Source organism: Sminthopsis crassicaudata, chromosome 1, assembly GCF_048593235.1.
Source record: "Sminthopsis crassicaudata isolate SCR6 chromosome 1, ASM4859323v1, whole genome shotgun sequence".
NCBI lineage: Eukaryota > Metazoa > Chordata > Mammalia > Dasyuromorphia > Dasyuridae > Sminthopsis > Sminthopsis crassicaudata.
Window position 1 is genome coordinate 291,366,219 of NC_133617.1, and position 72,089 is coordinate 291,438,307.

Genomic DNA, 72,089 nt, shown 5'->3' on the forward strand with positions numbered 1-72,089 from the left:
TAGGTAGAAGGCAATGTGCACTGTTACAAAAACATTCACATCAAAGTTTTGTTGTTTTTGCCAGAGAAAAACTTATCTTGTGTGATGTCTAAAATTTTTGTTTAGGGGGGAGGGAAGGAAAATTCATTATCGAACACACTAAACACAAATCCAAAATTTCATCTTATTAACCTGACTCTGGAAAAGTTACTAACGGGCAAAAGTCACAAAAATTAAGACAATCTATTTCTTTGTAAAATGCCAATTTTTTTTTAATAAAGGAAAAAGAAATGTACTATTAATATACTAAATGGTTGTCCATCCGAAATAATGGAAACATATCAGATAGTCTTAAAATGTACAGTTTATTTCTAGAATATGGTGATAATGCCAAAGACTAAAAGACTATTTAACCAATTCAGAAAGGGAAAATAACAAAAAACCCTCAAGTTCCCCGATCGCAAATTATATACTTAACCAAATCATCTTTATTACTGATCAGCAGGTGAGCCAAATAAAAAGGTAGATACCATTTAAACATTTTACTTGAAATTGCATTGTATTAAATGAAAATTGCTTTTGGTAGATGACTTTCTAAACCAATGAAATTGACATGCTAATTAAAAATGTTAAATCGTAAAATTTCTTTCAGTAAATCTTTTATTTGTAAGCAAATTAATTTGTAATGATATTGTTTTCTAAGATTTCATAATTACTTCAACATACAAGGCTGTTTTATTTTTTAATGGGGATACAAAAAAACTAAATTGCAAAAAAAAAAAAAAGTACATTAGCCATGGGGCAAAAATCTCACAGTTACAAAAATAAAATACTTAAAACTTTAAAGGCTTCTATTCAAATCTCAACTATGCAACTACTAGCTAAATGACACAGGACAAGTGATTAACCTTACAATGCCCCAGCCAAGACTCTTACAATTATATACTAAAGCAGAAGAGTTGTAGGAGTTATACTTGTAGAGGGAGTTCCCTAAGCCAATGTAACAGAGTAAAACCATCAACTTTTTGAAATGATTAAAAAAAAAAAAAACAACAACAACAACAAACCCAGAAACTTCATATTTGAAACAATAATTTTACTTGAAAATATCTTGTGAAATTAACGAGTCCACATTTAAAAACACAGGAGTTCGATTTATTAAACATTAGACATTAAACAAGCACTTTTACCTACAATAATGATATTCCTCAATTGAGTAAAAAGTCGGAAAACTTTTTCTAATACTATATTAAGGCAACTATTTTCATCTCAAATATGTCCCTCTAATTACTTTTGAATTATTGTAATGTGAAACCATTCAAGCGGTTATTTTTTTTAAAATGCAGACTGTTATCTTAAATGCAAAATCTTCTGTGCCACATACCGTAGAAGCTGACTCCTCCCCACTCCGGGGAAAACCCTGCCTAATATTTATAACGTTATGACATACTGTAATACTCACAAGGTGGTTGTAGAAGTATAAACACAACTGGAGTTATCTGATTGGCTGCCGGTGATGTAACACCCATGTCAATACTTCCCAGAGAACGCACGTGTTCGACCTTTTATTTAAATTTCCATTTCATCACAGCAATAAGACACTCGGGGCGGTGCATTTCTGTGAAATGATTATTGCCTTGGGCCCGGGGTGCTGCCTCCCTCACTCCCTCACACGCAGACACACACAGACACAATGCATCAGTGGAGGTGTCCATGGTGCAATCATCTCACTCCAAATTCATCGCCCGGTCCAGCCTTTGTGAAAGGACCAAAATAAGTTCAGTTACTTAGGGTACTCCCACCCACCGCGGGCCAAAAGCGAAAGGCTGTTTAACTCGGCTCCCTACGAGGAGATTTATTTTCAAAACACTTCGTCCTATGGTGGTTAGCTCGCGGCTTGAGAAAAGGAAAATGGGCTTGCAGGCAGGCGAGCCGGGGGCGAGAAGGTGCGACTGGTCTGGAGAAAACACACCATAACCTGACACTCGCCAGCTGTTCCTCACGGCCTTTCTCCTCTTCTCACAGACCAGGCCCCCTTCCCTTCTAGCCCCCAATAATCCTCTCACCTTCTTGGGTGACACCTCCCACGCCCCACTCACCTCCTCCACCCCCGCCCCTACCCCACCCCCACCCCCCCGGTCCGGCTTCCTTTCCGCTCCCCCCACAGGCCCAGCCCAGCCCCTTTCCCGTTCCCCAGGCGCCCCCCCACCCCCAAGCCCAGCCCCCCTCCCCAGCCCGGCCCCCACCCTCTCCCCCTCCAGCGGTTACTGCTACCCCGGTGCATTGTGGGCGCACAGTCCGTTGTTCATTTGCCATTCGACCTCCGCCAGGGCCTGGTCGGACGGAAACGCTCCGCCGGGTTCATTGTCGGTTTTTTATATGGTGGAAGCCGGCCGCCCGGCGCGCCGCGGGTCCTCTCGGCTCCGGAGGCTGGCGGCGGGGTCCGGACTCGTGCGCCCCGGGAGAAGGCTCTCTCTTTTCTCTAGCGTGCGGAAGAGGGCAAGGGAGGGTCTCCTTACTCTCCGCCTCTCAACTTTGAAGGCCCCACGCACCCCCGACTGCCTCCTCCTTCACCGCCGCCGCCACCACCACCGTCGCCGCCGCCGCCGCCGCCGCTGCCTCCGCCACCTCCCCCCGCCCCCTAACCTTTCCCGCGAAGCGCTTTTCGAAATCGCCACGGAGGGGGGCGGAGGAGGAGAACGGCCCAAGGAAGAAGCCAGGCGAGCGCCAGACGCGTGAGAGGGACCGTGAGCGCGAGACCGGAGGGAAGGGAGGGGGGAGAGAAGAGGAGCGCGAGACCCGGGCGTGAGGGGCGGGGGTAGGGGGTGGGTGGGTGGGTGGGAGGGGGGCGGGGGAGAAGGAGGAGGAGGAGGAGGAGGAAGAGGAGGAGGAGGGGGGGGGAGGCAAAGAGAGGGAGCGCGCGAGACGGGGGCACGGAGCGAGCGCGAGACGGAGCTCGAGACCGGGCGCGAGCCGGGGGCACCGGGCGGCTGCGGCGGCGCGCGCCATGTTCGCTGAGATGAACCGCAGGACGCTGGCGTTCCGAGGAGGCGGGCTGGTCACCGCCAGCAGCAGCGGCGGCGGCTCCACGAACAATAACGGTGGCGGCGGAGAGGCCTCGGCCTGGCCGCTACAGCAACAACCGCGGCAGCAACAGCAGCTCAATGGGCGGGGGGCGGACGAGGAAGTGGAACTGGAGGGCCTGGAACCCGAAGACCTGGAGGCCGCCGCCGCCACGGCCGCTCCTGCCCCTGCCGCCGCCGCCGCCGCCGCCGCTGAGGAAGGGAAGGACCTGCTTCTCGCGCAGGACGGGGGCGGCCCCGCCTCGCTGGGCGGTGGCGGCGGCGGCGGCAGCAGCGGCGGCGGCGGCGCCGGGGGCCCCATGATCCCCGAGAGGAACCGCCGGACTCTGGCCTTTCGTGGAGGCGGTGGTGGGGGTCTCAGTAACAATGGCAGCGGCGGCAGCGCGGAGGCCTCTGCGTGGCCCCCGAGGCACTTCAATGGGCGGGGGACGGCGGACGAGGACCTCGAGCTGGATGTGCTGGAGGGGAAAGAGTTGGTGCAGGACGGGGCGTCCCTGAGCGACAGCAGCGAGGACGAGGAGGAGGGGGCGAGTCTGGGCGACGGCAGCGGGGCGGAAGGCGGCAGCTGCAGCAGCAGCAGGCGGTCGGGAGGCGATGGGGGGGATGAGGCGGAGGGCAGCAGCGTGGGAGCCGGGGAAGGAGAGAGCGTCCAGCACTTCCCGCTGGCCCGGCCCAAGTCCCTCCTGCAGAAACTGCACTGTTCTTTCCAAACCTCCTGGCTGAAGGAGTTTTCCTGGCTGCAATATTGCCAGGACACTGGCCTCATGTCCTGCTCCTGGTGCCAAAAGACTCCCGAGGATGGGGGCAGTGGGGACTTGCCCCTAGTGGGCCACGATGAGCTTTCGAGGGGGACTCGTAACTACAAGAGAGCCCTCCTTCTCAGGCACCATCTCTCCGCCGAGCACAGACCTCCACGAATCCAACACGCAGGTACATATCCTCTACTTTTCCGGACCCTTTAATCCAGGAAGGCTTATTCTCCCCAGGAACTCCCCTTTTTCCATGTAAGGGTCTTTCTAATTGTAAGCTTTGAGGGGGAACCATTTTGGGCTGGGGGTTCGGGGGAGCAGTGTTGGGGAATAGTTTTTGAAATCTTTGGGTGACTGACTATTCTAATTGTTGTGCAGAATTAGCGTTAAAGACTAGTTTTACCTTCTGTGACTAATAAGCAGATTGCTTTGCTATATCTTATCTGATTGAATCAAGATTAGGTTTCCTTAGGCACTTTAAAGGTTGCAGTTTCTCACTTAAAAGATTGCAATTTCTATTCATCTAAGTTTATCAGTACTGACTACCCACTTAAAATATACCAGTGACTTTATGGCTCCTGACTATTGTTAAGATTGAATGCTGAGCCATGTCTGAATATTAGTAACCGATTTGGAAATGATAGCCTTCTACTTTTAGGATGTTCCTTTCAGTAATTTTTTGTATATTCCGGATAATTTGAACAGATGGCATTAGGAGTTCTTTCAACTAAAGCACTTTGTTTCTGACTAGTGAATTTTTTTCCCCACTCATCTCCTTTGCTTTAAAGAAATCTTGTTTACAGGCTTTATCTCTGGGCGATGTTCTTTTTCTTAAACTTAAAATAGCGTTTGAAGGTTGCCTATATTAGATATCCGTGTTGAATGGTATGAACAGATACAACAATATTTACACCAGGCTATTGACTTCAACGTTTTCGTTTCCAAAGTAATTAATAATTTGCTAATGTGACATAACTCAAGGTTAGACCAGTTTTGTGGTGGCATTGAGCTGCATGAAATTATTACAGGAGTCAAAACATATATAGTATAGACATTTGAAGTTCAGGCATGTCATCATGATCTTATCCAGCTTGAAGCTAAGCTGGTTTGAGGATTTGGTGGAACACATGTGTTTCACTTAGTAGGTAGGCTTCATCTTTAGAGGCAGTTGTTACAACGTCACTAAATTATACAGATGTAGTCTCAGATGTATTTATTCACGTCAGTGCAGTGAATTGAAGTGATTCAGAGATCTCATTTTGCAGTTTCTCAGGTTCTTAATGATAACAGCACAGGAGTTAATCAGAAGTAAAAATTTCAACTTAATGTGTAGTCTTAAGTAACCAAATAAGTTAGTGTAGCCTAATAAATAGCGTTACTAAGCTTTTTACCAAGAGACAATGACATATAATGACATAAATATTAGTTGGCTAAGAGATATCTCTGAGCCTCTGTATAGAATCAAGACTTTGGAATTCATTCCTTTTTATTTATTTGTTTCATTCTTTTTTATTAAGAGGCCTTATTAGACTATAGAAAATATTGTTCAATTTCTTTATTTAACTGAAGTTAAGCCCAAATGATCTGCTCAAGATCACGAAGCTCAGAATCAGAAAACTAATATCGGATCTCCTAACTCTCCTAGTCTAGTACTTCAAAATTAAAGTTGTTGTTGTTGTTGTTGTTGTTTTATAATTGATATGGTACAGAATTCAATTTGGAGATAGGGAAAGGAAGGTTCAAATTTTGGTCTCTGGTACTTTACCTTTTGTAACCTTGGGCAAATCACTGAATCTTTCTGGATCTTAGTCTTCATTTATAAAATGATGGGATTGAGCTAAATCAGGAGTTCTTGACAGGCTCTGGGAACTAGTAATTTGAAAACTAATTTAAGTCTTTGTTTGCTTGAAATGCTATTTTATAGCCTTAACATTTTGAAAGGGATCTGTGACCCCTTCCCCCCACGCTCCCCCCCCCCAAAAAGTTAAACCCTTGGACCAACCCTCTGAACTAGATGCTATTTTTCACTCTTTTAAGATCTTGGGAGTTCATACATTTACATTTTGGCATACTTTATGTACCACACGTTTGTGTGGTAGGTTGTATGTAGCTCTGTATTGTTCTTGAGTACAATGCATTCTTAGTACTTTGTTTTCCATAGCTTGTACTTTTGGGGGGTATAGTCTTATCAGTCTTGAATTAGTGCTTCCTTATCTTACTCTTGATTCCTTCTGGTTGTGACCTATTTTATTCCTGTACCAGAACCAGGGAATGTTGCCCCTTTATAGGACAAATTTTACTCATGCCTAAAGACTGCTTGGACTGTCAGAATTCATCTAAATAATTTATTGTTAACAAATTGCAAACTTCTGACAGGTTTCACACCATTATTTTAGGTTAAATGCAAAATTGGGCTGCTAATTGCTTCTTTATAAGACAGTACCATAGTCAAAAGTGAGAACTGGTTATTGCGGGAGGTCTGAGTCTGTTCATGTTACTCCAGGTATTTCCAGGTGTTTAAATTGGCTTATCCTAAACTTCTGAGTAGTTTTTCCATTCCTTCACATTATTTGCTTGCAGTATTGTGCTTGTCCATAGGTGACTTTATTTTAATAAAGGTCAAAATTAATTCTTAGTATGTATTTGAAGGATTTAATTTGAGATAAGATGATTGTGTTTGAAAATAGGGGAAAGTTTTTAATTGTATAACTGAGGTAAGTTTTTTAATTTGAAGATTTTGAAAGTGGAAATTAAGGCAGTTTTTGTTTGTTTTTATTATAAGTAATGACAAAACACCTAAATTTAGTTAGTTTTTCAGACATTTAATTGACAGATCAGACTAGTGATTATTCTATTTGCTTTTGTTGATATTACATCAGAATCTGAGCTGAATATATCTGCTTTGCTTCAAACATCAGTTTTTCTCTTTCATTTGTCATAAATGGTTCCCAACACTTGAAATGTACAAATTTGAAACCAAGATCCTTACCCAGGGAGTAAGAGGGAGAAATAGTTAAAAGTTGTAGCTTGCTTAAAGCCAATTTGACTATCTAAATTCTCTAGCCCCCACGTCATGTTTATGTATTTCTTCAAACTGAAGTAATTTTTTATTATAGCAATCTTTCCTGTTATTAATTCTACTCACGTCTCTGCTGCCTTCAAGTTTATAGTAAGGCATTGGAAGATACAGGTGATAGGGACATGCATGATAAAACATCTCCTGGCTTCTAACTTAGATTGAAACATTTCTCCAGTTAATTTTTTTGAATTTTTGAAATATTAGAATTAGAATAATTTCTGTATGTGTAAGTGGTGTTTATTTTATAGCTGTGTAGTGTAGAAAGGACTCCTTCTAATTGAGAGAGGTACCATTAAGTAGCACTGATCTTAGGCAAGTTATTTGGCCTCTCTGGTCATCAAATGATACCCCATATACACTATGACATACTATACTATGCAGTATACTTTGTCTGATTTGGGGGAATTCATAAATCCATTTAATTATTACTTGTTAACAGTTAAAACCAAAGGGTGTCTTCAGTTATGATTTTTAAAAGGGTCTATATTCTATTACTATACATATCAAATATGCTTATGCTTTTTAGAAATCTAGGTTGAGAATAAAAGTATCTTGTTATTTATAAAAAGGAATCTTTTAAAATGTTGTTTGTTTCATAGTTTAACTTGGGATATGTAGTCTGAAGTTATTCTTTGGCAAGTGTAAATAATACCTATTAAAGTTTGCCATCAAATAAGTGAATTCCTCAGCATTTGTGAGAAGTCAATTGTGCTGGTAGGCTTGCTTAAACTTATTTTCAGTGAACTTAAAACAGTCTTGATGTTTTTGTTATAGACTTAGTCTCTTAACTAAATATATATAGTATATGTGTGTGTATATATGATAATAAAACATACACACAGATATAGATATATAAATTTTTTGCCTTAGAAATGATTTAAGCTTACTTGGTAGAAAATGTCATAAAATCTTTCCTTGATTATTTAGTGTCACTCATTTTTCAGGGTTTAGATCTACTTTATATCACTCCATATTTTAAGTATTTTCCTGGACATCACTACCATTAGTTTGTAGGAAGAGAAAAGAAAACAAAAACTCAGTTTTGCTATTTGGATTCACCTTCCTTTGTAGGAGGAAGCTGAATCTAACCTAAATTTTATTTTAGCCAGAATTTTTTTTTGGGGGGGGGGGGAGTAGAATTTTTGATCTTTCTACTTTGTTGACCAAATTATCTGGATACAAATTGGGTAAACAGTTGGAATGATGTGATCTTGGGGTTTTTGGATGGTCGTGAAATTTTAGTTTTGATCAGTTAGGAATCAAAAGCCACTTTATGGTTTTGTTGCAGAAAAATAGTAATATATAGCTGGTTAGCCTCATAGCACCTGTTTTCTTTTTCTTTATTTTTTTTAATTATCTTTTTAAGTTAATTTTATAATTATAATTTTTTTTGACAGTACATATATACATGGGTAATTTTTTACAACATTATCCCTTGCACTCACTTCTGTTCCGAATTTTCCCCTCCTTCCCTCCACTCCCTCCCCTAGATGCCCCATATATGTTAAATGTGCTATAGTATATCCTAGATACAATATATGGGTGCAGAACCGAATTTCTTGTATAGCATCTGTTTTCAAGACATTGGGGGGGGAGGGGGCATAAGTACAGCATGCACACAGTTTAGTTTCAGAGTAGGGTGTGTGTATGTGTTTCTTCAGATTGCTGCTGTAGATTGTTTTGTTTATGTAACATTCTTAGGGAATTATTTCTTTTCCTTTCATATGCATTCTCAGGTTTTAGTTTTATTATCATTTATTATCAGTTTTTAGTTTTATTAAGATGTTTTTAAGTGGGTGAGTTGTAGGAACTCTGTTAGATTTTTTTTTTTTTTTTTTTACCATTGGCTATTTCTTCCTCCGGTTACTCCCAGTCAACAAACGTAATAATAGATAAAAGTTTAAATTAGATTTTTAAAGCAAAAAATAGGGCAAAATATATAGTTGGTTATAGCTAGTGATATTCTGTAACGATTCTAAGTTACTTGTATTATCTCATTTGATTTTTATACCAACCCTGTGAGGGTAGGTAATTGATAGTACTTTCAACTTACATAATGCTTAAGAGTTTATAATGTTCTTTTTCTACAGTACTGTGAGTTAGATTAAGCAAGTATTATTGTCCTCATTTTACTGTTGAACGAGACCCCCAGATGGGAAAGGCAAAATAATTTATTTGCCCAATAAATTAAAGAATTACAAAACAAATATAGAAAGGTCTAATTCCACATCAAGCCATTTCCTAAGAAGTCTTACATCTAGAATTTTAAGTTTTATGTAGTCCAACATCCTTTATAGATGAAAAAATTGAGACTAAATGAAAGCCCAAGATCAGTCAAGTACATCCCAAACTTGTCTTTCTACCATAAATAGCAACTCTTTGTAGTTTCTTGTGATTACTTTCAGATTTCAAAACTACTAATTGGAGTACCACGTTAAAATAAGAATAAATATTAGACTGATTGTGAGGGGCCTCATAAGGTCACAAACTTTAGGAACCTAGGTTTTCTTAAATTAACTAACACAATTTTCTAAAAATGGATCTTTAAATTAGTTGATCTTTTCACAGAACTTTGTGTGCTTTTAAAAAGCAAAAACAAGCCACAAGAGGACTATTAGGACAAACCTGCTTAATTTCAGAGTAGAAATAGAACCAGTTGGGTGAAAAAGTTGCAAAGAGATAGAGATTTCAGTTCAGTATAGAGAGGAACTTTATAACAATTTGAGTTATCTAAAAATTTATTGGAAATAGCATTGGATTTGAAGCTTGTGAAAGGGCATTGCAAAATGTTTCTATGTGGCTTCAGGCAAATAAATTAACCTAATCTCTTAACTTCAGTAATCTTTATTCTTATCCTTGGCACTGGTGGTGTTCTGGCAGAGGCGGGATCACCACATGTAAGAAATATTATAGATATTAAAAGTGGGGGTTGATTCTCTGTTCCTTTTAGTTCTTTTCATGACTATACTTGTCTCAGAAAGTTACAAACTAATACTCTGCCCACTTGTGAAAGTCCTGAACTGAGTCTTCACATTGCTCTTATTCATCTAATTTTAATATTTAGGTAAACTTTTCTTTTAACTATTTTGGAACTTGAAACAGGCTAATCATGGGCATATTTGTGCTTAAAATTTTCACAATCCCACTTCTGCCTACTGATGACTTTAGGCCAAAGAAGAATCCTCCTACTCAGAATTTACCCCTTAACATGAATTTTTATGAAAAACAAATATAAAGCTTGGTTGACCTTTTAAAATTTATTGGTCTATTTTCTAATTTCTTCTAGGTTCCATCAAGAATTTGATAATTTGTGCTCTTTTTATTAAGTAATGTTGTCACTTTTTAATAGTGCTATGTAATTGCTGATTCTTGCTTTTAATATAATCCTCAAATTTCTCTTTGGGGACACGTGATTTAAAGGAAAAGCACTTCCAGTTTTTGTCCTCAAGAGTACACATCTTGACTTGACAAGCTTCAATTGAAGGGCATGTTTAACAGCTGCTAATAACAAACATATGGCACAGTGCTACTATTCAAATGTGAGTAGGAGGTATTGAACACAAAAGCAATGAAAACTTCTTTAAAACTGTTTTGATAACCAACTATTCCAAATAATGAAAAAAATTAATTTTACTTCAGGAATACTTTCCTTTGTGTCTATATTTGATGTGCCAAAATATATGGCACAACTTTTTAAAATCTGTGAATGACAGTAATTCTTGCCTTTATATGTAGAGCATAGAACAAATGCTAGAACTCATGTTCTTCTTTACCCAAAATTTTTTGGAAGGTGGTGGGGGTCAGGTCTTAGTATATAAAAAACTTGTTTGGTGAGTGAGGGCTCTCTCCACCTTTGCATAGTCACTACTCATCTTTTAACTTGGAGTCTTGGGCACTTGCTAGAGGTGCTGAGAGTTCCAGTGATTGTCCCTTCTAGTCATTCTGCTAATCTGTGATTGCAAGGCCAGCCTTTATGGATTGGTAACATTGCTTTCCTCATCATCTTTCCAGTTCAAAAAAATATATTTCTTTTTGAAAAAGAAGATGAATTCTTATGAGTAAAGTTGTATTTTTTTGGGAAGTCAGTTTTACCAAAAGCTATGCAAAAGTTTTTAACTGAAGCTAAGAATTATTGATTTCAAGATTTTTAAGTACATCAATCTATATTATATAGTACTTGAAGGAGTTATAAAAATACTTAATATTATCTGACTTATCTGTAGCAAGTACTACAGATATTCCTGTTAGATGAGGCAACCGAAACTCAACTGTGATTTGACTGGATACATGAGATTTTGAACCCACTTCTGTTCTGATTTAAATTCTCTTTCTTTCCACTTTGACAGTATGAGAATTTATAAGATTTATAATAGGCAGTGAAAGTTTTCTCATTCTTTTATATCTATGAATTAGGAAAAGCTGTGAATTAGGTACTAGAATGCTGTTCTAAATGCTGAGAATTTTCAAAATGGTGTAGTGTAAGGTTTATTTGTGCTGGCTGTTCATCCAGAAATACAAGTTTAAATCTTATTCTCAGATTAAAGCAAGTTTACAAATAGGGAAAAATAAAAATAAAGAAATTCTATTTGTCAAGTGGGTATAATAGAAAAAAATACTAGGATTAAAGTTAGGATTCTTGGGTTGGGTTTTTAGCTCTGATACTTAGCTTAGTTTCTACACCTGTAAAACATGGATAATGCTATTTAAGCTACTGTATAGGATTGCCTTGAGGAAAGAAAATGGGGGGAGGGGATGTTGAAATGGAAAAAAGATACCTTTGGACAACTGGTTCATAATCTTTGTGAATGGTAAAAGAATTTAGAATCATGAATTGAGTTCCTTAAAATGCCCTACTGTATCTGAAGCTTGATATGCTCCTTTCTAGTAGTTTCCTGAAATTGGGCCCATATTCAGTGTTATTAGGAATATTGGAACTCGGATTTTATTTTTTTCCTTAGGGAGAGAATGTCTTTTTTTTTTTTTCCCCATTTCTTCCTCACTTCCTTCTGAATTTCCACTCCACTTCCCAAGTGTGGTTACTATGAACAAGTTGGTCAGTTTTTCTTAAAGATTAGCAATACTGCAAATTATTCATTTTATTTAGGGTAGCATTGCAACTTTAGGAAATTAATCTCATTCATATTTGTTTTTCTAATTACAGGAATCAGAAGGCATACCATCAGAATCAACTAATGAAGAGGGATACTGTGATTATAACAGTCGGCCAAATGAGAACTCTTACTGTTATCAACTTCTTCAAGAACTGAATGAGCAGAGGAAGAAAGGCATTCTTTGTGATGTCGACATTGTGGTGAGCGGACGAGTTTTCAGAGCTCACAAGAACATCCTGGTTGCAGGCAGCCGTTATTTCAAGACTCTATATTGCTTTACAAACAAAGAAAACCTTCCAAATAAAGAAAACCGTAACCAAACCACTGTTACCCATTTAGATGTTGCTGCAGTTCAAGGTTTTTCAGTCATCTTGGACTTCTTATATTCTGGTAATCTGGTGCTTACTAGCCAAAATGCCATTGAAGTAATGTCAGTGGCCAGCTACCTTCAGATGACTGAAGTTGTTCAATCTTGCCGCAATTTTATTAAAGATGCCTTAAATATAAGCATAAAATCAGAAGCTCCAGAGTCTGTAGTTGTGGACTATAACCGAAGATCTATTAGTAGAGATGGTCTGCCTTCATCAAGAGATCAGAAGGTTGCCAGATTTTGGGCAACTCGAAATCTTACGAATTTGGCAAGTAGTATAAAAAGTGAAAATGATGGTTGCAGTATTGATGAGGGCCAAATAGAAAACTACCAAATGAATGACTGTAGTTGGGTCCAGGATAGTTCACCTGAAACGGCTGAGAGTGAATCCCATGGTCAATCAAAAGTATTTGTTTGGAATGACATGGGATCACAAGGAATTCAAGAAACTGGCAAAGCAAGGAGAAAAAACCAAACTACAAAAAGATTTATTTATAATATACCACCTAATAATGAAGAGAACTTGGAAGATTGCTCAGTGATGCAGACATCTGCTTCTTACCAAGAGGAGGATTTGCAATTTATTAAGGAAGAGCCAGGTAACTATCTTATAATTCTGTGGATTTCTGAATTTTGGCAGTTAAGTATTTTTAAAAGTATTCTAGAAAGACTGACCTCACTTTCCTCTCTTTTTGTTTTGTGCTTTTAGACAGTTGAGTATGGAAGTAAAAATAGTAGTTTATATTGAGTTTTGGATGTCCCTTAGTTAAACTCCAACTTGATCCAGAGCTATCAGCCAATGCTAAATACATATTTAACAACTAATATAAATAATTTTACTTTTCTGTTGAAATTACTTCATTATCCTTAGTCCACTTTAGAAATTTGTTAACTGTGGTATATATGATAGGAAAGGTTATAAACTAAATTGAGTTTGTTTAAATTCAGTACTCAGAATTAAAAGAGCAAGATGTCTCTCCTACTCTTTTTTTTTTTTTTTTCCTCCAAGATATGTCTTAGACTTGAAACTTTTAGGGCAACATGGGCAACATTTTCTTGCCCATGGGATTTTTATTCCTTTTGGGAGGGAAAGAGACTTGTGAGGTGAAGCAAGAGCAGCAAAGCCTTTCTATAGAAAGATTTTTGGTTGAGTTTCCTTTGCAATACTATCTGTTCCTAATTCCGGTTTATTTGAAGAAGCAGCCCAGTGGCTTTGAGGTTTCCTATGTATTCCTCAGAGTTGTCCACCACTGTCAGATATGATTTAATGCTTATGTTGCCTCAAAGAATTGTGACTTGCTGCATGTGTGATAGGCTTGAGAAATCTGGTTGCCAGTGGCAACTACATTAACATACCTGCAGTGACCATACTAGTATTGCCTTTCTGTTAGTAAAGAGGCTTGCTTTTTAGTTTCCTTAAGGGGAATACTTTCTGCTCTACAACTTTCCGTTTTGTTAAGAGTATGAACTAATTTTTAGGTGCTATTTTGATAGGTTTTTGTTCTTTTTTCAAAAGAAAGTGAATTTTTTCCACCAGCTTCTAATAATATAGGCAGTCTTGACAATTAGAAGTATATTAATAGGTAGAAAGATAGAAAAATTACTTTACTGGTATTGATGATGTCAGTAAGCATTTATATCACTTCTTCTGTCAAACATTGTGCCAAATGTTTTCAAAAAAGTTGGACTTGAAATAAGGGAAGAGCTGGATATTCTAGTGCTTATAAACTGTGGGCAATCTATTTAACCTCTAAATCTGTGAAGTAGGAGTAGCAACAATGGTAACATCTTTTATGAAGGTCAAATAAAATAAGTGTTAAATGATAGCTATTAGAATTTTTTGTTATTACTGGCTTTCTGTTAAATGGTTAAATTTAGATGAATCTTAGATGTGATCTGATCTCATTGTCCCGTACATATATATTTTTTAGATGAAGATCAAAGAATCGTAAACTGAGCCCAGTGAGTCAGAGACTTGCTTAGGGACAGAAGATTAGAATTGGAATCCTCTTGTCTCCTTTCTTTTTCCAATGCCTTTTGAAGCAATAAGCAAAAAATTTGTTCTTCCACATGATTTCTTTCAGTTTATCAATTTATCAATTGATGCTAAATAGCATTAATTCCTACATTTGGTTCTTAAATAGGTATAACTGGGGTTACAATTATTTCCATCCTCTGTTATCCTGTACCTAATTCCAAAATAGTTTTCAAACTGATAGTTGTAAGTTTGAAAGTTAACTAGATTCTTAGTAGCATAGATTTGAGCTGACAGGGACCTAACGAGTTTCATTTACCTGGAAAAAATGATGAATTTGGAGGAAGGTCTGGGATAAATTTCAGATTCTGCCTCTTATTTTCCTATGTAACTTTGATCAGGGCATTTTGTTACATCTGTTAAATAATGAGGGGGTTCCACTATATGTTCTTTAAACTTCCATATAGCTGGAAATTTTTGGCCCCTCAATTTCAGACAGATATCCAGGCCACTGAGCAGGATAGGAAGCTAGGCTTTGGGGCACCATATTTAGGATTCTTTTTATCTCATGTTCCTGTCAGTATTCTTAGAATGTGGCTTCCATAATTGAATATAAATTTCAGACATGGCTTCCAAATGAGACTATATTCTTTTTAGGAACATTATCTTTTTAGTAGATAGATTGACAAATCAGTGAATTTTACTTGCTACTCTTTTTTTTTTTTTTTTTTTATCTCTGTAGGCGCTAACCAGGAAAAAAATGTACCTTGAGGAGGTGTATCTTTAGGGGGACATTATAGGCATTAAAAATAGAAAAGTTTTAGTGTCTTTATTTAAAGACTGGAATTTTTGGAATTAATTCTAAGATTTCCTAATTATAGTTAAAATATACCTTGATGTTATATTTGAGAGAATAATTACAGATGAATTATTGATATAGAAATCTGAGGATTTGGAATTTTACAAATTGGCTTTCTCTATAAACTGCTCTTAAATTTTTTTACTTATTACAGTAGAGGTGGAACATTTTTAGATTAAGCTCTACCTCTTAGGTTAATGAAAAGGGGGTTTTATTTTAAAACTTTAAAAAATAGAATTTTTGTTTATAAAGTTAGTTTAAAGGTATTTTAGTGGACAAATAGGTATTTGTAAAATAAAAGGTACAAAGCTATCTAGCATTATAAAAAGATATAAAAAGTGCTCTATCAATATTGATTAGAAAAATGCAAATTAAAACAACTCTTGAAATAACCACCTCACATCCATCAGATGGGTTAACACAGCAGGAAAAAGGCACGATGGAGGGAATGAGTAAAAACAGGGACACTGATGCACACTGTTACTGGAATTGTGAATTGGTGTAACCATTCTTAAGAATGTTTTGGAACTATGCCAAAGAGCTATAAAGTTGTTTACTTTTTGACCCAGCAATATCACTAAAAATATAAAATAAAAAGGAAAATAACTATGTACAAAAATATTTATAGCAGTTCTTTTTGTGGTGGGAAAGAATTGGAAATTGAAGGGAGATGCCCATCAGTTGGAATAAATAGCTAAACATGTTGTAGAATATGATTATGACAGAATATTAACCTGGGAAAACCTATTTAAAGTGAGCAGAAGCAGGCAATTATTATATACAGTAACAGCAATATTGTTTGGATGGTCTCTCTCTATATATAAATTTCTTTTCCTTTTGGAGTGCAACATTTCACATATAGTTATTGCTTTCTAGATGAATATGAGAAACATTAAAGAGAATTTGGAACTCAGTTTTTAAAATTAAATCAATAAATAAGAAAATTTTAAAAAATTAGAGAAGCTGCATTAATTTTAGACAGAAGTGAAATTATCTTGGTTAGGTTTTGCCACGCCCTCTCCATTCCTCAGTCTTCTGTGGCTAAATATGTTAGAGAGGGTAAGACAGAGCTAGTGATTAACTGCTGCCTACTTCAATCTCATAGTATACTTGTTGAGGCAAGAGATTGTCTCAAGGAATATGGTTCTTTACTAGAGTAAACCGTAAGTGTTTAGTTTTATGTTATGTTTTACTACTTTAAAAATTGGTTAATATAGTTACATAGATGTCTCTTCCCCTTCCCTCTCCCCCTTGGTAAAGAGTGGAGAAATAGTGGATGGAGCCTTGGACCTATTGTCTAAAGACCTATATCTGATCTCAGCTACTTATTAGATTTATGATCTTAGGCAAGGCCTCTTGCCCAACTGTAAAAGGGGGATAATTAATAGCACCTACCTTTATCAAATAAAATATGTGTAAAATACTTTGTAGCACAGTAACTGGCACATAATAGGTTCTTAATAAAATTTCTCTCCTCCCATTTAGTCAAATAATTTAAATAATAATTTAATCATAAATTATTTAATAGATTAATAATCTAAACTCTAAAGCAAACACAACAGTTGCATATATCAGGTATACAGAAAGCAGAAACATTCTGGTTTTTTAAACTGCTATTTCATTAGCATTGTTCAGCACTTTTCAGTTTGCTTTAGCTTGGCTTTTGTAATATATACTACTACTTAATGGTATTTGTCTCAAAACTTTGATTTGAATCGATAGTCTAACCTATATAGCATTGAATTTACTATTTACTACACCAGGATCTCTCTGTTGACATGCAAATTCACAACATTATGTTTGATTCATTTCCTTTCCTTTAATTTTCATTTATTCCTAATGTTTTAAACTTCTCTGCGGTATCTCTCACATCTCTCCACTCCCTTATCCTTTGTCCCATATCTTAGAATATTTGCAATAACCTAATTGGTTTCCTTTTCTACAGGCTTTTCCTTTCCCAAACTGTTTCCTATATAAATCAGCACTCCTAAAACAGAATAACCTTGTTACAACATTTTTGGACTCCTTTTTTTTCCTTGAAGAAATAGAAAATCCTCTTCTGACATTTAAATTACTTCTTGGTTAGCTCTCTTTGATATGTCCTTCATACTATCTCTAAATCAAACTGGCTTGCTCTACCTGCTCTTAGAAATAACATTTTATTTCCTGACTGTCTTTGCCTAAAAAGTTCCATGTGGCCAGGTTATATACACTCCTTTCTCTCTGCTTGATAGTCTTTAATGTACAATTTAGGAGTCATTTTCTACTTGGAAATTGTCCTTATCTTCTAGTTATGAGCACTTTGTTTCCCTATTCAAATTACTTGGTATCTATTTGTTAGGTATCTGTTATATCTGTATGTAAGCTTCTTTCTTTAGGGGCAGGTACTATTTCTTTCTATTTATCTTTGTTTTCCCAGGGCCTTGCACATAATCAAGGTACTTCTTTTGAAATATTTGTTAAATTTGATCTTATATCTGTAAAACAAAGTCTTTACCTTAAGTCTTCCTATAGTTTTTGTTAGTTTTTCCCAATTACGTGTAAAAACAATTTGACAATTAAAAAAAAATTCTCACCCTTTTTTCCAGTTGAAGGAAGAAGCAATTTAATGTTACACATGTGACCATAAGTCTTTTTTTTATTTTTTTTATTTTTTTTATTTTTTTAGCTGAGGCATTTGGAGTTAAATGATTTAACCAGGGTCACACAGCTAAGACTATTGTCTGAGACTAGATTTGAACTCAGGTTCTCCTGACTTCAAGGCTGGTGCTCTATCCACTGCACTACCAGCATGACCAAATAGTGGAGTAAAAATATGATTAAAGTAATAGTACCTTGGATCATGTAGGTGGCACAGTAGTTAGAACACTGAATTTGTGGTCAGGAAGACTTCATGAAATCAAATCCAGATTTTGACACTTACTAGCTTTGTGACCTTGGGCAAGTCACTTAATCCAGTTTGCCTCATTTCCTCATCTGTAAGGTGAGCTAGAGAAGAAAATGCCAAGAAAACCCCTGGAGTCATGAATTGTCCAATACAATTGAAATGACTTAACAGTACTGCTTTAGAGCATTTTTAAAATATGGATTTAGGATCATAAGATTAATATTTTCCTAATAATAGGGCACAATAGAAATACACCAAAAACAAAAGTGTTGTCCTCCAAGTAGCCACTTAAAACATTTTTCAAACTCCTTCAGCCACACTAACCTATCAGTCTTTAGGCACAGGACATTCTCTCATGGTCACCTACCCTTTTTATTTCTCCTCTACTTTTAAAAAAAATGTCCTTTTACTACTTTTGTGCCATTAGCCCCAAGCTATCAATTTTATTGTTTGGGAGCAGTGATGTGAGATGGCCTAGAAGAGGAGCTGAGATTTGGGCCTGACCAAGAGTCAAGCTAGAGAAAGCCTTACCTAAAACACATCAGAAAGCTGACTGATACATGAGTTCTACATTGCCTATTTGCTGTAAGTGGCAATGAGTACATATAATTGGCTTGATGGCTACCTGTATTTAGAAAGATTAAAGAAATTACCTAATTCAAACTTGGCTTGAATTTTTAAAATTAAATTCTGCATTGTTCTTTGATTATATTTAATTTGTCTCACTTCAACATTATGGATCTTTTTTTCCTTAATAAAGAGTATCTTTTGAGTTTCTGAGGACCTGGTAGTGTTATAAAGAACACATAAGGCAAATAATCCATTGCTGAACCACATTCTCAAAAGACTTTCTAGCTTGGACCTATCAGATTGGCTAGAATATTTGCTTTGCTTAACTTTGGTTAAGTTATTTGTATTTATGCCTTGATTAAATAAGTCATTAGTGGACTTGATATAACTTTTAATTTGTGTTATTCTACATTTAAATGTAATTTTTCTTATAGCATTATTCCCTTATCTAGTTTCCTTCTTTCATTCCCCAATTCATTTTGCCTTTCCAGTCTTACCAAAGTGTTTAAAGCAAAGATCTGACCAATAAAATTCAGTGGTTTCCTTTTACTACTCGTAAGTTCAAATAAACTCCTGTGTTTGGCATTTGAAGTTCTCAATTTACCCTTTCCTGTCTTTACTTTCTTGTATATTATTCTCCTTTTGCATAGTACAATCCAGCAACAATAAATAGCTAGCATTTCTATGGTTTGCAAAGTGTTTTACACTATCTCATTTCATCCTTCATAGCAATTCTTGTTGATAGATGCTGTTGTTATCCTCATTTTACAGATGAAGAAGCTAAGAGAGAAGGAAGGGTCATAGAGAGACAGAATTTAAATTCAGATATTCCTGACTCAAGTCTAGCTGTATGGTACTACTTGCTATTATTTCAGTGCCTGAAATCCTCATTCCTTAACTCCCCCCTTAGGATTCCTCTTTCCTAGCTCAGATATCACCCTTTATAGAAAGCCTTTCCTGATCCTCTGGTACTGAGGCCTTTGTTGTTAAGGCTACTGTGCGTTTATACCTAATTTTTATATGAAGTTCTTTAAGGATAGGAATATTTTGATTTTTTTTTTTTTTTGTCATATCTTTATTGCTCGTTATATTGCATTGGTACATGGAAAATATTTAAATATTTGTTGACTTTCTCTTCCACACTGAGATAATAGCTCTGGCTGTGTGGAGAGTATAGCTGGAGGCTAGGTAGGATTGGGGTCTTTATCGATTTGCTGCTTAAAGCAGACTGCCTCAGGACTGTTTGTGTTCCTGTATTGACAGCTCTATGTAGTGGTGGAATAAACTCAAGACTTCGAATTAAGTTCAAATTCTATCTTTTATATTAGCTTTGGGATATTCTGATCTTTTTTCTCCCTCATCTGTAAATGATATCAATAATACTTCGCTTATGTAAAGTTTGTAAATCTTACCTAAATGTTAATTTATTCAGCAAGGAGTCTTTGTACTCTAGGGCTAGATGTAATTAATGAGATTTTTTTTTTATTAATATTTTTGAATGAGCCTTTGCCAAGAGCCCATTTGTAGGAATAAATGAATGAAAAGGCATTTAATTGGATACTCTATACTAGATTCTGTTTTTAGGGTGATCTATACAATCACAAATGGGGTGAGAGAGTAGAGAAACTATCTTAATGGGGGATATAGTATAGCCAAGTTACTGAGGAAAAAATATATCCTTTCCTAGAGTGTTGACATAGTTCACTTAATTATGGTTTCAGAACTAGGCTGAGAAAAGAAAGTTTAATCTGAGGAGGGCAAGAATTTTATGTTTAGATTTTGCCATTTTGGGGTGAAGCATTGTATGTTACACCATAAAATGGAAGAAAAAAAGTGAAAGCAAAATTTAGAAGATAATGAGCAAGTGTTTAATAAGAAACATAGTGACATTTCTTCGTGCTTAACTTTAATTATGTGGTTTTTGTTTCCCTCTGAAATTATCTGCACTAAGATCAAAATGACACAGCTCTGTACCTTTAAGATAGGAACCTGGACAAAATCATTTACTTAAAAGAGTCTGTAGATAAAGTGAATCAGTCCCCAGCTTCCAAATTAAGCCAAGTTGACACATATTAAGACAACCCTTTCCCACACCCTGTGATATCTCTGTTCTTCTCTCCTAGCCAACATGGCTCTTCTCTGCAGGACTTTTATTCAGCTGTTCTCTCACAATTCATCTGAGTGGGATCATCTTTTTCTGATCATAGATTTCCTGTATGATACTTAGTATTACCTGCTAAACATTGTTGGTAATGTTTCAGTCCATTTACACTCACTAACCACTTCTCTATGCCCTTTGCCAGTTTTAAATCTTAAAAGATTTACGATACTCCCTAACTCTTAGTCTTATAGTATCACCAGAAAAAAAAAATTTTAAAAGATGGATTTTCTGTGTCACAAAAAAACATGGATATGCATTTTCAGTGCATACTGTTATTTTATGGTTATAATTGTATTGGCAAAAATAATTATAATTCATATTTCTATATAAATTTTTAAAAATAAAAAGCACCTAAGACATACTTTAAACAAAATAATTGTTTAAATAATTCATTTAAAAATCTGCCCTAACTTGGTAAAGAATAAAATGATGCTTAATAAGTCCCCTTAAGCAGTGAAGAATCTTGGTTTCACTTAGCTTACTGTGAAAGGAGGGTGTCTAAAGATAAAGCATCCTTGTTAACTGCTTAAAGAGATAAAAATTATATTCACCATCCTGGCTTCCAGCTGTGGCTCTGGTCCTTTGTATACAGCTGGTTTAACTAATCGCCTTTTTAAACTCTTTTTTAAGAGTGGAAAGTATTTGGTATATTTGGTAAATGTGGTCATTAACCTAAACATTGCGTTATTTCTGTAATCATTAAGTGTTCAGTATAATACATCTAATATGAAATTTCAACAATTTGAAAATCTTTATAATGAATAACATTAAGATAATATTGTGTTTTTGTGTGGGCAAAAGGTGGTAGCAAATTTTTCTGTATAAAGCCATGATTGAGAATAACAGATAAATTATAGATTTCTTCCCCTCCCCCCTCTTAGTTTTGAAGGAGAATAATCATAGACTAGTGAGAGTATTACTTTGTAGAAGGTCCACAAACTTAATAGCATAGGCTATGTGGAGGCTAGAACCTGAGTAAAACTATGAAATGCACTTAAAATTTTTTGTATTCCAGTTTTACCTGTTAGGTCTTTTATTCTCTTTTTCTTCTCTGACCTTGCTTCCTGGTATCTCTTTAAATTCACTAAGTAGGTTCATTAAAATGAAAACCAAGATGCTTGTATTTTAATATGAAAATTAAATATTCTTCACCTCTTCAAGGCATGTTTTGATATCAGGACTGCTGTTTTTGTTTTGTTTTTTGCCCTGATCCTTTTTCTGCCTTAAGGTAGGGTGAGATGATCCTCTTTTATATTTTTGCTTTGGAAAGGTTGTTAATATTAGGAGAAAAAAGAAAAGCCTTTTAATTACCATGTCCAAAGAATATCTCTTTTTAACTACACTACAGTTACCTGTTTCTTAATCAACTTTCTAAATATCTTAGAAATGAGAACTCAGAAATTTTCTGCTAGTTTTCCTCTTATTTGGTTTTGCTTATGTACAAGCTTTTGAATTTTACTTGAGGTTGTCTATTTTACCTCCTGTGAGCCTCTCTAACGTTAATTTTCTTCCCTTATCCATAAATGTGACAGGTAATTTCTTCTATGCTTTTCTAATTTGTTTGTGATAATACCCTTTATGTCCATAGAAAAAATAATGGGAAATTCTAAACTTTTCTGCCTTACTGCTTTCTAGTTTCCCCAACAGTTTTTATTGAATAAGCTTTTGCTTTAGAAACTGGGATATTTGGGTTATCGGAGCTTATTAAATGGCTATATTAATAATTTGTTTCTGTATATTGTGTGCCTAACCTGTTCCATTGATTTTTCTTCTATTGCCAAATTGTTTTGATAATTAATTACTACTTTGTAATATAGTATGAGATTTGATACTTTGAAAGGCTCCTTTCCTTCATATGATTTTTTTCTGGTTTTGTGAAGTAATTTTTTGATTGCTTGTGTGACATTGAATAAGTAAATTTAGGTAATGTCATTTTTATTAATATTGGATATTAATGTCATTGTACAATTAATACTAATCCAATTATTTTGATCTGCATGCATGTAAAGAGTATTTTGTAATTGTAGTCATATAGTAGTCGTATCATGGTAGGTTAGACTTCTGAATATTTTCTTGGTTATATCCTGAAACCATTTATGATTTATGTGGCTTTATATTCTATCCTTCAACTTTGCCAAAATTATCATCTCATATGGAAAATGATATTCATATTTACTTTTATTATGCTTATTCTTTACATTTCTTATTGTTAATAGTTAGCATTTCTAGCATTATATTGAATAGTAATGGTGAAACCAGAACATCCCAGATCTACCCTGATCATATTTGAAAAGAGGGTGTGTGTATATGGTGTGTGTGTGTGTGTATAGCCTATTGTTATTACTGATAATACTGACTTGTGGTTTTAATTTAAATGCCTAATTAATAAGTTGTACTTTTACCTGTTTTCTTGTATTTCATTTCCAGTATTTTTAACTGGAATGAGTGCTATATATTGTCAGAATCTATTGATATGACTTTTTAATGTTTATAGTTTGCCTAATATTAAATCAGCTAGCTACTGAGATAGTATATATAAATCTAGTATATATGTAATCTTTTGTGACTAATCCTTGTTGAAAAATTTAGCCTCTATTGGAATGTTTTTTTTTTTTTTTTTCCAGTTTGTGTAGTATAGGAATTGTCCTCTAACCTTCTGGCTCTCCATTGTTTTATTTTGCTTTTGAGAATTCAATTTGTGGCTTGTTAAATTTCTTTCTCTGAGGTATAGCTATTGAAGACCTATTTCCTGTTCTTTTAATTTGGGTAATTTACATTTTTGTAAATATTAATCCATTTCATTTAAATTACCAGTTTTGTTGGCATAAACTTTTAAATAATTTATCTTAATACTTTATTGGTTGTAAAATTATCTTTTTCTATTTGATACTGATAATAAGGTTTAAAAAAAAAAACAACAACCCAGTCTCTGGCTTTTTTTTTGTTTGTTCATTTGGAGTATTTTCTTGTTTTAAATTTTGTTAATTTTATTCAGGATTTATATTTTTATGTTTTGCTGGGAGGGAGGTTGGGCATTGTTCTGAAGTTTTTTTGTTTGCTTTTGTTTTGGTTTTGGTTTTGGTTTTTGATGTTTAGTTTGTTGATGATTTCTTTGTAGAAAAATTTTTTTTAGAGATTTGAATTTTCCCTCCTAGTAATCAGGTAACTTGGAGATGCACTAGCAGCTGGAGAGGTGGAATCAAAGTCCTCATGAGAAGTAGAAATATCTCTTCTCAAGTAGCTAGTGGTTATTTGTTGATAATGCTAGGTTTGCATTCTGGAAAACCTGGATTTGTATCCTGCCTCAGACACTTGCCAGCTACTTTCATTTTCTCATCTATAAAATGAGAAAAGTTGGACTTGATGACCTAAGGCTTTTTTCAGCTTTAAATCTGATCATTTATGTCCAGTAGATTTTCCATCACTTGAAGATTGTATCATAAAATAGTTTTTATATTGGATACTGTTTATCCTTTCATTCTTAAGTCAAGTTGGAGCATCTAATCAACAGGAGTTAAAAAAAACAAAACCAAAAACCAAATCTCCTTTGTCAGGTGAATGATTGGTTATTTAATCAAAGACTTTTGATAGATGCATCATTGTGTTTGAATCTGAAATGAATTTTATAAACACAGTTATGCTGTGAAGAGTCTTAGCAGTATTGATGTTCATTGGGGGGGGGGGCTAGTTGAGACTGAATTTGTTGACAATGATAGTTAAGTTTTACTGCTTTTTGTAGTCCTTACCTAAAATAGTATTAGGGAGTTGTAAATTTTAGGTGAATTGTTAGGATTCTAAATTATGATAGTAGAAGTAGTAGATCAATTTCTATAATACATAGCAGTTTTTCAAGCACTTTCCTCTGCCTTAACTTTAATCCTTCCCTCAATCTTGTGGGATGAGTTGGGATTATCACTCTTGCAAAACACTAGACAAGTCACACATATATCAAGTAGCAAAGTGTGGACTGGGATTGCCAGTTCAGTCTTATATACCATGTTTACTTATCTCTAACTTTGATCAAGATTTTAGTTTTAAAAATAAGCTGACTGTATATAGACATAATAAGAATTGGCTATCTGCTGGGGACATGGAGTATTTGGCTTACACTTGCAAATTCTACCTTTTGTTAGAATTACCAACCTCAAAATATATTGTGGTGGGATAAATATGTAGTATGTTTAAAATTAAATTCTATATTTCTTTGACATTGAACTTCTCCCACCTCATCACCTCATCTTGCCAAAATACTACATTTAGGACAAAATGGTCCATAATTAGTAGTGTTTGTGAAAAATAGTGGGGATTGTCCATTTATTTAGTTTATATATACTTATTTAGTTTACACTTAAATGTTTGTACATTTCAGTAAGGCTATTTTGTCCCAGAAAAATAACTATAGTTTGTAGAATTTGCAATTTTATTGATTTATCCAAACCATTCAACTGACTTGGACAGATATAATTGATCATAGAAATGCCTTGAACTGAGAGATCTCATTCCAACTAAGGACCAATCTAATTCAACCTCTTCACTTTAATGATTAATGATGTCTAGTAGGATGTCTTGAGATTTGAACCCCCAGAAAGTTCAGTGGGTTGTTTTTTTTTTCATTGTATCAGAAGATTCCCAGCTCCCAGTCTTTTAAATCATCAGGAAATCTAGGATTTAGTAAAATCATTGGTTTCCCCCCTCCCCCCCCAAAAAAACTCTCTCTCTCTTTCTCTCTTTGCTGAAAAGCCATCTGAAATTGCCTTTGGGTTTTAAGTTCTGAGAACTTTTTTTTTTTTTTTTTTTTTTTTTTTTTTTTTTTTTTTTTGATGTTTTTTTGATTTGAATTGAAACAGTATGTCATTGTTGCTGCTTAACATGTTGATTGGTATAGATGCTTCTCTGCTAAACATGTGGTTGTCTTCATAGGATCATAGATCTAGAACAAGAATTCACCTCAAGACTTGTCCCTCAGAAATAACTGAAGAAACTTGAAGTCTAGTGGAGGGTATTACTAGCAAGATTATACATCAGAATTTGAACCCATGTCTGTTATTAATGGTGCAGCAGTTGAAAATAGAAGCTATCATGAATTCATTCCTTCAGAATGAACCTGAGAAAAAATAATTTCCTTTCTGGATAGATTTTCAAATAGCAGCAATGCATTACGTAGCACAATGGTATAGTAGAAAGCATTGGACCTGTTTTTTACTATCATTTGTGAGATAAGCTACATTTATGGTTGTGGGAAGGGCAGAGAAGGGAATGTAATAAGCATTTATATGGCACTTACTACGTATCAGATGATTTTTAACAGGTGCTGAGCACTTTTTACAAATAATTATTAAAATATTATAATGAGCAAATCATTCTTTCAGCTTTAGTTTCCTCACTAAAATGGTAATACCACCTTAATATTAAGATCAAAAGAAATACTATTTCAGATGTTTAGTACTGCTATGATTTACATGTATTATATCTTGATCATAGCAAAGTGTTTGGTAATTCATATAGTAAATGTACTGAAACATGAGCTGCTTAATAAATACATTAGATGACCATGGAAATAGAATCACCCAAGAGAGCTGATTAAGGGTTCTGAGTCTTGCTGATAGTAGAGGAGGGGGGTTGTCACAAAACTCTTAATTTTGGTCTGTGATTTGGATGACAGAATAGAAAGCATGCTAATCAGCCTTGCAGATGACTCAGTGGGAAATAATAGATAAATTATCTTTACAAAATTGACCACTAGGAAAAGTCTTAGTGGCTTATTGCCTATCAGATCAATATGATGTGATTAAATTTTAGGATATATTGCTTGTCTATTCTGGTAGATCTGGGATATTATGTTGCTTTCTGGATAATATATTTTTAAGAGGTATCCTGACATACTGAAGAATGACATTATGTCATATGGTATTTTTATTTAATATTTCCAAGTGACATTTTAATATGTTTCCGATCTTCTGGACTTTTGCAGGTCAAGAGTCAAATAGTGGTAGAGCAATAGGTTTTGAACTGCAGTACCCAAGGTTTGAATCTTGACTTTAAAAATCTTTTTGTGTAAGGTAGGGAGAAATAAACTCCCTTTCAGCTTAAATCCTATGAGCTTATGATTATTGAAGCATAAGGCCTTGTTGCTGCCTTTGTGCCTAAGTTGCTGCCTTTGGGTATGGCTGTCTTCAGGTATGGTCCTTTCATGTTTAGAATATAATTCCTCTTTTCCTTACTATCAGTTATAAGATCATAGATTTAGTACTGGAAGGGAGCTTTAAAAAGGGGTTGATTAGTTCAATCTTCTCTCAGTGTACAAAGAATTCAGGGAGTCAATGATTTCCCTCAAGTTTATACAGGTGGTGATATAGCTCATTTATGTGACATTTTAAGGTTTTCAAAAGCAATTCAGATAATATTTCATTTGATAAAGGTGGATGGTAATTGGTGGATCTGGATTTCACACTTGTCTTCCAATCCTGCCCTATTTTCAAGGTTATTCTTGGGAACATCTTTGTCCAAGACTTTGTGAAGCCTATCAAGTTTTCTGTTCTCTTCTAGCCCCTCTACTCCCTAGCTGAAAGCTAGGTTTTCCTAGAACAGCTATGTCAGGACTATTTATTACCTTAGAAAACCTCAAATTAACATTATCTATGTCATTTTTATTTTATTTACATTTCCAACTGTTTCCAATCTACTGGACTTTTGCAGGCCATGAGTTTTTTCCTCTATCCTAGAGTGCTTTTTAAATTCCCTTAAGTTATAGTTGTTTTTTTTACACCTTCACTCCCATCCCATCCCAAACCCATGCCAAATCCCTATACCAATAAAATTCGAGTCAATCCTCAACGTTCATCAGTGTAATATTAATAGAAAATTGTATGATGGCCAATTGAACTTATGGGAAGTAGGGGTTTAGGTTTCAATGTTGTTGAAAATACTTTTATGCATTCAATTCTTTATTGCCTAACACAGTAGTCATGACATCACCCATAAAATGGCAGTACACCAAATAAAATTGGTAACATACAAATTTTTTCTTGCTGGTAATTCTCTGGAATTGTGTCCTTTTGTGCTAAGATCTCAATTTAAAAATTCATTTCATACTTTATATTTGACTCCTTTTTGCAGATATACCAAATTAAGACTTGATTCCAAACTCATGGGCCTACAATGACTAAAAACATTCCAGTTTATCATGTTTATTTTCTCATTAAGCCACATCACTGTCTTGGCACCTTTGGGCTTACGGCTCAAAGGACTTGCACTTTGCTTTGGAGTCATAATAAACATTATTTTTTGGGTAGACTACTTGGATAGACTCCCAAATGTTTTTTTATTGTCAACAGTTAACTATTTTTCTTTTCTTTTTTTTTTTTTTTTTTTTTGCTGAGGCACTTGGGATTAAGTAACTTACCCAGGGTCACCACAGCTAGAACTCGTTAAGTGTCTAAGATCAGCTTTGAACTTAGGTCCTAACTTCAGGGCTGGTGCTCTATCCACTGCACCACCTAGCTGCCCCAAAACGTTTTAAAAGCAAATAATGAAAATATGCAGTAATTCACAATAGGGTGAACAAGACCAATGAATGTGCTTAATGGGGTACCAGCAGCTCCACAAACATGAGCCTTTTTTCCTCCCCCTCTTCTACTGTGCCTAACTTTAAACTCTGGCAGTTTCCAAAGTAAAAGTGAAAACAAAGTTACTGTAAAATTCATAAGAATACTTGCTTGAAAAAAGTTAAAACTCAACTGCTGAGGATATTGACTGTATACACAGAATCAGTAGGACATAATTGTCAGGGAAGATATTATTAGCATTAAGGAAGAACTGGAAAGTCTTTTTGTAGAAAGTGAGATTTTAGCATGGGATTAGAAAGGCAGAGATGAGAGGATTCCAGGCATTTGGGGCTGCCAGTAAAAATGCCTGGGAGTCGGGAGATGAATTTCTTAAAACAATGAAGAACAAGTTAATGTCACTAACCAAATGTAAAATAGTGGAAGATGGGAAGGGGCCAGTTTGTAAAGGGCTTTCAGTGCCAAACAGGCACCTTTTTATATTATTTGATCATGGAGGTGATAAAGAATATAATAATAAAGGATAAATTCTAATTATTTTATAATTTAGTTCTCATACCCCTAAGTATCTTTAGAATAAATTGTAGTTTTCTTTATACAGTTTCTTTGAAACTTTTTGTAATGTTTTCTACAGTTATGTTAAAGCAAGAATCTGCCCCATTATATTAAACAATGCCAAGCTTATAGTAAATAGTTTGCTGGATTCACTGTTTTCAACAATTATGAGAATAAACAAGTTAAATTTATGGATTTTATACTGTCCATAAGACAGGTAGTTTTCTTTGTTATATTTAGTCTTGGAGATTAGGATAGCTGAAAGACCAAGTAAAATACATGTATAGCTGTCACTGTATCAAATGTAGTTATATATTAAATTATTAATACATTATATAATTTATATTATAAAATATAAACTATTTTATTATATATATATATATATATATATATATATATATATATATATAATACATTAGTCATACAGTTTAAGCAAATAGGCATATTGCTCTTTTTCCTTTGCCTTTTCTCTTTTGTCACCTTTAACTTCTGGCTTCCCATCTCTTTATGAATAAAATCTATTTCCTTGGATTATATCTGTTAAAGCCTGAAGATCAACCAAAAGTAGCCTATAATCTTCAGAATTGAAGGACTTAATTGTATTCTACCCAGGCCTTAAGATGACCACAAGTCTTAGGCACAGTTACTACTTAAGTATTTGTAAAATAGCAATTTGAGTTTTTTATCTTTTAAAAATAATTTCTATCATCACAGAAAGAGCAGTTTATAGTATGTAGACTTATATTTAATTAATAGGTATTTGTTAAGCTGTTTCCCTATTCCTTCCCTCTGTTTCCTTTAAACTTAAAGCCATCTAAAATCTTAGAACCACATTTGTCTGCCAGAGGCAGCTGGTGGCACAGTGGATACTATACCTGGAGTGAGTAAGACCTTGAGTTCAAAGGTAGCCTTAGCTTTATGCCCTGGATGAGTCATTTAACCTCCACCTCAGTTTCTTCAAATGTAAAATGAGGATAATAGCACCTACTTTGTAGGATTTAAGGATCAAATGAGATCTGTTTTGAGTTTTTCTTTTTAAAATTTTAATGCAGATTCCTTTGTGAATCATGTTATTTGTTAAAGCAAAACAGCAAAAATACAAACCACCCAGTGCCTCATCCAGAATAGGTAATATTATTAATGCTTATTACGTTCTTATTCTAAATTCTTATTCCCACCTCTCCACTTCGGGAACATTCCCTTATAAAATAACATTTAGTGTTAACAGTCTCTTCCAGAAGAAGCCCAGAGTTTCTTGTATAAGATTATGAATTAGAATTTTTTATATCTAATTCCAATTTCTTTTCTTGTGGATAATTTTGTATTCTTACTCATTGGACCATTTTGCATATTAAAAATAAAGATTTGAAATTTGTTTTTTAACATTTCTATACTTGGTACCTCACATTCTAAATTTTGCCTAGTTTAGAAAATGAATCTACCTTTTCAGCCATACATAGTAATGGCAACCTACGGTCATGTGTGCCTCCACGGTTCAAAATACATTGCTTCTATTAATGCTCAGTTCTGACTGTATAATATCCATAAACTCTTCTGATCCACCTCTTTCCTGTCAACTCTAGTTGCCGTCAATCTATGAGTTAAGTCTTTAGGCATTGATTGTTCATTTTATGTGAGTCTTTGTTCCTCAACAAGATCCTTCTCCCACCCTGTTACTTTCCAAAGTATATAGTAGGTATAGTATATAGTAGATATGTTAACATGCATATGAAAGTAAAAAAAGAGCAGTGTTTTGTGAATAACAGTATGTTTTATATGTTCTTTTCAGATTTGGATGGTGCTCTACTTTCAGGGCCTGACTGTGATAGGAACATGAATTCAGGTTTGCTGGCTGAAGCTAACTCAAGTCAAGACGGAGGTGATGCTGGTAGGTACTAGGTGCTGTTGGAATTTTGAAGGTGAAATTAAGAGAATTTGAAGAATAAGAATCATACAGATCAGAGAGGAAGAGATTAAATAACTTTGATATGTTTCTGCCCTGTGACATGTTTTTTTTACCTTTATATCCTAGTCATCCTTATGATTGTAACTTATCAAGAATTATATTTGTAGGTAGTCATAATATTTTACTATATAGAATCACTGTTATATTTAGCAATTTAATTTCTCTGAATATTTAAAAGCATTCTGAATTGTGCTGTTTTAGATGCAGGTAAATATTTTGTTTACAGAGGCAATGATTTATCAAATAATGTTGTCTAGAAGTTAGGGTGATTCAACCATTCAAATCCTACCTCCACACATTCTGGCTGTGTGAACCAGGCATATCATTTAATCCCTCAATAGCCTAAGCAACTGGGTTAAAATTGTTTGCTGAAATATTTTTAATCTGCATTGATTGAGGATTTTCTTATCAGGTGGTTTTAAATTAGGAATCAGTGAAAATCAGTGTTAAATCGTTGAAATCCACTGAGATCCAGAACAGTTTTTAGTAATGATGCAGATTTATAGGGAAAAAGCTTTGTGCAAAGGCAGTATTGTAGTATAATGAAATACTTCATATAAATTTTTTTGAAAGAAATGAACTAAAAGTAGATTAGACAGGAGTAATTTTTCAACCATACCAAAAAAAATTTTGTGTTTAAATACTTAAAGCTTATTATGCTTAAAGCTATTATGCTAATTTCATTAGCATAATAAAATCTGAATAAAAACTTCTAATGTAACCCCGTGAACTTTAGATAGTAGAAGACAAAAATATATTTTTAGCTTAAAAAGCACTTGCTAGAGCTTGCCAAACTACCCTTCAGGAACCTGGAGGTCAACTCTATGCTAGATAAAGCACTATAGTGCTTTAATAGAGCAGGCTATATGCATAAACACACAAAACTCTATTGTATCATAATGGACTTGGAAATAGAAATTCTTTTTGTGTTGGGGTTATTGGAATGTGGATCCTTAATTTCTTATACTTGCTTATGTTAAGGCAATTAGAAAGAGCTTCCTAAAATAGACTTACATGAAAGGGAAAACAGAGGCAAGAATCATCATCAGTAAACATTTATTAAGTCCTTTGCTGAGCACTGGTGATACAAAGCAATACGAAAACATGGTTTCTTCCCTCAAAGGAGCTCACATTCTAAGGTGATAAAATGGTCTGCAGTTTGCTCAGAACTTTTCCAAGTTGCTTTTTACAACCTGTTGTGATATGACTTTATGCTCCAAGTTCTTCCAGAGTTGTTCTGACTGAAAAATTCATTACTTGGTGATGAACACCTATTGATGAAACTCTTTCAACTGGAATAAGCACCATTAGTTGCCATCTAGTCCATTGTAAGGTCCAAAATAGAAACCTTTTCATCTGGGTGTAAGACCTGTCATGATCATGCCTTGTGCTCTGCTGACTTTGAAAATTATGAGCCATCTTACAATTAGGGTTATTCTTTTTTATTAGTTGCTGTTTCGGGGACTTTTGATCTTTATTTATTTATTTATTTATTGCTTAAAAGCTTTTGAACTCATCTTTTAAATGTACCATCTCATTTAATACTTATAACCCTGTGAAGGCTTGGTAGTGGAAGTAGTTATATGCTTATTTTATTTTTATTTCCAAAACCAAGAAGATAATTTAAGGCAGGACAAGAATCTGATAGGATAGCTCTCATTCATGATTTGATAAATCATTGCTCTCTGCTTATTTTTAGAGGAGTTGCAGTCTAGTGGAAATCTGTCCACTAGATCATGTCAATAATACTATATGTCACAGAAGTTCCAAGTGTAACAGGGTGCTTGGACTTAATTTCTTGAATATCTATAGAAGTTTTGTAGTTGTGTTAGAGAAGGGAGGCAGGGATAGTGATTTCCTCTAGGTTACATACCAGGGGCAAAGTTGTTTTTTGACCACCTGGCACATACTGTCAGGGAAAATTATTAGTTATTTACACTTAACATTCTTTAAAAGGTCATCATTTCTTTGTTATTTTAATATGTGGCATTCTATTGGACCCTTAACTAATTAAGTACCTCTTGATGAAGCTGTGTTGGCACTTAAAGGTTTAGAACTTTTCTAAATATCCACAAACTAACTCTATAATCATTGGCATATGTGTTGGCTCATTTTCCTTTTCCTTCTCTCTTTCAAATTGAACCATATATATTTTCTAAACTGGCTTATTCTAGTGTTCCTTAACATTCTTTGAGAAAAAGATCACTTCTGGCATTTCAGTAATCTATCTACCAGTTTGTTTGTTCCCTTCTCCTCTCCCCCTTCTTCACCACCAGTATGCTAGAATGGAGTTTGGGCCTGGAGAGTTGTTAAATTCATTGAAGGCATCTAGGTTTGACCTCATTTAGCTTAGGTTTTTAACTTAACATTTTTATTATATCCTTCCCAGTCCAAAGATCATTCTTTGGAACATAATAACTGTCTTTTTTCTTCTTAGTGGGGGATTACATTTTTTGATGGTAGAATTTCATTTTTGAGTTTGACATCTTTTGAAATGGACTTCATATTTATATGATATGGGAATATCTATATCTATATCTATATCTATATCTATATATCTATATATAGATATAGATATATATATATACCTCAGCATTTTCTCCAAATATTTTGAAATGGACTCTGAAATTCCAAGAGTACTTGGACAAGTCCCAATTTTGGCTGCCTTCTCTATTTTGGTGGGGGGGCGAGGGGTTGGTCATGAAGGTACTTCCAATAGTTTTTCCATAAGAGCTTGTTTTCTATTGTTGTCTCTTTGGGATTCTCTTAAGGAAACCACAGTATTGCTTCTAGAAAATACTGATAATTTTATTTATATCTAATTGCTTCAGTATATTTTCCCCTCATCTCAATACTACTTCTTGAATTCTATATCAAATCTTATAGGTAACAAAGGGATGTTCTTGCTTTAATCTTCAGTTATACAATTAATGTTTTTATTTTACTATATTGTTTACTGTGGTTTTTTATTTTAGCTAATACTGTTTATCACAGTAAGTTTATTCTTAACTTTAAAGAATAAATATAAATGCATGCTATATTTTGACAAACGATTTCTGTGTTTATATGATTATGTGACTTTTTTTTTTTTTTAAGCAACATAGTCCATTAACAGTATAGTTTTCCTTAACTGAACTGTTTATTTCCTGATATCAGTCCAACCTGATGATAATGAAATAAGCTGGTCAATATTCCTTTAGTATGGTTTAGCTAATATGTTATTTCATATTTTAAAATAAGATTTCTTAGTATTGATACCTAATTTTCTTTTTCTGCTTTATTTTCCCTTAGTTTAAATATCATATCAGGAATATGCTTATCTGAATAGGAATAGTGTGCCATCCATTTCTATTTTTGTAAACAATTTGTTAGTTATTTTTCTTTTGTCTTATTTCTTTAGTTTCTTTTAACTTAATTTCAATTATTTTAATTTTCTTTTTAATCTTTAAAAATTTATATGAATGCATGCTGTATTTTAATGAAAAGCTTTCTATATTTATGCAAAATAGGGGCAGTATGACTTCTATTTTAGCACACAGTTTATGTATGTTGTAATTTTTGCCTTTATTTCATTTCACTTTTAAATTTTTTCCTATTGATTCATTTATGGTTTGTTTATGTGTTTCCTTGGGTTCGTGTGTCTATTAACTTTACAAGATTTGTATAAAACTGAAAATGTGGGTTTAATTGCTTCCTTTCCTTTTGATTTTTCTCTGCTGGGGAATTTATTGGTCCCCCTCTCTTGTTTTCAGGTTCTCCTTCCACTATGACTTTAAATTGAGAATAGTATAAATTAAACCCAAGCAGGTCTCAGCATTAGTCCAGAAGCAACTTGAAACACCCATGTAGTGTGAAACATAGCTAAAATAACAATTTGAATAGGACTTCTTAGCCAGTAATGCACATTTGTTCTCTTATCAGCCCTTGTGACACTCAGATACTCAAGTTAATTATTTCTGAGTTTCAGTTTCAAGGATTCATCTTATTTATACCTATATTTATTTTTAAGGTAAAATGCTTTTTTAAAATAGTGATGCTGTGATGAAGCATGTGACCCATTGACATAAAATGTAATGGTCTCAAGACAGGCTAAGACATTTCTTGGTTTTGGGCCAATGTGGGGATTTGTTTCATTTTACTATGCAAACTTGTTACAAAGGTTTTGTTTTTCTTTTTCTGTTAAGAAGGTAAGTTGGATTTTCATTAATTGATTTTATTTTAAATGAGGCTAGACAGTTCCCAAGATAAAGTATAACTTACCATAGTTAATTTTTGAATAGAGCCCCAGCTAATTGATGCTTAATCTTCCTTCCTGTTTTGCTCTTTTTGTCTGTGTTTTTAGCCTCATCTTCTGCCTTCTAAATCTGTTTCTTTCTGTTAATCCCTATGCTACCGTATTAAAATCTTTTAGCAGATCAATATGGACAATTTTCTTCTGGCTCCTGTGTTTTCAGATTTAAAAAATCAACAAACCTCTTGCTTCAAAAAGTTCTATACAACAATATTTTTATTGATCCTTATCAGGAACATTTCTCTTGCCAAGAAGGCCATACTTTTTATATTTTAAGCTTTGCCTCCAGAAAGCCAAAATCTTTTGTTTAATTTTTAAGGGTATCTTATTGATACCTTTTTGTTTTTACATCACATGTAACCCCCAAATATCGTTTCTCCTTCCCCTCCCAAGTTAGCTATTCCTTATAGCAGATTTTACTTTTATTAAGCAGTAATAGTACAGTTAAGCAAAACTGTTTTCATGTTATATACTGAGAATTCATTCATATAATAGTTAAGGGACTTGATTCTCCAAAATAGTTTTGCATATTAATCTGTGCTAGGAAGTGTCTTCAATGATAGGATTCAGAGAAAATTCTGAATGATCTTTTTGATTTGCAATTAAAGTTCCTTGTTTAAAAATAAGTTGATATGGATAGATAATTTTAACCTCTGACTTCCAGAGAAAGGGATGAACATATAAATATAGGTATGGTGAAAAAGGAACAAAAATGGTTCAGGTCAACTGAACTATGTACAGTCATATTGTTTCAAGTTATAATATTTGTTTTGAAAACAAATAATTTTGAAAACATAATTTGAAAACAACATTAGGGACTATTTTATATATGATTGGAGTTAAAATCATATATGATTTTATATATGATTGGAGTTAAAATTAAGATGATAATACACTAGCGGCAACCCTTCAACTCCCAATTCAACAGACAACCAAGTAAAGTGTCATGTTTATTGTACATCTTTTGCTACAATACTACAAACTAAGTAGAGAGTCCTATCCACCTCCATTTCATCGCCAGGAATTATGGTCTGTCTGATTTTCTCCTGCAGGCAGAGGAGTAGCCTCAGATTGGGCTACTATATATTGTAATGTTCATGTATTTCTTAACCCTTTAACATATAAATTATGCTACCAATAGTTATAACTGTCTACTTCATTTAGACTTTTATGAACTCCAGTTTTCTTATAATAAAAAAATGTGAATCATAGCATATTTTATGTGTGTACCTCTACATTACAAGGTTGTCATAAAGAAAAGCATTTGTATAAACCTTAAAAAACATCTAAACATTAAGTGGTTACTTCAGGAACAAATAACATTCTCAGAGACCTACTTCTAAGCCTCAGTGGATCTATCTGCAGGTAGAAATTACAGTTCTAATTTAAATTAAAGAGAATATAAGAGTTCAGTTATAAGAAAGGGTCTTCTCTAGCACATATTCATTCTTTTTTCCAATTTTTATCTTTTTTTTTGGACAGTACATATGCATAGGTAATTTTTTTTTTTAACATTATCCCTTGTACTCCCTTCTGTTCCGAATTTTTCCCCTCCTTCCCTCCACCTCCTCCCCTAGATGGCAGGCATTCCCATACATATTAAATATCTTATAGTATATCCTAGGTACATATATATATATATATATATATACAGATCCGAATTTTGTTGTTGTTGCAAAGGAAGATTTGTGTTCGGAAGGTAAAAATAATCTGGGAAGAAAAACAAAAAAATGCTCACAGTTTACCCTCATTTCCCAGTGTTCCTTTTCTGGGTGTAGCTGATTCTGTCCATCATTCCATCAATTGGAATTGGATTAGCTCTTCTCTATTTGAAGATATCCACTTTCTGTTTTTTTGGTGGGTTTTTTTTTTTTTTTTTTTAGTATAATGGAAATCAGTACTTGTCTTTTCAATGGAGGAAGAGCCAGAAGGAAAAAGAGTGGAATGTTTAAAAAGGCATATGGATGTAAAATAAAAACAATGAAATGTGATAATGTTCATCCTTTGTTCTTGAAGACCAGTTATGTCTTGGCTTGCTCATGAAGTGAGTTATATGCAGCAGTCTTCAGCTTCACTCTCTCCAGAAAAATTAGTTCAATGGCAAGGCAAAAATAGTGTTAGCCAGGGTTGTATATGTAGAAATGTTAGAGACAGATTTATGTTTGACTTAAAGACGTATCTACAGCAATTAAACTATAAAAATGGATTTGACTGTACTTTTAGATATATTGTATTTCTTCTTGCCTAGAGATCCTCAAACAATGGTATAAGTGGGATTTTTATTCAGTTGTGGTCCCATGAGTTCCCTTTCAATTTGTTTCTGACATAGACGTAATACCAGCTATTAAATCCTTGATTTGAATATTCTAAGTTGTAAGTGGGTTCCCAGCAACCCCTCTAGAAGTTATAGCCAACAGAGTTCTGTGAATTGGGATACTACCAGAATTTCAGTAGTGAAATTGTTGCTGGAGTAGCCCAATCTCTTCCATATTGTAACTTCATACAGACCATCTATCTCTCAGAGCTTTTTACTACGAGAGGGCTTAAAGCTTAAAACCTTCATATAAAACAAAACTTGTTTAACTTTTGGGACATCATTCCTCTTTGGTGTTTTGATAAAATCTTCTCAGAATGTTTTTAAATAGTTGAAAGAAATAGAAAATTTCAGTAAAAGGTTAATGAAAAAAGAATCCCCCTCATCCAAGTTTATAGAACTCCTGAAATCTATTCACATACCCATCCTGTCACCCCACATCCTATCCCCAATATATGATATAAATATTAACACTTTGGCCATATCTACACATTCCCATTTTGAGTAGTCCCATCTCAAAGTGTTCCCTGATTTTTCTGGAGTTTGCAAAGTTAACTTACATGAAAAGGAAAAAAACTCAAAGGAAAACTTTGAAGTAAATGAAGTTAATATTTTTTTAATCTTTTACCTTTAGAATTTTAATCATTGTAGGAGAATTTTTGGCACCAACCTTTATCACATCATTCTGTAGGGACAACAGTTTAACTTCTTTTGGTGGTGAATCAAAATTTTGGCATTGACTAGGAGTGTTAGTGCTATCTTTAGAGAAAAAGCATGCAATAGAATAAGATTTTCATTTTGCCAGATGAGAAAACTATGTCTCAGAGATAATTAGCAAGCAAATTATCACTACAGTTAATAGCAAAGTTTGCACTAGAACCCAGGTTTCTTAACTAAGAATCCTAGTTTTATAGTTTTAGATAGAGTTTATAAGCAGGTGGAATGATTATCATTGTCCTTATAAAAAGTTGGTTGCAGTTTCATGCTTTCATTAGCCATTAGCCATTTTTTGTAGCCATTAGCAAATTTGACAAAGGAGAAAATGAAATAAAAGAACTCTGGAACAAACAAGCACATTAATGCACTATTTGTTGGTGCAGTAGTGAATTGGTCCAGCTGTATAGAAAATAATTTGAAACTCTAGGGTCCTCTAGAGAAATGACTGGTCACAATGTTGACTAGAACTATAGTAAAGCACTGTATTGTATATAATTCTGCTTCTGCTCCTGGTTATGTCACTGCATCAATTAATACTGATATAGAATTCTGCTGCATGATGACAATCCACTAGATTCATAAACCAGTTTGTTCGCCCATTCCCCATTTGTCTAAGGTTTCTTTTCCCCTCTTAATATCCCATCATCACCAAGCAGCTTGTTTTGTTGGTTAATTGTTACCACCTTTTACCAATCCACCATCCATACTTGTTTCCCAGGTTGATATATTTCTACATCATGTTCTGTATATTGTGTTTATTCTTTGTTTCAGGTAAAAAATGAGGTTCATCTGATGCCCATTCCCTCTTCCTCCTTGTTTGTATACTTATGTTCCCCAATTATTTTTTATTATCTTTCCCTTTAAACCGAACATGTTTGTACTATACCTTTGTCTCCAAGCTACCTTTGTTTTTCTTTTGAGGGACACTTGCTTTTTCTCTTCCTATTAGAAATGTTAACACTTCAGCATGCATAATTATAATTATCTTATAATTGCTTAAATTTACTTCCTAGGTTTTTCTGAATTGTTTCCATTTCAAAGTAACTACTCAGTTCTGATTTTCTCAGTAGAAATGCTTGAAAGTCCTATTTCTCTTAATGCATTTTTTTCCCCATTGTTGCCAAATTATTCTTGGAATATTGAATTCATAAATCAAACAGAAAGATCCTATATTCCTTGGTATTTAAACTACTTTTTCTGGATGGTTTGCAGCATTTTGTTTTTAACACAAACTTTGAATTTTTTCTGATGTTCTTAAAACCTTAGAGTTTCTTTTAGGAGAAGGTTCGTTCTTTGTCCTTCTAGTTTTTGTGTAACATTTTTAAAGTATATAGTGTTTTTCAATTGATTCTTGAAGTTCTGAATTAATTCTGAAGTTAGCTGTTTTTGACCTGTTTTTCAGTCAGGTATTTAGATGATGGATGGATGGATGTTCAGTCTTGCTTTTGTTCTAGTATTTCTGAAGTCTCACACTGATTTGGTCTATTCCCATTTTCAAGTCATTTCATTGGTAAATTTTACTACATAATTTTCTTAGCTAATTCTCCTGTTATTTAGTCTAGAGCTGTTATTTCAGTCCTTGTAGAAAGTCTGCTTTTCCTTTTTGAGTCAGACTACTTCAGTTATTCTCTCCTTTTGGTTTGCATATATATTTTTTAATAATGGTATTTTCTTTGATTAACTCAATCTCTCCAGTATTGGCCTTTTAACTGAATTTCTAAGTAAAGAAATACCTGTTCTACCCTGGCCTTTTTCGTGAGGTTGGTCAACTCTGCTTAGTCTTGTCCTGGGTCTCTTAAATTCCTTCAGCAACTTCTACTTCCCAAGGTTAGTGCCTTAAGCTGTGCTGCCACTCTTCTTTTCTCCTCCTCCTTTCCCTTTCTCTCTCCCCCTGTCCTCTTCCCAGTCTTTTTAAGGTATAGAATGCTGAGTCTCGAAGGTCTGCTGTACTTTGTATTGATTGTTGTTACTGATGCTCAGATTTCCTATCCTGAGAGGCCTTCGGAGCTCTTAAAAACCTAACTACCTTGACCTGGCCTTGGGGTAGACACTCTCCTAATTTTCTTCTGGCTGGACTTCTATCTGACTTTCAGTACAGTTGTAGGATTGAAGAAGTAACTTACTGTAGTCCTCTTTAGATTTCTTTATCATTATTTAGTCTCATCTGTATCTTAGAGTTTTCCTGAAGGTAGGTATGGGGAATTTGGTCTGCCTGCCTCCTGTTGAGACAACCCATCTGGAAGTCTCTGGTGCTTTATAATTTTTTTTTCTCCCAGGAAAAACTGTTTTGCTTTTTCTCTTTTTTGATTCCATTCTTCCTCTTTCTACTTCTTTATGAGAAAGAAAGAAAAAAAGAAAGAAAAGCCCTTGCATTGACAGTGACCAAAAACAAAAATCCCAATAACCTCAATAACTTTTCCACTAGCCTGAAAAGGTGTCATAGTCTACCTTCTTGAGTCTTTGACCAAACCCTTTAGAAGTGGGTGGGCACCATATTTCATTCCCTGGAATATTGATTGGCCATTGTGTCAGAGTTTCTAAGTCACAGTTGTTAGTATACTTTATTATATAAGGGTAATTGGTGGAATGTCATACAATCACATTGAAAAACAGAAATGATCAGAATTCTTTTAAATTATGTGGAATATAGGTACTCCAAGGTATAATACTAATACAGATATTATTGTTTAAAAAAACAATAGATTAGGTAGGTAGTCTTTAACACTTGATTAATCTACCTCTAAAACTTATTAGGACATTAGTTCTTTAGTTCCTCATGAAAGAATGCTCTGTTGCAAAATCTGGCATTTTTAACCTAGAGACTCCCAATAATGCTGGATTTTTGAAAGGTTTAATAATTTTGGTATTAAATGGTTTGGCATCAGTTCATTGTCTATTACCTGGAAGGCTGTGAAACAGGGACATTTCTGAGTCAAATTGATACTTGTTTTGTGTTGGGGATTTCAAGATCAGTTGCTTTGCTGTGAATTAATAAATGTATGCCACTATCACTACACACTTGTACAAGTGCATGTGCGCGTGCATGCGTACACACACTTTTTTTTTTTTTTAATTTAAGAGGTAGCAAATAAACTGTACTTCAGCTAAGAATTTTTAAAAATTTTCAGGTTATCATTCTTAAAAGCCATAGTATTAAATAGAGTGAGAAGTGGTTCTTTTCTTTTTTTTTAAGTATTTATTAAGGTACTCAGAAATGGAAAATTCTCTGAAGCCAAGAAACCCTAAAGAAGGATTAGCCATCTTAATGTTAGAACTCATCTCCCCCTAAGTGGAATGAGGCTGTGGAAAAATGTGATTCTATGTTTAGAATTATGCATCAAATCTTATTTAGAACAGATTTTATTTTTTGAAAAATTCTAGTATATCATTTCAAATCCTCTTGTATATTCTATTCTACCAATTTGCATTTTAAAATTTGTTAAAAGTTTCTTGGAGTCCTGCATTTTAAGTTTCTATTATTAGCTTGTTTTTGGCATTCTTGTGGTTTTTCTTTTGTGGTATAGTTTAAAGTAAAATGTTGCTGTTAAAGAATGAGGGGGAGGGGAGAAGGTATCATTATAATGGTAAATCTATAGAGTAGCTGAAGGCAGATCTAAGTCAGTATTGGGATTGTAACCCATTTAACTTAAGCAGTTTTTGTTTTCATTTTTCATATTCCAAAAGCATATAAAGGATTCTAGTCAGTTATAGGAGATGAGGCAATAATAATTCATAAGTTGAGGAAAAAAAGCACTAGATAAAATTTAAATATTTCATTTGGTTTACTTGGCAATAAGTTATTGGAAAATATAAGCAATTTTTAAATTTTCAAAAAAAAGCATACTTTCCATGCTTTATAAAACAGCTTGGGTACTTGATGCCAGTTCTTTACTGGTCAACGCTTGAATTAATTTTTTGTAACCTTGTTTAGTCTGCTCCCTTTATTCTCAAAAGAGAATATTTTCTTATAAAACCAATATCCTTATTGTAGATGACTTATGAGAATTTGTATGGGAAGGGAGAGAGAAACTAGAGGAGGTATAAAAGAATATCTTTATTTTATATATATATATAGCAAGAAATATTATATATATATATATATATAGCAAGAAATATTTTATATATATATATATATATATATATACATACACACACACATTCTTTATACTGTCCATAAAAGGAAGGTATTAGGTTTTTTTTTTCCTTCAAATTATAAACCCAATCACCAACAGAAACATTGGAACAGAAAAACATGGCATCAGAAACTTACCTTTAGACTTTGACAAAACAGAATCAGAAGAATCAACAAAAAATAAGCATATTTTTAAAAGATTATAGTATTCTCTATCCCTTTCCACACGCATATGAAATTCTGCCACCTTTGGACCTATTTTTATAAAGAATATAGTTTAATAACTCCCTCATAATATTTACATTCAGTTTTTAAAACAATTTTTTTAAAATTAGGCCTTTTTTTTTTTTTTTTTTTTTTTTTCCATTTCCTAATATGCTCTGCTCTACCATAAGTTAAAAGGGAAGGGGGGGGGGCAGGAAACCGGTTCAGCAAAAAAAGACTTGTTGGAAAACTCTAACATTATATGAGGGTACTGCATGTTCATAGACTAAGGGAAGAAACTTATGCTGTTTTTTATTATATCTTTTGATACTAAAAGGTTGGTCACTATAATTAATTTTAGAGTATTATGTTAATATTGAAAATATTATGGATATTGAATACTGACCTTGGAGTCAGGAAGAATACTAGAATTCAAGTTCTGCCTCTGACACTTTTTACCTATATGACCATGGGCAAATCACTTAATCTTTCATTGCCCTAGGCAAGCCTGAGACTTATCAGCTAAGATGCCCCTATTCATTTGTGGACAAATATTCATTCCTGGAGTTCCTCACATAAATGAAATAAAATCTTAGTTCCTAATTTATCCTTATCCCTAGATCCAGGTTAAAATATTGATTTTATAATATGTTGAAAGTGAATAAATAATACTCATTTAGCAAAACTAAATGTATTCAAGTAAATATAAGCAAGGAGGTAAGTAAAACTCAGGATGAATATATGAGTTTAAAAAAATAGGCAAGATATTGTTAGAGATGGTCATTTATAAAAGGAAAACATGATGATAAAAGGCAAAGCATGAATAACATTCTTTAGTTCAAGTATCACTATCATCCAGTATTATATTCATTGAAAACCTCCCATGACAGATAGTGTCAAAAAGCACAAAAAATAGAAGAAATAATTACTGTCCTCCTGAGTGATTAGGAGGTCAAGATTACCCCTTGTTCTTCACTTTTTAACTCAGTGCTTTGGAATCTACTAGGCAGGCTTTCTAGCTTACATTCATGTTAGTGACATGAGACTGATAGTAGGAGTAGTATTCTATTCAGTTTTAAATGTTAGCCTGCATTTTTAGGCTTGAATTCCTTGCCACTCTTGACATCTATTGATCTAGATAGATTAAACATAAACATACTGTAATTCAGTTACTGTAAGTCAGTTAACAACACCGTGGTAAACTGGAGCTTGTAAAATCTCATTTCATTCTTAGTGAGCTATTTCTTGGTGCCTTATAAATTATAACTTTTTTTTTTTTTTTTTTTTTCTTTTTCCCTCTGTCCCCTAATATGTATTTGAAATTCTTAGGCAGTTTTCTTAGATACATGACTTCTTTGGTGATGGAGTACACTAGAAAAGCAGAATACATATTTCTATGAGTGGTACAACTGTAGGAGTTTACTGCATCATTTAGGGCATAGTTGTCTTCATTTATTGAACAGATTATTAGACTAATGAGTCAGATGGCCACAGCTATCAATATTCAATCTCCAGCAAAAAGCCAATAAGCATTATTTTGTTTCTAAATGGAATGATATCATCAACCTTTTTAGAATTGTATTTCTCTGAAGATACATACCATTTCTTAGCCTATTAGGACTTTGTATTTATACCTCTAGGCAGTAACTTAAGATCTCTGCTAGATTGAAAAATTGTTTGAAATGCAGAGGTATAATTGTTTTTCAAACTATATTTTTGAATTGCTATTAAATATTACTGACTCAGAATATAACATGGGTACATAAATTCAGAGAAAGATAACATTTGGAATTTTTTTTGGAATTTTTGGAAGAGCCCATCTTACTCTATCACAATTATGGTGCTTTGTTTACACATGTACAATATCAAAATTTCATTAAATTATTCAATTTTCTTTCTTGACCTCAAATTAGATATTAAATAATATTTTACTGCAAATAGTCTATTTAAAGATTTTTAAAAAAGCTTTTAATTTGTAATAGGTCCTTCAAATGATTTCAAGTATGGATTGTTGCCGGGTACTTCAAATGATTTCAAGTATGGATTGTTGCCGGGTACTTCAAATGATTTCAAGTATGGATTGTTGCCGGGTACTTCAAATGATTTCAAGTATGGATTGTTGCCAGAATCTTGGCCAAAACAAGAAACCTGGGAAAATGGCAAGTAAAACCAATAGTATTTTCAAGAATATAAAAAATTATTTCAGCTACATTTTTAGGTCCTGAAATTTTTCATATAAAATTTTTGCTTAAAATCTTAACCTGCAATTGCCCACAATTTTCACTTCCCCCTGTGCACAATCTCATACTCTAATAACTAAGAACCACCTTGCCTAGTAGACTATCATTTCAGTTACTGGAGAAAACCTTAATATTCTGAACATTGAGATTTGTTCAAGTCTCAAATTTTTTGCATTTAGAAGTTTACAGGGCATTTTGTCTTGGTCTAAAGTCCCTTATAAAGTTAGCAAGTGTGATAGACAAATAGGCAGCTAAGTTATGTTTTCTCATAAAAGAAAAGGTTTAAGGATTTACTCCTCTTTTAGGTTTTAAATTAACTTTTAAAATGACAGCAACATTGAACTATGACATGGGCAAGTAAAATCACTATCATGTATAGAATCTTTTATCAAAGTAATAGGGCAGGCAAGTAAACAATTGCTTCTTTTTTTAAAGGCCTGATTACATACTATGTATATAAGTGAAGTACATAGCCCTTCTCCTCCTTTCCCATTTTGGGGATCATTCCACTATTAATATGGTACACACAACAACAGCAGTGATCCAATGAAAAGTTGTCTGCCTTTTTTTTTTTTTTTTTTTTCTTTTTTTAGTGTTAATAAGTCATTAATATCTTTCATGTTGGCTCTGTTTGGTCTTTTTCTTTTCTTAAAAGGTGAATCATCTATAATCATGAACAAGTTAAAATGCCCTCACTGCAACTATGTAGCCAAATACAGACGAACACTAAAAAGACACTTGCTCATTCATACAGGAGTGAGATCATTTAGCTGTGATATCTGTGGGAAATTGTTTACTCGAAGAGAACATGTAAAAAGACATTCCCTGGTAAGTAATTTCTTATGTTGATTTTTAAAATCTTAATTTTATTTGTTTAATATATTTGTGAGGTTTTTGAAGTATTTTTAAATCATCTGAGAAGAGTAATTGCCATAGATTTATTTATGTAGTCTTGAATAGTAATTGAAATAAGAATTGAACCACTTTATATAGAACTACAAGCAATGGGGTCAGACACCATTTTGTTTGCCTACTTCCTGGATATGTAATTTAATTTATATAATTAGTATTCTCTTACCTATTTAAATATTCTTCTGTACATCAACATATTTTTTAAACTTTTTTTCTTAATCAGGTGCATAAAAAGGATAAAAAATATAAATGTATGGTGTGTAAGAAGATATTCATGTTAGCAGCCAGTGTTGGAATAAGACATGGATCTCGACGTTATGGAGTATGTGTAGAATGTACAGATAAATCACAACCAGGAGGTCAAGAAGGTGTAGACCAGGTGCAGGACACAGATTTCACTAGAGATGAAGAGTATGAGGAGAATGAAGCAGGAGAAGCTGATGAAGAGTTGGTTGATGATGGAGAAGAACAGACTGATCCATCTCGATGGGACGAATCAGGGGATGTTTGTATGTCATTAGATGATTAACTGACCTAGCATACTCCTCAAGGATGCTGCAGTTGGACATAATATGAATTGACAATTTGAATTCTTGAACTGAAGGCTTGCAAAATATGGTACATGCTGGATGGTAGTTATGTTGCTGTGAAAACTGTAGGGTCAAAGCCTTATAGCAAAAAATATTACTAAATTTTTATATTTGCACAGGACTGTACAGCAAACAACCTTTTGGTTGAATTATACAGAGTACTCACATCTCCAATCAGTTATCAAAGTAAAAATATTTTTTATTATTTATAGGATATACAGTAGCTATTTGAGTCATATTAAAAGCATAGTAACTGTCCTTGTAGTGTTTTTACATTCATGTTTTACTTGTCACCATGAATGGGGAAAAAATTTATGGAAGTACAGAAGTAACTTCCTCAAACCCAATCACACTGTCATCAAACCACTCAGGCTAGTTTGTGCTAGTAGAGTTTTGTTTCTATTTTTTATTTTTAAACAAATTTTTAAAAAAGAAAAAGTAAAACATTTTCTGTGAGGGGCTCTGTCCCCCAGTGGTTCAACTTTTTTCAGTTGTCCAATTTCAGTTGCTACATAACTTAAAACATTTCTTTTGGTATTGATATTATGGTTTCCCGGCTCTTTGTTCCTGTGTGTCCCTTTACAAGAACTGGAGAGGTTATTTATTGGAATGAGCTTAACTGACTCCCCCTTTCCCTTCCTCCCTTCAGACAGTTTAAATTGCAAAAACTTCACTACTTCATGAGATGTGGAATGATGTTGCTGAAGTTAACTTTGTTTTCCAATGAAGTTGACAAAATACCACTAAAATGATTGATTATAAGTAACTTTCTCCTGCTGCTTTAGTTTAATTTGATAAATGGTTACTATATGACGTTTTCTGACATGTCCGTCTAGTTTTTGGTATCTGTTACCTTGGCACTGTTTGTTAGCTACCCTCTTCCCACCTCCCTTTCTTTCTCCCTCCTGTACTACCCTTCCTATCTGGCCAGTGTATATACCTCAGTCCTCTATAAAAGGCATAAATTTCTAATAGAGAGTCATAGAATTATTAAGCCACATGATTTGTTTTTTAATTTATCCTGCGTGTCCAATTTGGTTAGTTTGTTATGCAGTATAAGTCAAACATCAGGTTATTTTTACTTCCTGTGCCCTTTTTCATCATTAAAATTAACACAACAAATTGCTTTCTTCTTTTTTTTTTTTTTTTTTTTTTTTTGTTTGTTTTTGTTTTTGTTTTTTTTGTTTTTTGTTGTTTTTTGTTTTTGTTTTTGTTTTTGTTTCACATTTTCTGGGCCATTGAGTGTTTTTAGAATTATGGTAAATGATTGATTTTTAACTTAGTTTCTCAGTACCTTTTTTAAAAAGAAAAAGACACATTCTGCTATTATATTTATTCTTTCTACCCATAACTTATTCACATGACCTGTGCCTATTTCAGCATATTGCAGTTAGGGGGCACTTTGGGGAGCATGAAAATTTGAAATTGAATCTTTAAGAAGAAAAACCATTAACATATTTTCAAATTTATTGTGGTATACTTTTGATTTAAGGTTCTTCAGGATAGAAAAGGGTACTGTATTATTAAGTTAAACTTATCAACATATTGTTGTCTAGTAGCAGATGAATTAACTGATCATTGGACACCAAGAACATTTGACATGATGGATTAATATGCCACAAGATTAATATGCACAGCATTTACCAGTAACACTTAGCTAAGTCATTGTGATAGTACTGTATAAGAATAAGAAGGTCACCATATTTTCAACTTTGTTTTAAGTATAAAAATGACAATTTTCCTATTTTATAATATCAGGTAACTAAATTATGCTAGTTGTGTAGAAAAGTTTTGAAGTATGCTTTGACAGACAAAATCTGTCATAATCTTTTGGTGCTCCATCTGATCAAAGTTGATATGTATTTTAGGAGACAAGCTTTATCATTGTCCCTTATTTCAGTAGAATGATGGTTTAATGTTAGACACTGATGTTTCTGCTGGATGAAACTGAGATAAACAGTTATATGGTTATTAAAATGCATCTTTCATCTAATTGTTTCATTGGTAGCTACTGCATCACTGTATACCTGACAAATGGCTAGATTTGATTTCATTTTTCTTTTAATCTGAAACACACATCCTATTCTCATTGTTCGAGACTGAAATGAGTAATGTGTAATTTTGGTGGGGTCCAAAGTAGAAATTAGTAGGGCAAAGATAATATGAATGAAAAAGTATTTTAAACGTAAATGTTCTGCTTTGTGAATATGTAAGTAATAGTATAAAGATTTTTTTCCATCCCATTTATCCCCTCTTAAAGAAAAACCATAGTTTACAATTGGTAGATCTGTCTATATATATAAATATATATATATATATTAAAAAGAAAGCTATATATCTGAAAATCACCTAAATCTGCTTTATTAGACTACAGCTCACTTACTGCATAGAAACTGGACCTGGCTTTTCATTCTTAATGTACTTTAACTTTTTTCTCAAGGTATGAACTTATTCTCTTCAAAGTGAATCTTCTTTTACTACTTAAATCATTTATGTATATCTGGTAAATTATGACCAAATTTGTTGTTAGATTGCATACAGTAAATTTAAATATACACTTGGTACACTACAGAATTGTTGTGCTTTTGTTTCGGTTATAATTTGAAAGCGAGGTTTAATATAGATGGTTACTGATAATTTAAAATATTTTATAATTGATTACTGCCTTTTCTGTTATGACAGATTGGCTTTATTCTTGGTCAGGTTGACATTTGATACTTTTAATATTTGTTTTAAGAAAGGTAATCCAAAGGAAAAGTGTTTATATTCCTGAATATATTAGCTACAGCCTATAAAAATTATTTCTTAAAAGTAATAATTTTACAACAGAAATGGAATTGACAGATTTTTCTACTTGCTGACTGCCTAACTTATTTTACTTTCTGATCTTGGAGGGGGCACCTTTCCCTTTCTAGGTCTTATTTTTTAAGTCACTTAATACTAAGTTATACTACTGGAGGATTCTATTTTGATAAATGTTCCTTTATTGACTTGCAGTGCAATTTAAGGAAGTTGTTTTTGTTCAAAAATTCTAAAAAGCTTCTTAGTCCATAAGGCACTATCAATGGAATAGTAATTTATGTTTGTTAAGGAGCCACAAGCAAAATTAAAAAGGTTCAATTTTATTGAAATTAAAGAAAAATAATCTAATGGAGTGAAAGAGCATAAAACGTTATGTATCCATTCCATAGGACACACCCACAAAATATCTACTAAAAATTAAGACCAAGTGTTCAGTTCATACTTCACAAAAATTCTACTTTGGTCTTAACATTATTGTAGTCATTGGTCATCATTGTTAATATTTGTCAATTATTACACTATTTTTCCACATTCTAGTAATATTACTTTAAGCTAAAAGTGAAATGCCTTTGTAGGAAGGGAGAACTAAAAAAAAGAAGGGAAGTGAGAAATTTGGGGAAATATCTAATGGTCATGGTAAGGGAGAGACTAGGAATGAACCCAGGAAGAATGGAAAGGGATAGCTATGAGAATCAAAAGAAACAAAATAAAAAGGGGGAAATGTTAAGCACTGTAAAATTAGTTTCTATTAATAAAGTTGTAGGATGACCTGAATAGAGTAGGAGAGGTGTGAGATGAGCTATAAAGGAGAAGAGAGCACATCTTTAAGGTTAATTTAAACTTTCATCTACACCCAATTAAAGAACAATTAACTATAAGCGCAGTTTTAAAGAGATTTACAATGATGTATGCTTGGCAAAGTTATTTAAAGGTTTAATATTTTATAAAATTATATATTAAAAATAATTCTATCATGATTTTTTTTTTTTTAAAGGCTGACTTGTGGAGTGAGTTTCACTTTATTCAGTTGGTTATCCCATAAGCCCATGCTGATATAATTGCATGAAGTACGTCTAAATGTAGTAGTGATTTCTGAATGTGACATGAAGGATTTAGCTTTTATTCCTCTTTCCCTCTCCCCCCCCATAAAGTTAATTTACCTCCATATTTGAATTTTTCTCAGTGAAAGATGATGAATTAAAAGCCCTGAACATTCATTTCCTTCAGAACAGCAGTGAACCCTTCCTATCCTGTGAGTCTTTGCTATGAGGGTAGAGGATTCATTCTTACCCCAAATACTTCAATTTACACTATTTTCTTCCAATAAGGTAATAGTATTTGTTACCTGGCCCAATTAATATGAGCTATACTGATTTACTGATATGAGATATACTGATATACTAATCAAATGCCCCACTTTCATGTTATGAAGGCTGGATTTCAACTGGAGAACCAGAGATACTTTTTCCTGTGCCATTCAGTCACCCAGATCCTTAACTATGGTATAATTATTGGTATAAATACAATTTAAAAAAAAAAAAAAACTAGTCTCTGTAGTATTTAATGTGTGATGCTCTTCATTTCAACTTTGTCCCTCTTCATTTGAATAATTCTAATATTTTCAAAGTCAGGGACAAATCTACTTTTAAAAGGACTGTTTAATAGCTCTTGAGTTTTATAATATCAGGGTCCTTTAATTTATGAATTGAACAACAGAGTTTTGGAGCGGGGAAGATGGATGGATGTATGAGCAATTATAAAATGGGGGAATATCTGTTTTAAACACTGTAAACATAAAAACATGTTCTTTTAAATGCTGTTGTTTGTAAAAGTTCTTCTGGAAGATCTTTTACAAAAATCAACTTTTTGTTGTAATCTACCTACCTAGTGTCTTAAGACATGTTTGTAAACTTCCAAAACTGTTTTGTCAGTGTATTTAGAAAATACACGATATTCTTGATCAAACCTAAAAATACAAACTTGTGAGCACTAAACTCCTTACTGCCTTGTGAATTTATTTTAATTTTTTGACTAACATTTCAATGTTTTTTCTCCATTACATACATTGAGGAGGAAAACTTAATTTTTGAGTAATTTTTATTACATTTAAATGCATGAGTAATTCATTAGGATAACAGTATTTCCTAATATAGTGATTAAAGTGATTTCTCAGGTCCTCTCTACCTCTAACAATCTAAGACTCAATTGGCGTTTTTAATGGGAAGTTGTAATGAACCTTGTTATGAAATTTTATGAAAATCAATCTCTATAAACCTCAGTTTTCTTACATGTAAAATAAGATAATAATTTAGTGTACATTGGTATATATTGGTGTATTTCCTAGTGAGTAATTTATGAGGATTTAAACATAAGTACTTCGAAAACTCTTACAGCCCTATGTAAGTTACTATTAATGGTTATGTTATACTTTTAAAGTACTTGAAATTTATTTTTCAACGGTAGTTTTTTGTTTTCTTAGCCATTTCCCCCATGTTTAGATCCTTAACAGCAGCAACAGTTTCATTATCTACAGAGAAGGTTCCTATGCAGAATGTATTCTCGCCTCTTGATTACCCCATTCCAAACACACAGATTTGGGAATTTATGAAGTTTGGCCATATAGTTAAACTTAATTTTGTGGTAATAACCACTGATCGTTTTGTTGCTCAAGAAAATCTTTTGTTTATAAACTAAAATTTGTGAACTAATTGTAGAAGCTAATATCTACTTTTTTATAGTATATTAAGTACTTAAAGGAGGAAAAAAACAAAGCACTTAAGAAGTCTTATTAACCAACATTTTCCTGATCACATCAGACTCCTGATTTATTAGCAATTTGAAAGCTAGAACAGGGATATAGAAAGATTATCTATGTTCCTTGCTTATACAAATAAAAAGATTGGGGCCTAAAAGGGAACTTTCCTTTAACCAGCTTGCACAAGTTTACTTAAATCAGTAGCAGAATCAAGACTTTAAAAGCCCATATGAATTCTTTTTGCTCTTTGCTAGCAACATTGTGAATTGCTTAAATATGTATCAAATTTTTAAATTGGGGGAATGTTTTAGCTTTTTAAAACAATTTATTCACAAGTAAAGCAATGCAATTCTAAACTTTTCCATGACACTTTTTAATGTTGCAACTGATTATACACAGTTTCACAAAAGACTATATAACATTTGGGATAACTCGATCAAGAGAAGCTGGATTATGATAAAATTCTTTTCAATTCTTTCAGGCAATTTTCCTCATTAGAAATCAGTATTCTTCTTCAGATTGAATATGTAGAATGACCTCAGATGAAGCTCTTTATTAGCACAAGAAGTACAAGATATCAGTACGAAATCTTTGAAGTAATTTATCTTAAATCTTTTAAGTAATTTAAGCATAAATTATTCAAACTTAATTGGTTTGAATAGCAAGGTTGAAAAGAGCTTAGAGTCAGAAAAACCTGGGTTCAAATCTTGGCCCTGCACTTAAAGATAAGTTGTATATGAGATACATTAACAAGAATATCCTCCGTGAGCATACCATACAATTGATAAAATCCTAGGCCTGAACCACTGACCTTCCCACCTCATCAGCAGACACATATGGCAAAACAAAACAAACATAATTTAGGGCAAGAGAATCTATGTAACCTGAGACTATCAGAAGTCTAGAACCAGAGCCTGAGTTAAAATCCTGCCTCTAGTGTATGTGTATGTGTTTTGGCAATTTATTTAATGTTCCTGGGTCTTGACTTCCTAATATCTAAAATGAAGGCATTCAGTCTTATGAAATTATTAAATTATTCTTGAGTTGTTTCTTGTTTGTAAATTGATCATACAAAATCAGTTTGAAGGGACTTAGAAGCTATCACCAGTCTATGCCTGGATAAGCATCCCCTATAATTGCCCCAAACTATGCAAACTACTTAAAAGATCCAGTTGTGGGAAAAGCAACTGGCAGCCCATCCCACCTCTCAGCAACATCTAGCCATTGTTCCAGGTTTTTTTTAGTGCCAAACAGAAAGACTCAATGGTTCTTCAATATGATAGCCTTTCAGATACTTGAAGATACTCTATTCCTTCTAAATATCTTCCTCAGACTAAACATTCCCTGTTTCTTCAGCTGATGAATCTTTGGCATGGTTCTTAAATGTAACTTTAAAGAATGACTTTCTTAGTGCTTTAGTCAAGAGCCTTTAACAGTTTTGGGAAATATGTTATTTATATTCCTGCACTTTCAGATCCTATTATACTGTTGTTGACTACTCTCTTTCCCTTCTCCCCCTTCTTTTTATTAATGATGTTTAATACCTATCTATGGGTATCTCCACATAATCCAGTGAAGTGTTTTTCAAAATCTATTTACTTTATTGGTTGCTGAATCACTTATTTTTTCCTTGATAGCTGTTGCTATTTCTTACAAATCCAAATCTAGTACCCAGACAAACCTTTAGCTGTTTGTTCACTTTGCTGTCATTCCATGAATGAAGAGAAACCTCAGGGATTTTCTCCAGCATGATCCTCGAGGCTTTTAACTCCTGTTTTTGAAATGGATGTTTTATATATATGGAAAAAAGATGTTCAATATCAACCAATAAATACTAATTTTAAGTACCACCTACATGTTAGATACCAACCTAGGAGCTAGAGATAAAGACCAAAGAAAGGAAAATGAGTTCTAAATAACTTGACATGGAGCAATTAAGATACAAATGAAGGAAATATTTATTAAGCACTTACCTATTATATGACAGACATTGTGTTAAAAACTTTACAACTATTTCCTTTCTTCCCCCCATCTTATGATTCGGCATAACTTGGCTAAATTTATGAATAGTTAGGGCTAAAAGGGATTTTGGGATAAGAATTAAGTTTCTCAAGAGGCTTTAAAAATGATCATGCCCTAAGTGCCTAAGATCACCAGAGAATGATTTCCCTATTCAATTTCATTCCTTTAGTAATTCATCCTACATGTTCTCAAAATAATTGAAAGGATAAATATATAAGTAATCTTTTTCAGGGCAGAAACATGTTACCTCTGTTTTTGTGTAACATTAAATATCAAAATGGAGAATTTTTTTTTCTTGTGCAGAAATACAAAGTTTATTTTAGAAGGCATATCTTTTCTTTATCAAACTACTTATTTAGGAAGACTACTTATATAGAAGATTCTACATGTAGTATAAATTGGAAAGAATACTCACACTAATCTTTCATCAAGCAGTAAGTATTGGGAAAAGGTATCCCTTAATCTAATAACCCTTTTCCAATTTATTTTGTTGCTATCACTGCTTGATTTAGTGATGGCAACCTCAATTTCAGAGTGGAGTATGCCATCCACATTAAAAAATGCCCCTAAATAAAAACAGGCACATGCCATCTCCCTGTTGGCATGTTCTTTTTTTATTCTACCTGTTCAAATCACAAGAATCTAAAAGTGTCTTTAAGACACTAAGATTCATACTTAAAATCTAAGAATTACAGAGAAACCATGAAAAACAAACAATAGTTATGAAAGAACTTGTGAAAATTAAATCCCACTTGGAACTAATCTGGACCCTCTTATGGGTTATCTGTACTCTTCAAAATATGCTTAAAAGTCTTTTGAGCACAATATTCACTTGAAGATAACTGGGTTTTATATATGAGAATAAAGAGAAGTCACCAGCAAATTAACAGTATTTCTCTTATCTTGGATATAAATATGGCAAGAATCGTATTAGTAATATCCAAAGTAAGCTATCTGAGAAAATTCCCATCCAGTTCAGCTATTGAAAAGCATTGTGGCTTAGCCTTGTTAAATTTTTTCAAATAAGAAATTCCTTGTATTGAAACTCCATTCACCAATAATGCAGGTTAGTTAATTTTAGAGAATTTCCTGGTGAGACCTAAGATACCCATACTTGTACAACTAGTATGTACCAAGGACAAGACTTGATTCCAGCTTTAAGCTTGATCATGCAACCACTTGGCCACCCTAAAAAATAGCCATACTGGGGCAGCTAGGTGGCCAAGTGGCACAGTGGATAGAGTACCAGCCCTGAAGTCAGGAGGACTTGAGTTCAAATTTGAGCTCAAATACTTAACACTTCCTGGCTGTGTGATCCTGGGAAAGTCACTTGACCCCAATTGCCTCAGGGAAAAAAAATAGCCATTTCCACATGTTATATGTACAAGCTTAGAAGCAGAAACAGCATGACTTAGGAAATATGGACCTGGCCTCAATTTGAATTCTGCTTTGAGATGGAATTGGAACTGTGATCTTTATAGTTACTAGGCTTAGCCTCTAAGTACCCCAAAGCAACACAAATCTAAAAAAGAGAAGTGCTTATCCACATTGATAGAAATTCTTCCCTGTGCTGATAAAATCATGTCTGGTCCAAAGATAAATTAACAGATGTATAGATGGATAAATGATGTAGGAATAATGTTAAGTATTATTTTTCCATATGCTCAGAATTTTTTACCTAACATCTGGTTTCTAAATTAGTTACCAAGTGGTTTTGACCACATTCTTGCTAAAATCTCTCCAAAGGGCTAAAATCCTCATTTGAGATGCTAACAACTGTATGTAGGCAAAAAATGGATCAGAAGTGGTTTTAGTATTCATATGGTAAATTGGCCAGGGTTGAAGTGGATATGGTAGTAATTTTAAGGAAAATCTATAGGAGAATCTGATCATTAATGAATCACTATTATGTGACTGAGGTTTATTAGCAGTTTCGAATTGATTTGGTTTCTTTAGGATTGCTTCTCTTGGTAAAACTTTCTCCCTATGGTCCACTATTCAATCTTAACCAGAAAATTATTTGACAGTACAAATAAGGTTACGAGGAGCCCTTAATGTTCTCTCCCAGTAAAGCAGCTTCTCCAAAGTCACAGAATTATACAGTGACAGTACTTGGATCCTAGTGTCCAGACACCAATGCTATTTTCATCAAACTATGATACCTCCCAATTTGTTTCTCTGAAAGTTTTTTTTTTTAATTAATAGTTTTTATTTAACAGATATATGCATGGGCAATTTCACAACATTGAAAATTGACAAACCTTTTGTTCTAATTTTTCCCCTCCTTTCCTCCCCCTCCCCCCCCCATGGCAGGTTGACCAATACATGTTAAATATGTTAAAGTATAAATTAAATACAATATATGTATACATGTCCAAACATTAAAGTGTTTTTTAAACCATGGCATGTCAACCCAATTATCTGGCTAAGAGGCACTATGCTATATTAATAGCTTTATTATAGCAACTTATACCTCTCTCCACCCCCAGGTCAAAATTTCCTCCTTACAGTTGGCATTTGATAAATACTCTTGTGTAGTCTTGAGACAGTTACAGGGAAACCCACAAGCCATTTAACATCTTCAAAGCTTCTCCTATGTAGAGAACATTATATGGGCAGCAAGGCAAGTTAAGTTTTAAGTCAGATGAGACTCCAATTTTGGGGAGTTTGTAAAGTCTAATATATTCTTTGGCAATCTCTACATGAGCAATATAGGAACTTTCCAGTTAACCATTAGTGATCTAATCCACCAGTGTCTTAGATCAAGTTTACAGGTAGGAAATTAATTTCTGCATTTAAATAGCTGCTTAATTTTTAAAGAGCAAGAAGAATCACCTTTCCCCTGTTTAATGGCTACTCTAGATCATCTGACATTTGAGAATTAAGAGATGAATTGAATTCTTTAAGACTTGAAAGTGTAGAATTAAAGTCAACCAGAATATTTGCTAATGCCCCTACAGTAATTTTTGTATTACTTCAACAGGTATATTAAATTCATTTTGTCCTTTGGTACTAAAACCTATTACTTAACTCCAGGTCTTCAAAATTGTAAGCTAATTAGCTTCTTAGTTGCAGTATAATTTTACCGTAATAATACAGTTCATGCTTTTGCTTTAGATGATGTGCCAGGATGAATAAAAAAAACATTCAATCAGAATTTTTTATTTATTTTCATTCTAAATTACTTTCAAGTTAAATAAGATTTAGCTTTTGTATTAAGTTCTAAACAAATTTTGGTTACTATGGGCCTATCACCCTCCACTAAATGTGATTAGTAGGACTATGCTTAAATTTTTGGAAGTCTGATATAGCAGATATGTCACAAAGATAAAATAAATGATGTCCTCATTGAGCCACCAATTCATTCTCTCTGAAAAATCTAAACTATTATTCTTTCAGAAGATTCATATTAAATTAAGTGATCATTTATTTTAAAGTTCTTGTGACTGTAATTGTTACTTACACAACCTTAGAAAGTTTGCTTCCACAAATGGTATCCATTTCAAATTGTTAGTCTGCTGAAATATAAATCATTATTTGTAGGTGGCTTCAGAATTTTCAAGCTATGTAGAAAAAATGAAATACTTTCACAATTCAAGTAAATTTTAGTTGCACCCTGACGCCAGGTCAATAGGTCATAAACTTAAAACACTTTTCACTTACTGTGACTGTTCAGTTCCAGAACTCAAATAACCATGTTTAGGAACTGAATCTGAATAGTATATGCACTTTTTTTATTTTGAAGAAAAAATAAATTTCCATATGTTGATTTGCTTTTATTTGACTGCTTAGGCATATGAGACAGAAGTGGCTTAAAAAAAGTTGGATATTCTTCCAACTCAAATTATGTCATCATTGTGAATGTTTTGTTTATATGTAGCATTCTTGCACCTTTGATCTCCATATTTATTACTTACTCATGTGTTTAGAGATAGCTAGTTAAGGAATTATATTGGCAAGGCTTTGTTTTTTTCAGCTACATTCATATACATAGTTGGTAATAACCTTTAAAATTAAGTGAAGATTTAAGCAGATTAAAGACTAGATACATATTATGTAATTTAGTAACATCTATTCAATTTGATCAATTTTGAACTTTACAATTAAAGTTTCTAAATATATAGTTAAAATTCTACTTTGTATTAAATGGAATCTACATTTCAGTTTTGGAGCTGGAGTTTACAAAGGTTTTATGGATCAGTAAGATTAAATATTATTAATATAATATATTGGTTTGTAAGTAGACACAGGAGATAAAAATCTGAAAATCCCATGAAATAGAAGTAACTTTTTTTGAGCTGATCTATAAGCAATTAAAGTATAAGTTTCATGATGTTTGGTTTGTTTCAGTGTAAGTTGTGGAATGTCACTAAAACCAGCTTAATTTGTTTAAGCAAGTAAATTCAGTCACCTACGGATAGTTTTAGTTCATATTTGTTTCTTTTGCTGTATTAGAAACTCTTCATCTCTCTGGTAAACAAATGATTTATCAGTGCATATCAGTTGTATTCTATAGTCCCTAGGGTAGAATAAGCTATGAAAGTACATTTAAATGTCTTAATTTCTACATTTAAAAAATACATACTTTGCAGGACAGTTACTACTAACAGTATTCATATTTGTAATTTGGTTTTAAGATTTGTAAACTTTGAATAAAAATATGAATAAATTATTTGGGAGTTCAAGATCTTTTTTCCCAGAATTTCACTACTTGAGATGGTTCTCCATTTTCAGATCTATCTTCTGAGAACCACTCGAGTGACTAATTCAGCATTTGTCTTCCAGTTGATCTAACTTTAGCAGATAATTTTTTTCTGGTACTCTTAGCTCAGTTCTTTAAACCATACCTAGTTATGTTTGAGGTACAAAGCATTTAGAAATTTAAATGTAGATAATTTGAAAGAACCATGTTGTGTTTCAGTACTATTTAATTTATTAAAAAGATTTTGTGCTGAATTTGATTATATAAATTTGTCAGGTGATTATAATACCTGGCTTTCAGGGAATTATTATTTTTTTTTTTTAACTAATCTTTTCTGTACTACTTGTGTGTTGGAGTAAAACTGCTCCAAATCTGTCTCTGCATTGATTGTGGACTTCCTCTCTCAGAAAAAGTGGCCTTGCAAACAAGCAAAAAAAATTTTTTTTGTTAGTACCACGGATTAGATTTCTTAGTAATTTATATATATAAAAAGTATACCAGTGCCCAAGGGGAACCTGTTAGAAAAACAAGTCTCTTTCAGTCTTGGTAATGATTATTTCCTGGCACATGGTAATAAGCATCCATTAAAGGCTTACTAGCTTTTAAACAGGTATCCACTATATGCAAAACGCTGTTATATAGAATAATTTTAGGACAGTTGCTATCCTTAGGGAATTCCAAGTCTAGTGGGGGAAGATAAGACAAAACTATAGGTAACTGATAATGACTTGGTATGGTTAGTGTATTAGAAAGATACAAAATGAAAAAGTTTAGGGAAGATTCTTTATAAGAGGGAATATTAGGAGAATATTTTATGGAAAAGGTGGCATGGCCTCAGATACCGATTATCTCCTATAACTCCACAATTTATTTCTCATTTTGGTGTACTGTTATCTTCCAGGTAACTCAGGTTTATTATCCCAGTCTTTTAATTCAATTTAACACCTATGTGCAAAGCCTTGCACCTGATTTTGGGGATACAGAAACAAAATGAAAAATAGTCCCAGCCTCAAGAAGTTGACGCTTTGCTGGAGATGCAACACTGAAAAAGCTAGGTGATTTGAAGATGGAGAACATGAAACGAATAGAAAGAATTATCAAATATTTCTAGGGTGGGCATTCTAGATATAGGAGAAGAAAGATCTGGGCTATGGAGGTAGTAATTCTACCAAATTTTGGATGCATTGAGGATTATTACATGGCAAAGTGAGGAATTTCTATGGTGATGATAGGGAACCAAGAATTGTGCTTTATTGGCAGTCAAAGGGAAGATAGATTAAGGGTGGGGGGGCAGCTAGGTGGTGCAGTGGTTAGAGTAACAGCTCTGAAGTCAGGTGGACCTGAGTTCAAATCTGCCTCCAAAAAAAAAAAAGTGGGGTGGAGGCTATTGTATTACTACTGGCAAGAAGAGATAAACTGAAGAGAAAGGGACTGTTTTCACATGTGGTAAAATTGACAAGCCTAGATTACTGGGCTGAATAAAGTTATGAAGAAAGAGTAAATTTATCACTGAATTAAGATGTAATTTAAAAATTCATTTCCAGATACGTATCCTTCCCTATTCCTTGAGCACTGGTCAGACCTCGTCATTCCTCTTTTCAGAAAGCTAGTTCTTTATTACCTCTAGGATAAACTCTGAACTGCCATTTAAAGCCCTTCACAATCTGGGTCCCATCTGTTTTTCCAGACTGATTTAACAATTGCTCCCTTTCACAAATTAATCATTTTAGCCCAATAGGCCTATTTCCTGTTTTACATAAATAATACATAATTTTCTATCTCTTTGCCTTTGCACAAGTTGCACCCTCCCAACACATGCACACGTGCATGCCCGCGCACACTTACACACACACACACACACACACACACACACACACACACACACACACACACACACACACACACACACACCCCTTTCACCATACTTAGCATATTATCCCCAACCAGAACCTCTTCATTTCCTCTCTCCTTTAGGACTTGGGAGTACAGTGCCAGTGTAATACATGCAGGCCCATCTCCCAGTCTGCCTCTCTTCCAGACTCCCCTTTTCTGTTGACATCACATCTTCCCAGTTACTCCTTGAATCTTCTCTCACTCAGCAGCTGTTAAATATTAATTCTATTCTCTTTTATAAAATTGTTCTCAGGACATTGTACCATTTGGTATTCCCTAAAGTGGACAGTCCATATTCTGCCTTTGGTTTGGAAAGCATCCCCATGCCTGAGAAACACTACTTTCTCATTTTATCTTTAGACCACTTGAATCCTTAAAGCCATCCCTTTCCCTCCTTAGTTTACCTTGGATTATACTTGTATGTGCAGATTTTCCCATCCCTCCCCTAATTCCTAGAATAACTCCTAAGAACAAGAAATGTCTTGTTTTTGTATATCTAAGATGTAGTACAATACTTTGTATATTATAGGTGCTTAATAAATGAGTATTGAGTGAAATTGAATTTTATTGAATAGGTGAAAATTCAGTAAGTGAAGTCAAGGAGAGAGATATACTAGGCATAGAGAAACCCATGCACAAAGGTCCAAAGACAGAATGTTTTCAAATGGCAAATAATAAGTAAAACAGTTTGGAACCTGTATTCATAGGTGTTTTATTCATAAATGCCTGCAGGTCATATTAATTTGTCAGAAGGAGGGGAAAAAGTTGGTAATATTAAAGATCAGTTTGAGAGAGGAGTGAGCAGAGAAAAGAACCACTTGTTTTGAATTTTCCAGTAAGGAGCTGGATGAGAAGTATGGTATTGGTGATAGGAATAGAAAAAAAGGTCTAGATGGGAGAGATGTGATGGTAGAATCCATATGATGCATGGGGAAAGGTTTAAAGAGGACCCCTAAAGCTTTCAGGCTTTGGGAATGGGCTGAACAAGTGATGTTACATAGCTTAAAGTTGGGAGAAGGAGCTAATTTAGAAAGAAAGGGTAAATTTGGTTTCAAACATTAGAGATATTGGTGGAAGAACCTTAGAGTGTCATATAGTCTGACTTTTTCATATGAGGAAACAGTTCCAGAAAGATTGTGACTTTTCTTAGGATCACAAAAGTAGGAAGAAGGACTCACAAAAGCATGAAGATTTGAACCTGGGTCCTCTGATTCCAAACCTAATAATCTAACTTGCCTCTATAAAGTTTGAGATTCAGATTTTGGAGCTTTGATAAAGTCAGAAGTAGAGAGAAAGTATTTCTAGTCTATATGCTTTGAAATGGGAGATGCAGCTTTAACAGTGAATGAATTTGCAAGGGAAAGTATACAGAATGAAAACACCACCAAGGTCATAGAATATGTATGTAATAAGTAGTCAGGAAGAGGATATGATACAAATTTTTAAAAATTAATTTGGTTTACCATTTCTCAAGTTTGTTCCAAAATTGGGACTATGTTTTAAAGCTGCCAGACTCTGCACACTTGTGAGGTTTTGGGGTGGGATGATCAGGTCTTTCTAGGTCCTACCCTCAGTTTCTTGGGTACCTCAACTGATACCTTCACTTTTCAAGGTTACATGAAAACCCCAACCCCTCTAGATCTTTGAGACTTTTTTTTTTCAATCAGTTTAGCAATCAAGAAGAGGGAAAAAATAGAATTAAGGTGACACATGGAGGTATTATGAACAAGGGAAAAAAACTTTTTTTCTGAGGAGACTTGGTCATGTTTGCAGATATTGAAAAGAGCCAGTGATTGGGGGAGAAAGGGGAAGAAATGTGTCTAGAGCTGGTCCTAGAGGAGACTGAAGGGAATGAGATAAAAAACTCAAGCAGAAAGATTATCTTTAGTAAGAAGAAATACCTCCTGGGAAAAGTGATAATGTTATAAAATAATCCTTCAACTAAGTTAATTTTTATGTCAACCTGCCCATATAGGATTATATTACAGTGATTGATAAAGGAGGCTTTGACTTCAGGACTCAGTTCTAAAAGATTGTGCTAACTCTGATTAAACTTGAAATGCAGATCTTATCCTGACAAGTGACTATAAATTTTTAGTCTCTACACAGTTTCTCTTTAAGGGTCCAAAGGAGTACAGTTCTAAAGTATGTTATTGGCTGGGAGCTATTATTTCAAATGTGGAGGTGGGTGGGGCAGCATTTAAGAGAAAACTCCCAGTTCTGTATTGTGGAGATTACTGTGACTTTGAATACCTTTCTTTGTTTCCACTATGAACATGCCCAGTCCTGGAATGGTATAAAGCCACAAGTCTGGGTGAATGCCCAAAACACTTAAAAACACATACACAAGCTAATTAATACCTATCTCTCAGCTGATTTTTCAACTGTTCTTGCCATCGATGTAAAGCTCCTCCACTCTGCCCTTACCAGGAAAAGACCATGTTAATTTCTTCCTGCTAGATGCAAGACTCTTTAAATGACTCATACTAATTCTTGTTCAAGATGGCCCCAAGGCTATATTTAGGTACTTGCTATAAAAGTACCTGCTACTAATTTCATGGTCAGTTCCAACCAGTTTTTCCAACACAGTATAAAGAGAGATCCAAGTATAACAAGTAATGCTATATATCCAAACTGGTTAAAAACTCAATTTTAAATTTTGAGATTCTGTTTAGTATAGACTTATACATTTTTTTTAACTATACCTGTGATTTCATCAGCATGGTGAGCTCTCTAGTAGCCACTATTCCTTGCTGCTTCTATATATAACATTCTTTTTTACATTTTCAATCAGTATACTCTTTTCTTCACTCCCCAACCTACCCTACTACCATCAACTGAGAATGAGGGAAAAAAGCAAAACTTCTGTTACAGATATACATTGTCAAGCAGAACAAATGTATACATTGACCTTGTGCCTCCCTTCCTTAAAAAAAAAAAAAAAAAAAATTCACTTTAAATGCTTCACTTCTCTATAAAGCAGTAAATAGTGTTATTTCATCAGTGCTCTGGAATCATGATTGGTGATTACACTTAATCACAGTTTTTACTTCTTTCAAACTTGTCTTTACCCCATATTATGGTTGATAAATAAATTGCCCATTTACTCTGTTTCAGTTCAGTAAATCTTCCTAGGTCTCTGTGAAACTATTTCCATTATTTCTTACAAAATGAAAGTAATCCATCTCTCTCTCTCTCTTTCTCTTTCTCTCCATACATACAGACACATACACACCCTATAACTTGTTCAACCATTCCCCAATCTAGACATTTCAGATTCTCATTCTTTACTCAAGCTCAAATAGAGCTATAAATCTTTTTGTACATCCTTAGATTTTGTTTTGTTTAGGACTAACCCCTTTAATTTACCCTTCTAATTTCCCTTCTCTCCTCTTCCTCCTATTTCCCTATTGAACAAAATGTATTTTTGTACCCAATCTCACTCTGTGTGTATATTCTTCCCTCCTTTGAGCAGTTCAGTGAAAAGTTCAAGTGTTAATCATTCCTCCCATCTCCCCTTTTTTTTTTTGTAAAATGTCTGTTATGAGATAATTTTCTATAATTTCCCCCCTTGTATCCCTCTCTTTTTTTTCAAGATCATTATAAAATATCAGTACCACTTCCAGACTTTCTATCTGATTAGACTCCTTTGATCACTGATAATGATAGAATTGAGGGGGGGACATGGGGAACACATGTATATCATCTCCCCTTATTAAAATATAAATGGTTTATTCTTGTTTAGTTCCTTATGATTGTTCATTCATCTTTACTTTTTTATATTTCTCCTAACTTCTTTGTTTGAACTTTAACATTTGTACATATCTCTGGGCTTTTCACCAGAAATGCTTGGAAGTTCTCTTGTTTCTTTTAAAATATATTTTTTCCTTTTAATATTAAATTCAGTTTTGCTCAGTAAGTTATTCTTGGCTATAAATGTGTATATCCTTTGCTTCCTGGAATATCATATTCCAAGATCTCTCTTTTTGTCATGCTGGTATCTAAGTCCTGTATGAATCTGACTGTAACTCCTCAGTTCTTGAGTTTTTTTTCTTTCTGGCTGTTTGCAATATTTTTTCTTTTACTTAGAAGCTCTGGATTTTGGCTATAGTGCTCCTGGGAGTTTTCATTTGGGAGTTTCAGAAGGTGATCGGTTGATTCTCCACTTTGACCTCTGGTTCTTAGAGGTCTGGACAGTTTCTTTTGAGATGTCTTGAAATATTTTGATTAGGTGCTTGGGTAGTCCTATGATTTTGTTTTCCAGGTCAATTGTCATTGCTATGAAATACCTTGCATTTTCTTCTATTTTTTTCCAGCTTCTTGACTTTTAATATTTCTTATCTTGGGGAATCATCAACTTTTATTTTGTCTATTTTGAATGTTAAGAGAGTTTGTTGGTTGGGCAAGGTTTTGTACAAGTTTGTATGTTAATTCTTTTTTCAATTTTTAAAAATAGTTTTAATTTCTACTTTTTTTTCCTTTAGCACTCTCATTGATAGAAATTTTTTTTTAACTCTTCATTTCTCCAAGAATTGTCAAATTTGTTCCTATTTTTCTTTGTAGAGGTTTTGTAGTTACTCTTTCTTTCTAGGTTTGTATTGTGAACGTCTATCACCACAGTAACTTTTTATAGTGAGATTTTTCTTGGTTTGCTCATTCTTCCAGCCTATTTCCTAGCTTCAGATTTGGTTTTAGGGATAATCTCTATGCATCTGATCTGGGTTCTACTGTAGCTTTCTCAGAGAATTGGATGCTATGTTGTTCTAGGGACTTGTAAACTTTCAGTGCTCTGATAGTAATCTGATGAGGGGTAAAGTCTGATTGATGTCTCTCAGATCTGAGGTCTTCAAATACCTGACCTGGGTTTGGATCTGAAGAATAGTAGACTGCTGGTAAGCTCAGCCCCTATCAGCCAGTTAAGAAGCTCTATTGCTTCAGAATTATAGAAATGTAGGCTGCTTTTTTTAATTTCTGCCCTGATTATTCCTCTTTAGGCTTCAAACTGAACTAGAAGTTAGAACTGAGATCTTTTATTCCTGGGATCTGAGGCCCCTGAATCTTTGATCTAGAATTGAGCTTGTGGGCAATAGTGCTGCTAGTTGACACCTATTCCAATTATAGTGCCCTGGTAGCAATTTGGAGGTACACCAGAATGGGTCTAGGATCTCTTATTTTGGTTCCTTGCTCTAGATGCTGAAAGATTCCTTGTGTGGCACACTCCTGGCCAATCCTGATACCCATTGTCCATACACTTTTCTTTCTCTGCAAACCTGTCCTAGAAAAATGACTCATTGTGACTTTTTTTTTTTTTTTTTTTTTTTACTTCCCCAATAAGGGTTTGATCTGTTGCATTTTCTGGATCTGTCTGAAGGACTTGGAGAGGGAAAGAAACCTCACTCTACTGCTTTCTGCTATTGTACATCTTATTGCCATATCTTAGAATAGTCTAAAGTAAATAAAAAGCCCCTTTTCTGTGATGTAATTTTATCTTTTTCTCTTGTTTGAATTAAAATGTCATTAAGTCTCTTTAAAAAAATATTTAGAATTATTTGTTAAATATTCTGTGTAGTGACTGGAAATCATTTCCAATAGTAGAAAGAATTCTAAACTTGGAATTCTGGTTCTAAATTCAAATGCCAGCTGTTCTACTTAGGTAATCTTGAACAAATACTTAATCTCCATGGGCCTCAACTTCCTCATTTATGAAATCAAGGAATTGAGTTAAATGACCTAACTCTAGGTCTCTTCCTTTAAAACATAAGTCTCTCAGCAGATACCATGTGTAAAGGAGTCATCCCACTAGAGCTTAGCTGAAAACTTCTTAGCATTTTCTCAATATCAATTCTCTAAAATTGAACATCAGTTAAATAAATTAGCATTTATCAGACATCTTAAAATCTTATCATCTTTGTTGGGCACTGTGCTAAATGCCATTTAGTTTTGTTTGCTCTTTTAATTTACATTGTTGTCATGTATACTGTTCCTGGTTCTGTTGACTTCATTCTTCATCAGTTCATATATCTTCACATGTTTTTCTGAATTCTTCACAGTTATCATTTTTTATAACACAGTAGTATTTGATTACATTAACACAATTTGTTAGGTATTTTCCAATTGCTGAGCACTTACTTTCCCTTCAGGTCTTTGTTCCTACACAAAAAGTGCTACAATTAATATTCTCGTGTGTCCCTACTTTCCTTGTATTGGTGCCTAGAAATGGGATCTCTTCAACAGGGTATGACATTTTAGTCTTGACTTCATTCTTATAAGACCATGGTTTTCTATTGTCTTTATATTTATCCTTGTTTCCATCTTCTTTAGGTGCTTTTTTGTTTCTAAATATGAATTGGTCAGAGAGGACCTGATTTTGAATCAGAAGATCTGTATTCAAATCTTTTTTCTACCTTGGATAACCTTGAGCAAATGACTTTATGCCTTTCTATTTGTGTTTATACATCTGTAAAGTGAAGGGGTTAGACTAAATGACCTTTTAAACTTTCCTTCCAGCTTTAAATTCTGTGATTCTATTCATCTTTCCAGCTCTTCTCTACCACAACTATTTCTCTTGACACAAACACTCAAGCTTCAGATTTATCCCTCTAAGCTCTGCTCATGACCTAGAAGCCTGTTGTATTCCCTCAAACTTTTCTTAAGGAATAACTTATCTTGCTTGGCTCTAAAACTGTTAATTCCTTAGATTCAGGCCTTGACATTTTAGTTCAAGTATTATCTTCTTAAGAAGCCTTTTCTCATTTCCCCAGTTACTAATAATCCCCACTCCAAAGTTATATTTATTTATATTTACTTTGTATATGAATGAGTATATGTATAATTCATTTAATTATGTACTTGTTTTACTTCCAGTAGAATATAACCTCCTTGAAGATAAGGATTGTCTTCATTTTCTCACTACATCCCTGTGCTTGACATAGTAGGTACTTGTTGAATTGTCGTAGTCTGGTCTCTTCAGAAGTTGTTCACTCCTTTGCCATTTGCTCTCATAAACCAAAACAAGTAATCATACACATTATAGAAGGCAGTGTGCTAATAGGAAATGAGTACTAGATTAACAGTCCTAAAGGACCTGAGTTGGAATCAATTCTGCAACTTACTTCTTGTGTGCTCTTATATGATCCACTTCTCTGGGAGCTCAGCCTCCTTCTCCATGAAATGTCACTCAGGCACCAGAATGCAGGTTTCCTGAAGGCCCAAAAAACGAATTGGCCCAATCCAAATTAACTTTTGAAGTTTTTTTTTCTCTCTAAAGTCCAGCAAGGGAAGAAAAATTACCAAATTCATGAATTATGATTTGTTTTTGCTTTTGCCAAATTGTTAGTACTATTTTTTTAATCATGTAAACAAGGGGATATTTGTTAATGGACATATACATACAAATCATGAGTCTATTTTCTGAGCCTAGGCTTTTTATGTCCTGGGCATAAAATAAAAAAGCTTAAGAAACTCAAATGTCTTATGAAATCCAAGAGAGGCAGTATATTGGGGAATTAGGAGCCTGCCTCAGGATGGGGATCTTGGCTATGTGACACACAGCACATCACTTAAAGTCTCAGTGCCCTAAGCAACTGTCTGAAGCTATAAGTTAATAACTACAGTAATAATAATGCTAGCATTTACATGGTGCTCTAAAGTTTACAAAGCAGTTTTACAGATATTATCTCATTTTATATTCTTAATAATTGAGAAGTAGGTGTTATCTCCATTTTGAAGCCGAAGAAAGTGAGGCAATTAGAGTTTAAGTGAATTTTCCAGTAAATGTCTGAGGCTGGATTTGAATTTTTATCTTACTGACTCCAGGTGAAGAAGGAAGAGGAGGAGGAGAAAGTAGTAGAAAAGAAAAACAGTTGATTGAATGGTGATGAAAAATTACTTCATTACATTAATTGCTTAGCAGCTTATTGTAGACCAAGAAAAGTTATATAATAATATAAGTTGAAAGTGTAAGAGTATCTGACATTTGTATAGCATTTCAAATACTGTAGGATAGGTACCACTAGCATTATCATCTTTATCTTACACATGAAACTAAAACTGGGAGAGACTGAATAATATGCCCATTTGAAATCAGGGCTTTCACACAGCAGATCCAGTTCTTTCCACTACAGCATACTGATTTTTTTTAATAACTCAAAACCAAAAACATCACAAGGCTGAATGTGATGAATAGCCACAGATAAGTTCAGAGAAGGTCTCATGAAGCAAATGGGAATCTTAACTTCTGGGAGGACAGGATTTGGATAGGTAGAAGGTAGAAAGCTTTTTCTAAGAAATATTTTGAGCAAAGTGAAGGGGAGAATGTATATATTATTTCTAAGGAAAATCAGGCTTTGGAATAATTTGGCTGGAGCAGAGTATATATGTGTAAGAAATTAGTTTGAAAAGATAAGGAGAAGGCCTTGAATGCCAAGGTAAATGTTTTCTCCAGAGTTTAAATAGGTAGCTGCAGCCTCAGGCAAAATTGTGAAATAAGGTTTCTGATTTTCCAGATTCTTATTCTCTCTTTTTTTTTTTCCTTCCTTTCCCCTCAATGCCCAATATCTAGACTTCCTCTTCATAGCTAAACTTGCTCGCAAAATTGTTTAATTTTGATTTTGGGCTCGACCTATGATTTCAAGGGTATAGAGAATTCCTACTGAGGAACCCTCTAACATCTTATACTAGCAGCACCTCTGTGATTTATCATCTTAGAGAGTTGCCTGGGGCACTGAGAAGTTATGTGACTTGCCCAGGGTAACATAGCTTGTGTTGTGTCAAAAGCAGGATTTAAACAGCTCTAGGGTGCTCACAAGAAATGCCCCGAATTTATTTACAGTGAAGTGTAAATGCCTAATAAGAGCTTGAAATGTTATCCAGATCTCCCAAAGGGATTTTTAACAGGGATCAACACCTTAAATTAAAGGAAGCAATTAAGACCTTCCTTTTGAAGGAGTGCTGTCAAGTGAGCCTTTCTCTAATGACTGAATTCACCTATCATAGAAAACACTGTCTTATGAGGTGGTCTCTTCTAAGAGTCATGGTTAAACATTAGGCTTTAATAGGGCTTAATACAAAGATTCCTACCACATGGATTCCAGAACACATCTGATCATCTATCAAAAGGTTGAAGAGCTCACTGAAGGTTGCAGACTGCAGTGATACCGAAGAAGAATCACCTTGAGCAGTGAGATTATGAGAGTATCTCATGGGGTACCATAAGGTTTAGTATTAGACTGTGTCATCTTTAACATTGTTATTAAGGGTTTTGACAAATGTGTTAGAAAGCATACTAATTAAATCTTCAGAGAGCAAGGATTTAACTGTGGGGAATTTCAGGCTCTGGTGAGCAGTGAACTAACTGGTGCCTAGAGAATAAGGTAGTTTAGAAATGGAGATAGGGAAATAAAAGGAAATCCAACTTAGAAAAGTGTGAGGGAGACAATCTGGAGGGAAGTCATATCTAGGAAGGCACACCATCAGGCAGCAGATTAGAAAGAATACCTCTGGATGAAAGAGACACAGCAACTAAGTCTTATTTTTACTCTACCAAAAGGAATCCCAACCCTCTTTTGGTATGAAAGCTACCTCTACAGTGAACACTACAGTGAAAGCTACCTCTGTCTTTTTGTGCTTGATTCTTCTAAATCCTCTGCAGTTTGGCTTCTGACTACACCATATAGTGATCAAATGATTAATTGCCCAGTCTACTGACTTTTTCTCTTTCCCCCCAAATTTATTTAAAGAAAGAGAATAAGAAAAACAGAAAAGGAAGTTACCAACCTACTCTGCCATCTTCCCACAATCCTCCCCTCCCACACACACTTTTTCTCTAAGTTGATCCTTCTTGACTTCTGCAGCTTTGACACCAGCTCTCTTTTCTAAATCTCGATCTCTTGGTTCTTCTCCTACTTTTCTGACTAAACTAAAATGAGGATAATAAATAAATACCTAACTCCCAGAATCACCATAAGGTTCAAATGAGTAACATTTGTAAAGCACTTAACTTAGTTCCTGGCATATAATAGGTGCTTAATCCTTTTTTCTTTCCTTTTAACTGACCATTCCTGCTTCTAGTTCTCTCGTTTTATCCTCCACTCAACTACCAAAGTGATTTTCCTAAAAAGCAAGCTTAAATATGCCACAATCCTAACTCAATACAGTTTCCTTTGAGATCAAATATAAAGTTCTCTGTTGGGCATTTAAAACACTTTACAACCTGGGTCCTTCTTACTTTTTCAGTCTTCTTCTCCTTGACTGCCCTCCACACCCTCTATTATTCAACTACACCATATTACTTTCTATTCCTAATAAACAATTCTGATCTCCCAATTCAATACTTTTTCACTGACTATCTCCCATGTCTGGAGAGCTCTCTCTCCTTTCCTCCACGACTTGATTTTTTTTCAATACTCAAATCCCACCTTCTTCTAATGCTAATATATTCCCTCTTTTCAATTACTTTCCTTTTACATAACATATCTGCACTTATATAGTTATTTGCAGGTTGTGCCTTCCATTAGAATATGAACTATTTGTTGCTGGTGAGGGACCATTCTTTGCCCATTTTTGTATTCCTAACATTTACCATGGTGCCCGACACATGAGAAATGCTCAAGATAAAATTATTGAGATAAAAAATTATCTCAATAAGAAATTGACTGACTTCCAGATTGTTTCCAGTTTTTTTTTTTTGTTTGTTTTTGTTTTTGTAATTAGATGTAATGCTACTATGAGATTCTTTGAGCAGAGACAAAATTCTGCTTTGTATTATGCCTGGGCCAGATGTTTATTTACTGGAGAATTTTTTGATGGCTTGTCTTATTATTCCTTCTGAGGTTGGTCAAATTAAAGTATTTTTCTTTTGGCTATATTTTGAGATGATCTATTTATTATAAGTTCTCCAATTTTCTACATCTACGTGTAGCATTCCTGAATATTCTTGGGTTTTTATGTTTCTTGTGATGTCTTCTTTCTCATTAGTAATTTTGCTGATTAGGATTTGCATTCTCCTTTTTAAAAAAATTATATTAGCTAATGGCTTGTCAATCTTGTTTCTTATTTAAAAAATCACTGATTTGCATTATCAATTCAATTGTTTCCTGGCAACACTAAGGACAGGAAAAGTCTTCTCTTTTTTATATATCAAGTCTTCTCTTTTACATACACACACACACACACACATATATATATATATATATATATATATATATATATATATATATATATATATATATATATATATATATATATGTGTGTGTGTGTGTGTGTATATATACACACACACACACACACACACACACACATATACACACACATATATATATATATTTCCTGGAATGGATAGACAGAATATCCTTAATTAGTATTTGTTGACTTAACTGGCTTATTAAAATAAAGTTGTGGGATGGAAGAGCAAAAGACTGCTATTTTGTAGCTTGCTATTGCTATGAGAGATTAGGACAACATGGGCCCAATGGGAAAGACACTGCCTGTTCAACAGGCTTAAGGTGTATTTGTCTTGTAGGGAGAATTCAAGTTTTGAATCTCTGAGGAACTGGGTCATGGATCTTGTGAGAAAGAATTCAACAATGTCAAGGAATTGTCCCACTGAGCAA

General features: G+C 34.0%; 1 protein-coding gene across 1 annotated transcript; it reads left to right on the forward strand.

Moving 5' to 3' along the window:
• Positions 1 to 2,878: 2,878 nt before the first annotated feature.
• On the forward strand, positions 2,879 to 58,557 carry ZBTB10 (zinc finger and BTB domain containing 10). The gene is given in 7 exon segments (XM_074278957.1): positions 2,879 to 3,970; positions 3,972 to 3,992; positions 12,052 to 12,970; positions 30,730 to 30,828; positions 44,547 to 44,723; positions 45,460 to 45,632; positions 45,940 to 58,557. Coding segments are annotated over 7 exon segments (2,679 nt in total). The 5' UTR covers positions 2,879 to 2,986; the 3' UTR covers positions 46,246 to 58,557.
• The last annotated feature ends 13,532 nt before the right edge of the window (positions 58,558 to 72,089 follow it).